Source organism: Momordica charantia (assembly GCF_013281855.1).
Source record: "Momordica charantia cultivar OHB3-1 chromosome 4 unlocalized genomic scaffold, Mcharantia_2.0 BLBB01000004.1, whole genome shotgun sequence".
Taxonomy (NCBI): domain Eukaryota; kingdom Viridiplantae; phylum Streptophyta; class Magnoliopsida; order Cucurbitales; family Cucurbitaceae; genus Momordica; species Momordica charantia.
In genome coordinates, this window is record NW_028275162.1 from 6266002 (window position 1) to 6332742 (window position 66741).

Here is a 66741-nt window from a genome sequence, read left to right on the forward strand (position 1 = left end):
ATTTTTGTAGCTCATTGAATTTTATGGTCGGGGTCGACCATAACTTGGCCGAGAATTATGGAATTAAGAAAAATATGCGGTGGCAGCGTCCAACACGAGGAAAAACTTTTGGTGGCTTAATTGTCCTGGGCACGTAGTCATCCGGTAAAATCCAATATTCTTCATCTCTGACGGGGGTACACGGGTTCGGCGTAACCAAGTATGAGAGTTTCGATTCGGTACCATTTTGTTCTGCATTACAAAGCACAATTGAAAGACAATTAGAGATGGAATATATATGTATATAATATACATCAACCTCGGGCGGGAAACATATTTTCTTGCTTGAGATGGAGTTCAATACGCAGCCAAGCCCGAGGTAAGTTTAACAAACATTCCGTTTTGAAAACCTCTGACCCCGGTCGAGAAAGTTTAGTACCTCGCCCGATGTTCATCAAAAACATGATTCTTGGTCGAGAATCATATCACCTCGCTCGAGAATGACCCGAAAATTAAAACGCATAGTGCAGGAGGAATGAACATATGGGTTTAAAACAAAATAACAAAAGTTATTGTTACTCCGACTGTAACAAAAATAAACCAAACGAGAATCAAATAAAAACACATATGTTCAAATGTAGACATCAAGCAAGATTAACGCGCAAAAGGAGAAAGCATAAAAAATAAAGAACTACTCCTCCCAAAATCTTGAAACTTTTAAAGAGAATATTCACAATACTTTTCAGATTTTTAGGATTGTGCAGAGAGAATATTCACGATAAGGACATATGTTCTCTGAGATTAGTAATGACATGTACTGATTACTAAGGTACAAGTTTGTGTGCATTAAATTGGTTTTGCCGTACATTGAAGCTACCTCGGGCGAGAATTTTTCTACCTTGGTCGGGAATTATTCGAGCGGTCATCTGATATATTTAATGACATTTTGGTCATTTCACCTACTTCTGACACATCATAGTTAAAAGTGGGTTATTTAAGCATAATTGGAGGGGTGAGTCATTTCAACCTTTCAAAAGTTGTTGAAGTTCATTTGAGCCGATTTCCCCGAGAATCCGTTCTGAAACTCCTCTCCGTTCTGTTTCTTAGAATTTCGCTTCCTCTCTTCGTTGCATCTGAATCTTTGATTCTTCCATAAAATTTCTAGGGCACGATTTCAGAAATGTTTCTTACAACTTTGGCTGCAGATGAATGTGATTTAGGGTTGCTGCGCCGGCGAGAAGAGGACATGTTGCTCTCCTGAGAGGGCGAGTAGAGCTGGACGGATAGATTTGGAATTTGGATTTAGAAGAACAAGGAATTCTGGGACAATCTCCTCGGTGAACCGGCGAGATTTTTCCTCCGATGTTCAATGTCCAACTCAACTTCATCACCATTTTCGAAGAGCCTCTGAGTCCTCTTCTTGATGATCTTTGACAACATTATTCATCTTATGTGATGGTAAGCTCTGAAGATCAATGCATTAGTCTCTGTTTTTCTTCATGTCATATCTCTCTTGTCATTGATTCTTAGTTCTTCTTTAGTCTCGTTTTTTATGGTACCCAAATTCACTGGCTTCGTGCACCACTTTCTTGCCTCCGATATGCGACCACAAGTTCACTCCATTCCCGTACAAGTTCTTTCCAATCGCATCTTCTCGCATTTCTTCACCATTTCTTCTATTCTAACCCATTCAACTCGATCAAATCTGAATAATTATCCACTCTGTGGCTGTCCTCATGAAGCAATCATCAGCGCTCATGTTCAATCTCAATTACCAGAACAATCCCTGAACCATTTCAAACTAATGGTCCTTAAAGGCCTTTGTCCGAGTTCAAACTCTTTCAATAATGTATTGGGTTTACTTACTAAGTCAGGGGATTTAAACAAAGCTTGGTGTTTTTTCAATGAATTTCTGGGGAGGACTCACTTTGATGTATATAGTTTTGGGATAATGATTAAAGCCTTTTGTGAAGGTGGCAATGTAAGTAAAGGTTTTGAGCTTTTGGCTCAAATGGAGAGGATGGGTTTGTCTCCCAATGTTGTTATATACACTATTTTGATTGATGCCTGCTGCAAAAATGGTGACATTGAGCAGGCTAAAGTATTGTTTTCGAAGATGGGTGACCTTGGTTTGGTTGCTAACCAATATACTTACACTGTGATGATCAATGGGTTGTTCAAGAAAGGATGTAAGAAGGATGGATTTGAGCTTTATGAGAAGATGAATCTTATTGGGGTGTTTCCTAGTGTATATACTTATAACAGTCTTATTAACGAGTATTGCAGGGATGGGACATTGTGTCTCGCATTTAAGTTGTTCGATGAAATGCGTACAAGAGGAGTATCGTGTAATGTAGTCACTTACAATATTCTGATTGGTGGATTATGTCGTAACAGACAAGTTCTGAAAGCAGAATGGTTGTTAGAGCAAATGAAACTAGCTCATATAAATCCATCTACTATAACATTTAACTTGTTGATGGATGGGTTCTGTAACGTTGGAAAGTTTGATAAGGCCTTAAGTTATTTTGATGAGTTGAAGTTGATTGGTCTGTCTCCAACTTCAGTGACCTACAACATTTTGATTGCAGGTTTCTCAAAAGCAGGAAATTCTGCTGTAGTTTGTGAGTTAGTGAGAGAGATGGAGGACAGAGGCATTTCTCCCTCCAAAGTAACATACACGATTCTGATGGACGCCTTTGTTCGATCAGACGATGTGGGGAAAGCCTCTCAGATGTTTCATCTCATGAAGAAAGTCGGTTCAGTCCCGGATCAGTATACATATGGTGTTCTAATGCATGGTTTGTGTATGAAAGGTAACATGGTAGAGGCATCAAAGCTGTATAAATCAATGATTGAGACGCATCTACAACCTAATGATGTTATCTATAATACAATGATAAATGGGTACTGCAAGGAGTGCAACTCTTACAAGGCCTTGAAGTTTCTTCAAGAAATGGTCAGGAAAGGAATGACTCCAAGTCAGGCTAGTTATAGTTCTACCATTGAAGTCCTCTGCAAGGACGGGAAGTCGACCGAGGCGAAGGAGTTACTTAAAGAGATGATCGAGAACGGTTTGGACCCATCGGAATCTCTCTGTCGTAGGGTTGGTTATGCCTAATCTTGTGCATAAAAATAAGGGAGCTTTCAGTGAGACAAGGGATATGGAAGGTTGCATTTCTGTTATAAGAAAACTGTGGCTGTCTTGAACTTGGAAGCTAAATTTTGCCAATTGCCGAGGGGAGGTATGAGGAGCTCATTTTCCTTCATTATATCCTGTGACTACAAAAATTGGTACATAGGCAATTAGTCAGTATTGAAAGTTAAAGTGTCATCATAAATTATAGGTTATATATAATATAATTTTTGGGTCAATTTTATTATTTGTCTTCCATCTTTTATAATGATTTTTAAGTTATTGTTGTTATAAAATATTGGAATTAATTGACAAAATTATGTGATGATAAAATATGTTTTTATTAATTGAGTTGAAAATCTTTGTGTTAATTTGTTAAAATAGACGTGTCAAACTTGCCCATTTTATATCATCTAACTCTATGGTTTTTCTTTTTTTTTTGTTCAATAATTGGGCGAGGAGTGATTAAACTATCGATCTTTGGAATGATAACGAGTGTTTTCTCTATTAAATTATGTTCGGATTGACAATTCTATGATAATTTACCCACTTGAATTATCTTGTTGATATATAAAATAAACCTATGAAAAATTCTAAACAACTAACAAAATAACAAATTCCTTAAAAAGGTTGTTCATTTTAATTTTACATATCATCTTAATAAGAATTTGATTGAAAATAGATTCTGTATGTTAAAGGATAACTTGAAATTTTAGGAACAAAAGTAAAGCACAAAACAAATATTATGGACTGATTTTAAACGTAGAAAAATCAGTTACATCAAGGAGAATGATAATTGAGGTGTGGTATGCAAAAGAGAGCATAGTTTAACGGTAATTGACATATATCTCCATCGTTCATCCTTCACATGTTGTCCTAAGAAAAATAAACAATTAGGATGTGGTACAAAGTTCTTATATTTTCATGAAATTGAGATTTTGATATTTTCATCGACCTCGACATTTAAAACCTTAGTAGAGAACATCTATATCGTCACTTTTCTATATTGTAGCTAAAATTAGCTTCTCCCGACACTTGAGAAAGTATCTACATAATATGACGTTTGTTGATGATAAGCAATGCGTAGAAGATGTAGATGCAAGCAATTTTTTTTTTTTAAAAAAAAGCATTGGGAAAGACTCTTTTCTTCAACCAACTTTCTCATAATATATTTTTTTAAATATTTAAAGACATGTTTGATAGACCATCATAATTTATTTCTTATTTTTCAAGTTTTGATTTAGTGAATAAGTGTTTCACATGTTTGTTTTTTAAAACTATTTTTACATTCTATAATTCGAATAGTGAAAATTCTAAAAAAGAACATATTTATTTTTTCATGAGTATAGAAGTTTGATCCTCTAACTTCGAAGAAATGAGTAAATGTCAATTAACACCTAAGTATGTCCATATTAGCTAACTAATATATATTTGAACATACTATAATTTATCGAATATCTGTCGACTTAAGAAATATGGTGTCATATGAGTTTATCATTAGTTAATCTCAAAATTTACCGAGAGAAAGAGTAAATTTGAAAAATGTTAAAATATAATAGACGAAATAAAAACATTTTTCTTTATAGTACAATGGTGATGCCTACCATATTGAGAAAATTTTGAGTCAATATTAAATCTAGGTTATTAAAATACAAGATGACCCCAATTAAATTAAAAGATTTGGCATTTAATATAAATATTCTATATGAATTAATAAATATAGAATTAATTATAAATCATGATGGGTAAGGAAAAAATTACAATTTGTATTAATAGATTTGCTTCAAAATTATTTATTTATTATTAGAGGGCAATTTGGAGACCAGGTATCATAATTCAAATCTCAAAATCTAAAATGGTAAAATTCGAAAAGAAAAAATGAACTTTGTAAAATATTTGACCATTTGAAATAATTTCCCTAAATAAAATGATACGTGCAATAATTGATAAAAGAATTATTATTATTATTATTATTATAGGCGCAGAATTGCTGTTGGCCAAATTTGCCAATACGAGAGGGTGGCCTGATTATGTCCACCGCCGCCGTCCTCCACCGCCGTTGATGTCCTCCGTCGGTCCCCCGCCGAATCTCACAATCTCACTTTCTCCTCTGAATTTTTCAACAAATTTGACTCTTTGAAAACCCCTCTCTCACCAATCAGCGATTCCAAAAAGCCCCAGAAGACATCATTTGCGATCCATCATCGCCATGGCGAATGAGCATGTGCCTCCTTCCCCTTCATCGTCAATGGCGAGTGAGAATATGCCTTCTTCCCCTTCATCATCTTCCTCCTCCGCCGCCACTCCTTTGGGCAACTCCGTTATCCCTATAGCGAACAAACTCCAGGACATTTTCGCTCAGTTGGGCAGCCAATCCACCTTTGAGCTCCCTCAGGTTGCTGTCGTCGGGAGTCAGAGCAGTGGCAAGTCGAGCGTACTGGAAGCTCTCGTCGGCCGCGACTTCCTGCCGAGGGGTTCTGAAATCTGCACGCGCCGGCCATTGGTGCTTCAGCTCTTGCAGACCAAGACTGGCGAGGAGTATGGGGAGTTCTTGCACCTACCTGGGAAGAAATTCTACGACTTCTCTGAAATTAGGAGGGAAATTCGTGTAAGGCTTGTGTTTCTGGCTCTTGTACTCATACATTATTTGAACTCTTTGCGCGTTAAAGCTGAAACATGGTGGCGTTGGGAATTATGGAATCTGAAATATCAGTTCTGTTTTCCATCGAGTATTATTAACTGGAAATGCGATAGCTTTTTTTATTGAAAACTGTACAAGTGCTCTCGAACTATTTGGTATATCAGGTGGATTGTTGCATTAGATTTGGGATTCGGGTACTTATGGGGTTGTGAAATGAAACATCTGAAAAGATTTTACCACTGGGGTCTGGGGGTCGGCATAGAGAATGGAATGAGGAACTTGGGAAGTACACTGTTGCTGCTAGAACAATGGAGGATTTGAACTTTACATGCTAGGATATAGGGTAAAGAGCTGTAGAGCATTTGAAGTTCCTATCTGACATTGAGAATTCGCCAGTCATGTTAAAGCAAAGCCTCTAACTACTTTTGCTTACCTGCTGAATAATTGATCAGAAAGTTGTGAAGAAATGTCTGGTGGGAGGAGGTCCGGGATGATGTAATATTACAATACTTCTCAAGTGGCTTCAATTTATTATTAGACCCTAAAGATATGGAAGCATAACGTTATAGTAATGTTACATGCTTACAATTTAGAATTGAATAGGTTGTTTTTGTGCCTTTGATTACTTTCAAAGTTTTAAAAAAATCTCCTTTTTATTTAGCAACCCGGTTGTCTTTTGCTTTCTTTGTGAATCTCAACTTATTGGTCAAGATGTGTAACTGCTACTCACACTCAGACTCCTTCAAGCTGGAATGGTGTTTGGTTTCATCTAATTTATGAACAAACTTATAAGGTTTTCACAAAATTGCTCACAACCTCGTAAGACTATTCACATCCTCTTGTTTCTCATAATCTAACCTAGCATTACTACTAGCTAACAAACACAAGATGACTATTTCTCAGCAAGCCTTTCAAAATCTCAAAACCTACAAGCACAAAGCATTCTTCTAAATCTAGAACATAAACTGACTAAGGAGCGGGTAACTTAATTTATTTATTATTATTATTATTACCTTTAATTTTGGGATAAGAAACCAAGCTTTCAGTGAGAAAAAATGAAAGAGAACACATACAAAAGGGGGAAAGCAGCCCAAAGCCAAGGGGTATACAAAAAGGCAGCGCACCAACAGAGTCCGAAGCTAACTATACAAGTAGGGTCTCCAATTCAAAGAAATAAGATGTAAAGGGGCAAACCCAACTCTTTTTTTTTTTTGATTGGAAATGAGATATGTATTAAAATCAAAGGAGGATGTACAAAAAACGTATCTCCAAAGAGCCAAGGGGATTACAAAAAGGATTCTCAATTGGCGTAAATTTGCGAGAAACGGTAATGACAAAACTCATTGTAGAGGGAACGCCAAGTAGACGAGTGAAATTAGGCTCTCCCACAAATTCTCGTAGGCGTGTCTTCCCCTTGAAAAATCCTCTTATTCCTTTCAGCCCGTATCCTCCAAAGAAGAGCTATCACCGTATTAGACTAGAGGATTCTGGCATGACTGCCAAAAAAAAAGTTTTGTATATAAGTTGAAGAAGACTATTAGAGTTGTTCCCAAACAAAATGAAAATTTAGAGTTAACCTAGATAAGAAGAACTATTGAATATTCTTCAAAATCTAGAAGCTAAGTTTCAGCTGTTAATAGACCTCAAGAGATGATAAAGAATTGAAGCTCTCTCTCCCTTAGAGAATAAGAACTCACAAGTAGAACAAATAAAGGAAAGAAAGTAATCTTTAAGAACTTGTTGTAGATTGGACTGAGAATTTCTATCTGCAGTCTTGAAGAAGAAACACTTTAGAAGATGGATTGTTCTTTGTTATTTTGGATTGAAGCCATTTTTTTTTTCTTTTTTGTATAGTTAGTTTAGGTTCTTGGTTTCTTTTGTAGGGTAGTTGTTTTTTTGGCCTTTTTGTATTTTTTCCTTGATGAAAGTTGGTTTTTGAATAAGAAAATGATATCTAATTCTCCATTGCCTCTGTGGCAAGCTGAGAGATAGGTGAAAGCTTATGGGAGACTAAATACCTTTGTCCGGGGAGCCTGAAAAGAAGCTAATTTCCTAGGCTAGAAAGAATTGCATTACAAAGACTCAAATGCCCTCCCCTAAAATGAGAGAAGTCCCCCATTTTCAAGAGATCTTGGTGGTCTTAGAGTTCTGTTTTCTTTTTTCTATTAATAAGAAACGAAGAAAGATACATTAAAAAATAAAGAGAGTGAAACAAACTAAAGGCCTGAGGGATGAGGGATCCCTAAGCCTAAATAGAAGGTATTAAATAAAAGGCTTCCCGCTAAAGAGATAAGAAGAGGAGATATTACAAAAGAAATTGTAAAAGATTTTATAGGGAAGGGGATTCTTTGATTATGCACTCCCGCCAACTGCAGTTGCTAGATGAAAAGGCAACAGATGCTAATACTCAATTTTTTTTTTCAATATTTTGAAGAAGTTGGCATTTTCCTTGTTCCAATCAATATGATTTGAATTAGAGTGGGTTAGGTGGATAAAAGCTTAAGAAGTAAGGTAAGTTGGTTTAGCGTGGAGTTTCTTCTTCAAGTTGGTTCGGTTGGGAATAGTTTGAAGAGTTTCTCGGAGCTCTTAAAGGCAGCCTAAAGGTTTAGATGTCGGGTTTTTGAGCAGGGGTCGTTTGGTTTTCCCATGTTGTCCAACAAATGGAGTTATCTTTTTTTTTTTTTTGAACAAGATACGGACTTTTCATTGAAATTATGAAAAGATACAAAGTAGTTCAAAGATACAAACCCCCAAGGGAGTGAGGGGAGAAAGAGAAGAATAATGTACAAATTATTGAGAAATGAGAGCATCCCAAGAAACAATTTCACCCCCTTCTAAAGATTATTTAACAAATGAAGTTATCTTTTGAAACTGTAAGGGTGTCTTCTGCAGCAAGTTTTTTGAAGAACTTTTGCTTTTCATTCTTGATGGTTTGTGTGGAGCCTTTCGGTTTTGCATCTTGATGAGCTGTTGTTAGAAGAGGATGCTCAATTCCTCTTATTGCTTGATCAGCTTTTCTTATCTTGGAGTTAGAATGATTTTGACAAAGTAAAGACCTTTTGCTTATAAGTTCTTTCTAGAAGGAAGTTTGGAGTTTGAAGCTGAACGAGTTTGAAGTTTCAGTGTTGCATAACCTTGTAACTTGAAGTTGTTTTTGAAGTGGTTACTAAGGTTAAAGTTCATTAAGTCTTCTGAAGACTGGTCCATGCAAGTGGGAGGTTTATCATGCTTGAAGATCCAGTTTTTCCTAAAGCCTTTATTCAATGTTCTTATTTGTCTTTTATCTTTCTGCTTCTGTAGGGTTGTGTTTCCCTCTTTGGGTTCTTGATTTCTCTTTTCTTCCCTCCCTTTCGGAGATTGTATCCTTTGAACAATTTTTGTTTCTTTTCATTAATCAATGAGAAGTTCGTATCTTGTTCCAAAAAAAAAAACAAAAGAAATTGTGTAAGACACTTCAATTTGAGGCCGTATATTGAATTCGATCACAAAAGTTGTCTAAATATAAATCTTATCTTAGAAACATCTAGAGTTTCTCTCTTTCCAAAGAAGCCACGAGAGAGCTAACAAGTGTTTGACCAAAGAACTTTGCCTTTTCCTTTAAACCATAGATTGGCTAGCACCACTATGAGCCCATCTTCTATGTTCTTTGAGGGCACCAAACAAAATAAAATCAATTGAAAATGAAATTACAGCCTTTTTTGGTTCATGATTTCTTTTATATTCTCTCATTCTTTCCTTTGGGTTTGAAAAAAAGAGACTATCATTAAATAATCAATATTGTGGACCTAATTTAGCAATTTCAATCCAATTTACTCATTCTAGCTTAGAAGCCTTCCGATGAATGTGGAAAAAAATTTGAACACATAAAAAGTAGGTGAAAGCTTGGAGGATTTGGTATGAGAGGAATCAAAGAATCTTCAAAGGGAAAGAAAACTCCATAGTCCATTCCTGGGAAGTTGTTCATACTTTTGTCTCTTCTTGGTGCCTCATTGATAAATTGTTTTGTAATTATAGTTTCATGAGTCTAAACGCCAATTGGAAACCTTTTTTGTAACTTTTGGCGTTGGGTCTGCTCTTCCCCACTCTTTTGTTCATCCTCTTTTTGATAATGAAATTCTCTGTTTCTTATAAAAAAATGGGCACTGAATAAGATTTTGGAAGGACTAGTGGATAGGTCCGTATGAGTTGGAGACAATGCTTCCTGATATTTACAATATTTCCATGAAGGAACACGCCACAATAGCTAATTGTTGGAATGAGAACCATCAAAGATTCAGATCTTGGCTTTAGAAGAGGTCTTTTTGATATGGAAACGAGTAGTTGGTTGGCCTAATTGATAGAATGGATGCCAAGGTGGTCCCTATCCTCAACATGGTGTTTTTTTGTGTAAATCAGCCTCCGAATCACAAGGGCACAACTTTATCAGCTGTACACTTTCAGCATCTGTATGGACCCATTTCCTTACAGCTTTTGGGTGGAGTCTGTGCCTCCCAAAAAGAATTCCAGATCGGTTTGAGACAATTTTTTTGATGCATCCTTTCAAGAAAGAAGGCTATTCTATGGATGAACATAAATAGGGTTTACATTTGGATTGTTTGGAAAGAAAGGAATTCTAGAATCTTCAAGGATATCAATCAATCGCTCCAATAGTTGATTGACTCCATTATCTTTTTGGCTTTATCTTGGTGCAGAAGTGTAAATCCTTTTGATAGATATAGTTTAAATTCCTTATATCCAGCTGGAGAAGCTTTTTGTACCTTCATTGGATAGGCATTTTTTGTATATTTCATGATATCAGTGAAATTTGTTTCCTATCAAAAAAAAAAAAAAGATAGAATAGATGCAACTTGGTTGGGAAGAGGTCTGGATAAAGTGGTTTGGTCTCTTGACCCTTCCGAAGCTTTTACTACTAAATCAACATTTATAAAGCTGATAGAGACTGGAGGCATATGTGTGGAAGTTTAACATCCCTAGGAAGGTGAAAGTCTTCCCGTGGAGCTTGCCTCATAGAAGCTTAAATACCTAAGAGAGATTACAAAAGAAATTTAGAAATTGGACTTTATACCTTTGGCGTGCAGCCTTTGCTTGAAAAATGGAGGGAGCTTGGATCACAAAGAACTACCTGTGCTCGGTGTTTTGCCTATCTTTTTTGCGCCCCTAGCTTGATTGATGATTGGATAATGGAGTTCTTAAATGGTTGGTAGCTTAGGGGAAGAGCGAAAGTTTTATGGCAATGTGCTTCTAGAGCTTTGGAATATATGGAGGAGAGAAGAAACCAAAGATTTTTTGAGAGCGCAGTAGGCTCGTTTGACTCTTTTAGAAATAGTGTGCAGCTTACTACATCCTTGTGGTGTTTAAACACAAGAAATTCTTTTTTATCCATGATTCTTTAAGATTGGAAAGTTTTGATCCACTAACTTTTTGTTGGGAGGGATGGAATCTCATGCCCATATTTTTTTCTTTTGGAGTTTACTGCAACAATATGGTCCTTGGTGTTCAAAGAGTTTGGGTTGAGTTGGTTCATTCCAAAGATCTGTAAAGAGGCTTTTTTTTTCAGCTGTTAATTGGTTCTTATTTTAAAAAAGAAGCGCTCGTTATTTGGCATAATGCAGTGATAGCCACTGTTTGGAGGATGCGGTTTGAAAGGAATCAAAGAATCTTCAAAAGGCAAACATAAACTCTATAGTTTGCTCTTGGGAAGTTGTTCATACTTTTGCTTTTTCTTGGTGCCTTATTGACAAGTTGTTTTGTAATTATAGCTTTATGAGTCTTAACGCCAATTGGAAGTCTTTTTTTGTAACAGTTGGCCTTGGGGATTGCTTTTCTCCTTTTGTATCTTCTCCTTTTGACAATGAAATTCTCTGTTTCTTATAAAAAAAAAAAGAAAAAATTTTTTGTTGGGTGGGGGCTTTGTCATCCCCTACCCTTTGGTTGTTATTTTGTTTCTTGTGTTTATAAATTTTGTTTCTTTTCTGAAAAAAAAAATTGTTAAAATCTGCAAACTTATCTTTGGACAACCTATTATTTCTTTCCATCCAAATAGATCAAAGAGTAGATCTAGTGATGCTCTTAAAAACTATTCTTGCATGTATGAATCACTTTAGAAAACAACTTGAAATTCAAAGAGAAAAGAGCCGGAGGGCTTACGTAAGTCTTTCCAACCAAACTGAGAGGGCTGGAACTTTCCCTGCACCTATCTTTCCCAAACTAAACAAAACATACCTTACCATACAAGGAACTCAAAGCATAAAAAGACCAACTAACTCGAGGAAGGTAAGCTTTCCTCTTTGCCCCTCCTAACATACTTATTAACAAATTTGGCCTCCCATTACCCTCGAGGTACATAGCACCTTGTCCTCAAGGTGGAAATCTGGAAATTGTTGCTGATAGAGGGTGCAAGATTCCCATGTAGCCTTGAGTTCGGGGAGCCCTTGCCAGCGCACTAGAATCTCAACATCGTTGTCAATGGGATTGCAGCAGGCAGCCATGACCTCTTTTAGGGGTGGTAATCCATTCAAATGAGTTCGAGAGTGTGGGAGGATGGTTCTGAATGACAGCTGCGAAAAAATCTATGGAGACACTCTCCCATGGTCTTTGTGGTACAGGCTACGATTCCAAGAGCCTCAGGACTTCGACATGGTACAAATATCTAAATTTTCTATTTTTAGATACTTTTTCAGACCTATTGCCGATACTAAGTAGCAGCCAAAAATTTGTATCCTTTTTTCATGATATTATGCATGGATCAGATATATCATGGCAACTTCTTCAGGAAAAAAAAGATTCCGAGTACGTCTGGTCAAAGTCTATCTTGTCTTTACCACGCCTTGGCTAACAATGAATTTGAGTTTTTCTCATATCCGCGGGTTCTTCAATTTGCTTTCTCCCTGACTTATTAAGGGAAAGACGAAGTAAGAGCATGCTATTGAAGACATTGCAACAGATGTTGGGAAGGCCTCCGTTGATTGTGTACAAACAAAATACGAGTCCAAAGGTAGGGTAAGAAAGGGTTTAGCTAATGGAGATCTCGCTGATTGACTCATAAAGTCTTGCATCTTCACATCAAGAGTTGAAAAGTTTCGGCCGAAACAAAAGAAAAAGGATGCACGGGAACTGTTGAGAGGTTCCATATTGCCGAGCCGAAGGGCAACACTTCTGGACGTGATCGTAGTATGTCATGTCATCTTGGCCCTGCAGCATTGAAGAGTCTCTATGTAGCAGAGAAAAGAGTCGAGTCGATCAGGCTCGACGACCGGAAAAAGCAAAACGAAAGACGGATTTGGCCAAAAAAGAAGCAACGCTATGGATGCCATGACCGGGCGGAAATGAATGTGCTATTTTCAAATTGATTGATAGGTAGCCTGTTCTAATAGATCGAAAGAGTCGAAATGTCTCGAAAGGGAATCCATCAATAATAACGAGAAATCTCCCTCTATTCGGCAAAGAATCACGAGCCTTGCAGAGCAAGGTTCTTTAGACTATTGTTCTCATCAAATATACCGAACTTAAGTGAAACAAGGATTGTGGCCACTCTATAGGGATGCTCATCCGACATGGCATGAATCACCGAACCTGCACTTAGAAATAGTAATGCTTTAATGTTTTTAAAAAAAGGCGGTGGCCCGGTTTGAAAATACCAACTAACACTTTCTTTAAAAAATGCTGCCATTCTATCGAGATTTCAAAAGCAGCAAACATTAAAGAAAGAGATCAAAATGCGTTTTTCCTACTCAATCTTTTTTATAGAAAGAGCATTCGGGAGCATAAGCAAGTTTAGTAGTTTCAACCTCTGTAATCGATCGATGGGAACCTCGAAGCGGTGTCAGATTCCACAACTTTCTTCAATTGCAAAATATGGAACACAGGGTGGATGCAGGCCTCCGACGGTAGCTCCAACTTGTAGGCCACAATGGCCATATGTTCCAGGATGCGGTAAGGGTGCCAAAGAACTTCAGAGACAACTTTTCATTCTGTTTATTGGCTAGTGAAGATTGGCGGTATGGGCGAATATCGACGATGAACTCAGCCTCGGTGCGACGGCGATTGGTGAACATTTTCATGCACGCTTAGGCTACAGCTAGGTGTCCTTTAAGGAGTGCTAAGGTTGGGTCTCGCTCGAGAGCTATTGATCAATAGTAGAGTTGGAGGTGCACAATTCACCATAAATAGTAACGAAGGTGGGGGTCAGCCATAAACATGGAAGGGTGTTGTGCCAATAGAAATATGGAATGTGGTGTTATACCAATATTCCACCCATGCGATCCATGCTCCCCATTTTTTGGGTGGTAGGCCGTACTCAGGTATAGCTGAGTGCCCTGGAGACGGAATAATCCAATCAAGAAATGGCTAATGAAAATTTTGTCACAATCAGAGATGATCGACTAGGGAAACCCGTGCAGCCTCATGATTTCTCTTACAAAAATAGCAGCCACAGTTTTGGTTGTGAAGGGATGGCGAAGGTTGATGAAGTGAGCATACTTGCTGAGACGATCAACCACCATGATCGTGTCATGCCCTTCAGATCGTGGTAAGCCCTCTACGAAATCTATGGTGATGTCTTCCCAAATCTGATCGGGTGGTGGGTAGAGGTTGGAGCAATCCGATGAGGGAGGTGGGGAGCTGTTTGTTTTTCTGACATACTGTGCAGCGTTCAACATAATCCTTGATGGCACTCTTCATTTCAGTCTAGTATAGTTCTCTGGTGTGGTGCGTATATGTTCAGAGGAACCCCGAACGATCGACCATAATCAAATCATGGTAGGTGTGCAGGATGGTGGGTATCAGAAAAGAAGATTTTGGGAGGACCAAGCAGTTTTTGTATAAGAGAGTACCTTGTTGGAGCCAATATCGTGGGACGCTGTCGGGGTCGGCGGTCAGCCGTTAGATAAGTTGGGATAGGTTGGGTTCTGAGAGACCTTTGTTTTTACTACCTCCACAGTGAGAACGACTTGAACAGTCAACGGCCAAGTCTACTATGGGCAACATCCTGGACAGGGTGTCAGCAACATTATTTTCAAGGCCTGAGTAGTAATGGATTTCGAAATCTTACCCTAACAACTTGGAAATCCATTTATGGTATTTCGGTTGAATAACGTGCTGCTCGAGGAGGTGCTTCAGGGCTTGATGATCGGTTCAAAATAAGAATTTTTGAACCAAAAGGTAGAGCCTCAACTGTTGCACTGCCAAAACGTTTGCCATCAACTCCCGTTCGTAAATGGACTTTGTATGGGTGCGGTTTGCACCCACCTTCTCTGGGTCAGCTTCACTGCCTGAGCGGATACCCAATGTCCTAGTTACTCGATCTTGTCCTTCGCAAACTGACATTTGGAGACGGTTGGCTTATAGTTGGTTGTCACAGAGCATATTGAAAGCCACGGCCAGATGGGTGATATGTGTGCTGAGATTCGGGCCGTACACAAGAATATCGTAAAAAAAAAAGAACAAGTATGAATTTACTCAAGAAAGGACGTAAGATGTTGTTTATCAATACTTGGAAAGTTGGGGGGGCATTTGTTAACCCAGACGACATGATCAGGAACTCATAGTGTCCTCATAAGTTCTGAAAGCTATCTTCGCTATATCCGCCATGTGAACTTGGATGTGATGGTACTCCAACTTTAGGTCGATCTTTGAACAAACCTGAGAACCATGTAACTCATCAGCAATTCCTCGATGGCAAGGATGGAGAACTTATACAGACCATGACGCTGTTGAGGGTGTGGTGATCCACGTTAAACCACCAAATCCTATCTTTTTTCTTTACAAGAAGTATCGGGATCGTATAGGGACTAATGCTTGTTCATATCACCCCTGCGGTCAGTATCACGTCGATCAAGTGCTCAATGTCGGCCTTTTGGATGTGAGGGTAACGGTATGGTCGAACATTGATGGGGCTTGGCCTTTCGGTTACTGGATCCAGTGGTCGACACTGCTCTGTGGGGGGAGGCCCTGGGAAGGGTGGAGAACATTGTTGTATTCATTCATTCTCAATGGCGTCGATATGTTGGTGTGCGGGTGTTGAACTTTCATCAGCGGTGACCCTTGTGTTGGCTGTCTGAGCTCGGAATTCCACCAGAAACCCTTAGTCTTGGGTGTCCCATGACTTCGTCATTGCCTTCAGTGATATCTTCGCCTTCGTCAAGGTTGGATTTCCAAGTAAGACCATCCACACATCCTTGTGTCTGAATGTCATGGTCAGAGCTTTCCAGTCCATTTCCAGGAGGTCCAGCGTTTGGAGCCACCGGATATCGAGGACCACGTCCGTACCTTTGACTCATGGGAAGAAAGTTCTCCACCATCACCAACTCAGTGAGATTCAAAACGACTATGGGGCAGATACCTCGTCTCGGAACGACAATTCTTGTGCACATGATGACACCACAGTTCATCGTCTGTGAGCAAGGGAGTTTCAGGCTGTCAACGACCGTCTATGCGATGAAGTTATGGGCACCCTGCAGTATATCAACACAATCACCTCCTCTTGTTCGATGTGGCCACGAACTTCCATAGTTTTCGGCATCGAAAACCCCACCACATATTAAGAGAGAGCTCAACGACTTCCCCTACCTCTACGGTCTGCATTACAAGGGTTTCTTCGATTTTCAGATATGATTCCACTCCACCTGATCTACCTAGTTGTGGACCAACAAAATGCTAAGTTCCTTGCTCTTGCACCAATGCCCCATTATGTACTTCTTCTCGTAGCGAAAGCACATGTCATTTTCATTTCGTGATTGAAGTTCTATATTGATAAGGCATTTAAAGTGATTCTCCCTCTTTGGTGAAGGGTTGTGGCTGGAAAACGTGACAGTACACATGGGGTAGGGTTTCAGCCAACATAGGGGCAGACCTATGCAGGGAACACATTGGGCTTGGGGTTAACTGGGCTGGTTTGTGCAGGTATGGAATGGGCTGGCCCGATCTTACAGGTTTTGGCTTGCTCCTAATTTTCGATGAGCTAGGTTGTCCGCATCACTTTCTCAAGCTCAACAGGCTCCCAACAGAGGACCTCTGCCCTAATGATGTCGTCCAATCCATTATGAACGTATTTTCAAGGATCTCCTTCGATAAGTGTGGCAGTGGCACGGGCAATGCCTGGAAGGTTTTCAAGTACTTGGCGACTGTCGCCTCCTATTTTACTGAGAGCAAACGAATGCAGAGGCTCTGGTCCTGGGCTATCCCAAGACCGGCGTGCAGTTGTTTCGTAGATCCTCCCAACCTTTGAATGGCAGGCGTCCCCCTTCGTTCCATCACTACCAAGCTAAGGTAGCTCTGTTGAAGCTAACCACGACCACCGTAGCTTTTTCCTTGTCTGTTAGCCTATTGAGTTCGAAATATTGTTCTACACAAAATATCCAAGCATCAAAGTCATCGTCGTCGAAGATGGGCATCTCGATCTTTCTGAACTTATTGTGGTCGTACATTGCCTCCTTTGTTCTTCCGGTGTGTGCTTCTCGTTTTGGCCTGGTGCTGCATAGTGGGGAGTCTCTTGTTTCATTTGGAGGCCTTCTCTTTGGTGTGGATCCATCCACAACACTCGAACTTGGGGATTTAAGCTTTCTCGCTACCAACTCAGTTGCTATGGCCTTCAATGTCTTCTGTGTTTCCTCATCTTTACGTTGTTGTTCTTGAGCTTTGGTTGTCAACTGGTTCGCGGTCTCACGAATTGAGTTATCGAGCTTTCCATCATTGGTAGATGACCTAGCTCATTCTTGATACACCCGATTTCCTTGTCTATGAGTTTCATACGTTCTTCCCATTTTTTTGAGCCATTTCTCTGATACCAATTTGTAAGGAATCATCTTAGAAAACAACTTGACATTCAAATAGAAAAGATCCCGTGGGCTTAAAAAAGTCTCTCTCGCCAAATTGAGAGGGTTGGAACTCTCCCTACACCAATCTTTCCCAAACTAAACAAAACATGTCCTGCCATACCAGGAACCCAAAGCATAAAAAGACCAACTAACTTGAGGAAGGTGAATTTCCCTCTTTGCCCCTCCTAAAATACTTATTAACAATTTGGGGCCTTACAAAATACTACAAATTTTGAACCAACTGACGAGGCCATGCTGCCTGTCAAAAAGGGTAATCTACTGATTCTTTGTTGTTGCCACTGCCTGTCAAAAAGGGTAATGTACTGATTCTTTGTTGTTGCCACAGTTATAGCAAACCTAAGGGCACAAAACCAAGTGGTAATTTTTCTTTTGGACTCTATTTTAAGTGTTCAAGTCTTGTAAGCAAGAGTCCAAAGGAAACATTTCACTTTCTTAGGCACCTTGACCTTCCAAATATAATCAAGAAATCATCTATCTTCTTACCTTTTGAGGTCATTAGAATGGTACTCTGGGAGCATATTTAGTACTAGTCTCTTCTTCTGTACATTTCATAGTAGATGTCAATACAATATTTATCTCTCTAGCTATCCGCCGAAGTGAGTGACATATTTTTGCATTTATAGTATGTTGAAACATATTAATGACCTTCAACTTGCAATGTGCCATTTTTTTATGGTGTAGGCTGAGACTGATCGGGAGGCCGGAGGAAATAAAGGTGTCTCAGACAAGCAAATTCGTCTGAAGATCTTTTCACCAAATGTTCTTGATATAACTTTGGTTGATCTTCCTGGTATAACTAAAGTTCCAGTTGGAGATCAACCTTCTGATATTGAAGCTCGCATTAGGACAATGATTTTGTCATACATTAAAGTTCCAAGCTGTTTGATTCTTGCTGTTTCACCAGCAAATTCAGATTTAGCTAACTCAGATGCTCTTCAGGTTGCCGGAAATGCTGATCCTGATGGTAAGTTATTTCACAGAATTTACTCCATGAACTAGCACTTTATTCCCATCTAACTCATGCATTTCATGTGTGTTCACAGGTCTTAGAACGATTGGGATAATCACAAAGGTGATCCATAATTTTACCAAGCATATTTTTATTTTGTAGATGAAATCAGTTTCTGATGGTTCTCTTCCCCATAATTGCAGCTAGACATAATGGATAGAGGCACTGATGCACGGAATCTTTTGTCTGGAAAAGTTATTCCCTTGCGACTTGGCTACTTTGGTGTTGTGAATCGAAGTCAGGAGGTAATTTCAAACCTATGGGGATGCTAACTTTTTGTAAATGATGTTTAATTCTTTTTTAACCTTTTTTTTTTCTTCTAGGTACACCTTAGTAGTCAGCTTTGGCTTGGAGTTTTTTCATTTTCTTGATTGTTTATCTTTATTTTAAGTCCTCCACAACAAAGAAGGAATAATGATGACCACTGATGCTATTTTGTCTTATGATCATTTTGATGTACATGTACCTTTTATTTATGGTGCTATGTTTCTGATTAGGTTTATTGATTTCATTTCCAAACTAGGATATTTCACACAACCGGAGTATTAAAGATGCACTTATAGCTGAGGAGAAATTTTTTCACAGCCATCCAGTATGATCATGCTATACCCTTGTTATGGAATGGAGAAGCCGTTTTGAACATATTTTATTTATGGTTTTAGCTGTTACTTAGGTATATGATGGTCTGGCTGATCGTTGCGGTGTTCCTCAATTGGCAAAGAAGTTGAACCAGGTATTAAATTTGGGCATTTAGATGTGGGTTTATATTTGCTTCTAGCTGATGAACTAGGAGAGCTACTGCCCTTTCTCTCTGGCTCTCTCTCTCTCCAACATTCTCCTTCAATTTGATTGATTTTTAAATTTATTCTATTTGATTGCCTTTTTTTAGCAGTCATTTAATTAAGCTCTTGAAGTTTGGATCAAATTCTATGAAATTGTTATTAATTTGACTTTATAATCACTTTTTGAAGATTTTGGTGCAACAAATCAAGGCAATTCTACCTGGGTTAAAGTCACGCATAAACTCTGCACTAGTTTCAGCTGCCAAGGAGCATGCCAGTTACGGAGAAATCATGGAGTCAAAGGTGTATATGATTGCCAAAGATTATTTTTATTGTTGAGATTTTTTACAGTCAAAAAGTATTTCGTCTTTCTTGAGGTTCTTTTATTATCATCCATAATGAATTACTGAAGGTCTAACATTGCATTTTGAGTCTTGTAAAGCCATGGTGTTGTTGATGTTAATGCATGCAATTCTAGAGCAAATGTACTCTCCGTCTGTTGCCTTTTTCCTTGACAACTTTCTCTATCTGTATCCAGAAAGCTAAAGTGTCTCCTTGCTTCTGTTCTATTTTTGCTACTGCAACCTTAGTTTAGTTAATAATTCACTCTGCTCGATGTTGGCTGATGGTTTCATAACTGTTAACTTTGTGCTACCATTAGGCTGGTCAAGGTGCTCTTCTTCTGAACATTTTATCAAAATATTGTGAAGGTAAGTGTGACTTCACCTGCTTCTCTTTTCTTTGCATGTGAAACCCACAAGCAGAGCTATGTCATATACGGTGCTAGCTATTATCTGCTTTATTAGAATTGAACCATATAACTGTTGCTGCAAACAGCATTTTCATCTATGGTTGACGGGAAGAATGAAGAAATGTCAACATCTGAGCTCTCGGGTGGAGCTCGTATTCACTATATCTTTCAATCAATCTTTGTGAAGAGTTTAGAGGTACATGTGGCTTCATTTTGTAATTGTAAATTTTCATGATTCAAGTCCCTGTTACTGACTTTTCATGGAATAATTAACTTTCGGGGTGTGGCAAGGGAATTGCACGTGCTAACCTAAATTCTAAACCTGTTAGTTGCATAGGGAGTTTGGCCATCGTTTCCCCCGTGTGGACTTTTCATGGAATAATTAAAACAAAACCATCAGACTCGCACTTAATCATAGTGTACCATCCCATTTTTAGTTCATTTGATTGGATGAGCTGCTTGCTTATGCTATCACTAACACTTTCATTAGGCAACGCTAATAATGATTTTTACTCGTTGAGTAAATTGAAGAATAATGATTGATAAATATTTCAACTCAATATAGTTGCAAGTTTTGAAATTAGCTTCCTTCTATGATGATAAATCTTTTGAAGGATTCACAGTTGGTAGGGATTGGCTTTCGGGATTAAAAGTGGATTGGGATAAATCTTTCTTGAGCGGGGACAAGGTCAATATTGATTCCCAAAATGTTGCAACAATGGCCATGAAGTTAAATTGCAAAATTGAATTCCTGCCCATTTTATATCTTGGGCTGCCTTTGGGAGGAAATCTGGAATCTGCAGATTTTTGAAACCCTATAAAATAAAAATTATGAAAAAGCTTGCAAGATGGAAGAAGTATCAACTTTCAAGAGGGCAGTAGATTAACTCTTTTCAAATCGGTCCTTGGAAGCATCCCTTTGTATTACTTTTCGATATTCCAAATGCTGAAACTAAGAAAGCAAGTGAAGAAGTGCCTAAGAAACTTTTCTGGGGTGACAATCCGAAAGGTTCCGTGAATCATCTTGTTAAATGGAATATTGCATCTCTATGCCAAGAATATGGCGAATTGGGTATTGGCAATCTTACTTCAAGGAATCATTGTTGACTAGATGGGGCTGGCAGTTCAATGTGGAACCTTCTGCCTTATGGAGACAAGTAGTGGCAAGCATCTAGATTTGATTGGATCGTTTATGGAATGAAACATTTTCGCATAGACGACGTAAAACATATATTAGACAATCTCGAAATGGAAAAGAATTTTTCATAAATTTTAAATCCATTGGATTTTTTTTTTTTGTAGAAAAACTTTAGAAAAAAAAGAGGAAAATTAAGTTTGAATCTTTAACGGAATCCGTATACTCAAAATAAATAAAAATATTAGTTAAATATGTGTGTATCTAGGGGGTATTCCTTTAGCATTTCGTCCAAGAGAAAGAGTTCCTCTAATTCTATAACTTTTTTTATAATACTCTTTTCTTGAATATCATTAAAAAAATTTCAGATTGCCCAGTATTCCACCAATTAGTAACCCAAGATTCTAGGCTTTTATTAAATGAAAGAGTGATCCACCAAATACTATAGATGCAAGATATAGAAGGGGAATGAACTCTTTCTTTTTTGCCATTTTTTCGTCTTTTATTTTTGGGAGCAGTTGCTGTCATTGGTTTAACAATAAAAAAAAGTGGCAGCTAGTAGCAAAACATTCTCTTCAAGGTTAGGAATAGTAAACACATCCTATTTTGGCACCATCTATGGTTGGGGGACTCTATTCTAAGGGACCAATTTCCTTCCCCGTTTCGGGTTTCTTCTTTCCCTTTCACTTCAGTCTAGGAGGCTTGGGATCCATCCTCTTCTTCTTGGAGAACTGAAACAAGACAATATCTGAAAGATGAAGAATTTGATGAATATTTAGTACTCTTATCATGTTTAAATTCAGTTGTCCTGCTCGAGGATGATGATCAGTTGATATGGAGTTTGGATTCTTCAAGGTCATTTTCGGTTAGCTCATTATGCAGGCCTAGGAAGTCTTATTTCTTGCTATCAAATGATCAATGCTTTAAGTTGTGGAAGTTGGGCGGCCCTAAAAGGGTTAACATCTCTTGGATTCCCATTAATGGAAAGGTCAACATGGTAGAAGTTCTTCAAAAGAAAATTCCAAATATGCATATGCAGCCACCATTTGTGTGCTGTGCATGACAGATTGCGAATTCCAGGTGCATACCTTCTTTTCTTGTCCATATGCAGTAGCTTTCTCTTGGGTGCTGGATGTGGATGTCTCGAAGATAGTTACTCAGCTGCTGTTCGGTCCATTTTTGTCTCCTAAAGTGAGGCTTCTTTGGGTGCATGGGGTCAAAGCTCAAATAATTTTCGAGGAAAAAAGAAGACCTTCGATGGAGTGTTTCAGTTTGGCCAAATTTGGAGCATTTCAATGGTGAGCTGTATCCAATGATAATTTTAATTGGGGGGCTTTCCTTTTCCCTCTTTAGATATGTATAGGATGTCACTCTATATATTTTTTTCTTTTTGGTATTTTAGCTGGTATCTTTTTGACTTTTTTGCTATTTACTTTTATTCACTCTCTTGGGAGTTTGTATCTTTGAACATTTTCTATTCCTTTTCATTTTTCAATGAAAACTTCATTTCTTGTTTTAAAAAAAAAAGTGCTTTACGGAGAAGAGTAATTGTCAGGTGGATGACCCGCCCCCCCAAGAGGGAAAGCTCTAGGCAGGCCTTGGTTCGACATTACAAAATTGAGTGAGACTTTCCTTAGTTTTGTGAGTTTCAAGGTAGGGAACGGGCTTAGAATTCGCTTTTGGCAGGATGTTTGGCTCAAAGATTATGCTTTACAACACCTTTTTTCAGATCTGTACAATTTGACTTTAAAGAAGGATGCAACAGTGGCTGATTGTTGGAACGAAGCTCAATCAGATTGGAACTTGAAGTTTAGAAGGGGTTTTCGAGACAATGAAGTGGACAGTCTGCTATATCTGATGGAACTGTTATATGCCTTTCGTTTTGGTAGGGAGGAAGACAAGATGCTTTGGACTCTCGATACAAATCTGTCCTGTCCTCTACCAAGTCCATGTTCCAAAAGCTTACTGAGTGTTCTCCAAGAATCAAGGTCCCTTTGATAAAGTAGATTGGAAGCTCAGCTCCCCAAAGAAGGTCAAAGTGTTTTTATGGAGTTTAGCTCACAGAAGCTTTGGATTCTCGATACAAATCTGTCCTTCTCTACCAAGTCCATGTTCCAAAAGCTTACCGAGTGTTGTCCAAGAATCGAAGCCCCTTTGATAAAGCAGATATGGAAGTTCACCTCCCCAAAGAAGGTCAAAGTGTTTTTATGGAGTTTAGCACATAGAAGCACCAACACACATGACACCTTGCAGAAGAAGCTTCCATTCTGTTCACTTTCTCCTTTGGTGTCTTGTTTTTGTTACAAGAATTCTGAACAATTGGATCACCTCTTCTTACACCGTCCCTCTGCCTCAGAATGGTGGTCATTTTTTTTCACAGTTTTCGGCTTTGTGGGCTGCAGGCCTAGGGCAACAGAAGACTGGCTTCTGGAGATTCTTCGGGGCTACCCCTACAAAGGGAAAGCTAAGATCCTATGGGGCTGTGCGATAAGGGCTTTTTTGTAGAACTTATGGGAAGAGAGAAACAACCGGGTCTTTAACAACATGTCTCGCTCTTTTGATTCTTTTTGTGAACGTGTACAAATTAATGCTTCCTCTTGGTGCTTAAACCACAATGTTTTTTTTCTTTTTGAACAAGATACGAACTTTTCATTGATAAATGAAAAGGAACAAAATTGTTCAATGATACAAACTACCTTAGGAGTGAAAAAAAAAGAAATAAAAAGCCACCAACATAAGAAACCTCAATAAAGGGGAGTTATAAATGTCTCCCAATTCATACAAAGCATACTAGGAGAATAAGAAGAAAAGAGATTGGAATGAACACACCATTGTGAAGCTTCGTATTTGGCTATTGAGAAGCACTCCAATGGAGAACAATTCTTGCCTTCAAAGGACCCTTTGATTTCTTTCAAACCACAGTTCAGAGAGAAGGGCTTTAAGCCCGAAAGCCCAAAGTAGATTGGCTTTTGAGTTTACTCGCAAACCAATAAGAAGCTGCAATATTATGTTAGAAACCTCCAAAATCCCATTCCCATGAGACTTCAAACAATGTTAAAAAAAATTCTTCCAGCAAACCTCCGCAGAAGCCGAATTTCCAGATTTGCACAACAAATGAATAGATAATAAGTCTGAGGCCTCCAAGCTCTATACTCGAGAATCATCTGAATCATTGAGGGATATAGGAGAGAGTAAGGATAATAGATCGGCCAATTCAATGACTACCTCATCCTTCAAAGAACGCCTAGTAGGTAGCCTCCAAGAAGAACCAATGCTATCCCAAGCATCCGCAACCGCAATGAAAGGATCAGAAGAGATCCTAAAGACGGCTGGAAACCTATCCTTCAGCCAAACAGTTCCCATCCATGGATGATGCCAAAACTGATTCCTTTTACCATTCCAATTTGTAAATGGGAAAACGACTCCACTTGCTTCCATGCTTTGGATATATTACTCCAAGGACTTGTACCCGAACCTGCCGACTTAGGTAAAGTACACCAGCCACCAAAATCAGATCCATAAATACTAGCCACCACCAACCACCGTCGTCTTCGCCGGCCCCGTCTCCGACCACCACCGTCGCCGTCTGCCCCGTCTCCGACCACCACCGTCACCGTCTGCCCCCACCGCCGCCGCCGCTCACTCCGATAGGCGATAGTTCGTAGGGTTTTTTTTTTTTTTTTTAAATTTCTTATATCTCATTTTCTCCTTTTCGTTTCCTCTCTTTTATTTCACACAAAATTTTTCTAAATCTTTGGCTTTCTTCACACTTCACAGTGGCTCTTTAGTCTTTCCTTTACATTTTTTTTTTTATCTTCCAAATTTGAATTATATTAGGATGGAAGAAGGTGGAAACAAATGCAAGCATCCCGGTTGGCAATACATCATATTGGATGATCCAAAAGATACAAACACGTGCAAATGCGTGTTTTGTGGAAAAATTACCAAAGGTGGAGTTTGCCGAGCAACAAACCATTTGGTTGGGGGAAATAGAAATGTAAAGGCATGTTTGAAATGCCCAACTAATGTGAGAGAAGAATTGAAAGAGTATCAAACAAGAACAAAAGCAAGAAGGGAAGAGAGTAATGCCCTCCCAACGTATGAAGATTTAACTTTGATTGAAGAAGATGATGAAGATGAAATGGAAGTAGTTGGTGGTAGTGGTAGTGGATCTGGATCAACATCAACCCCAATGAACAAGCGAACAAGAATAAACACAGGTGATAATGTGAATGGGTGGGAGAGGGAGAGGAAGTGGAAGTGGAAGTGGAAGTAGTAACTCTTGTAGTCCATCAGTGTTAAAACCACCGCGACCAAAGGGGCCAATAGATAAATTTGTTTATCAACATCCTGGAAAAGTTGATGATAGAAATCGATTGAAGAGGTTGAAGCAATCAACTATTACTGAAAAATATGATAAAGAGGGGAGAGATGCTACAGTGAAATTCATCATGCGTTGGATATATCAAGCAGGTATTCCTCTAAATACTATTCGCTTGAGAAGTTTTGAAGTGATGCTAGAAGCTGTGGGGCAATTTGGCCCTGGTTTGATACCTCCTTCTTATCATGAAGCTCGAGTAACGTACTTGAAAAAAGAAGTACAGTACACAAAAAATCTTATGGGCGATCATCAGGTAGAATGGAAGAGAAATGGTTGTTCGCTGATGTCAGATGGGTGAACTGATAGGAGGGATAGGACACTGATCAACTTTTTAGTTCATTCATCTGTTGGAACGTTGTTTATGGAATCCATCGATGCATCTTCATGCATCAAAACTGGAGAAAAGATTTTTCAACTCTTAGATGGAATGGTGGAGAAGATTGGAAAAGAAAACGTTGTCCAAGTTGTGACGGATAATGCCTCAAACCATGTCCTAGCTGGAAAACTTTTAGAAGCCAAGCAACCTCATCTATATACGACACCATGCGCTGCTCATTGTCTAGATTTAATTTTGGAGGATATTGGAAAGATTGAGCAGGTGAAAAGGTGTCTTCGGAAGGCTGTGGCACTTAGTGGTTTTATTTACAACCACTTGTACGTGCTAAACATGATGAGAGAATTTACTAACCAACATGAATTGGTAAGACCAGCAGTGACTCGCTTCGCAACTTCATTTTTAACCCTAGCCAGCATTCACAGAAATAAAGCCAATTTGAGGAAGATGTTTATTTCTGAGAAATGGACCACCTCTAAATGGGCGAAGGACCCAAAGGGGAAGAGAGCAGCTGAAACCGTTATGATGCCATCTTTTTGGAATTCAGTTGTGTATACTTTGAAGCATCGGGCCCCTTTAGTTCGTGTGTTGAGGCTAGTAGATGGTGATAAACCGGCTATGGGTTATATTTACGAAGCTATGGATAGGGCAAAGGAGGCTATTAAGAGTGGTTTTAATGGAAATGAGGCGAAGTATAGACCGATTTGGGAGATTGTTGATAAAAGGTGGGATTGTCAACTTCATCGGCCTTTACATGCAGCCGGATATTATTTGAATCCATCTCTTTTTTATGACAACAAAGAGAGAATAATGCAAGATCCTGAGGTCATGGATGGTCTGATCAAAGTTATAGAACGATTAATACCATCTATCGATGATCAAGTTCAATGTTCAATCGAATTAGAATTGTACAATGAAGCAAAAGGCATGTTTTCGAGTAATGTAGCAATAAGGACGAGGGGTGTTAAAACACCAGGTAATGACATTATTTATTACTTTTAGTTTTAAATTTTTAATAGACATATTTAAGTTTGAACTACTAAAATTCTAAATCATTTGTTTAATATGTGCACAGCTGCATGGTGGTCTCTTTATGGTGTTAATGCTCCGATTTTACGAAAGTTAGCCATGAGAGTCCTTAGTCTAACGTGCAGCGCTTCTGGCTGTGAGCGCAATTGGAGTGTTTTTGAACACGTAAGTGAGAATAATTTGGTTTTTCCCTTGTTAGTTGAAGATTGAAAAATCCACTTTTGACTCTACATCGTTAATAATTCTGTAGATTCATTCCAAGAAGAGGAACAGGTTAGAGCAAAAGCGTCTTAATGACTTGGTTTATATAAAATATAACCAAGCACTTAAAAGAGCGCTACACTCTACAAGACCAACTTGATCCAATTACTTTGGATCATATTGATGAAAGTAATGAATGGTTGATTGGAACACTCGAAGAAGAAGATGGTCAAGAAGAAAATGAGTTGGTCTTTGATGATGACGACCTCACATGGGGAGATGCAGTCGAGGCTAGTGGTGTTAGAGAACCCATAAGGCAAACTAGAACATATGCAAGATCTAAAGGAAAGTCACCTGCTACTCCCGCTCCTACAACTTCAAGAGTTCGAAAATCAGTGCAAGTTGTGGTTAGTGATGATGATGATGACACCGAAGAAGAAGAAGAATTGGAAAAGGAAGATTGTGAGGACGTCCAAGATGAAGAGAATTTAGATTTAGATGAGGATGATGAGCTTTGATTACTTATATTTACTGTTTATTCTATTTCAGACTCTACAATTTCTTAATGTTACTTGTCTTTATTTGGAACTAAACTTATAGAATTTGGTTGTTTTATGCATCTTGTTGACATTTACTATTTTGGTATTGATTTTTTTAAGGTAATTTATGCACTATATATATAATTTTTACTTATTTATCAAGGTGCGCCTCGCTTCAATCGGGCGTCGCCTTTGTATCGCCTCTCGCCTCAAGGCGATCAAAGGACTCGTCGCCTTGCGGTGCGCCTTGCGCCTCGAAAACACTGAATTTTAGTAATAATTCTGTTTTCTTGCAATATTCTTTTATACACAAATTCTCTCTTTTTTTCTTTGAATATCTTATATCTCTACTTTTTCTTTATTATTTAAGTCAATTTTTATTTAAATATCAAATAGTTTTTTAATATTTAATATAAAAAATTAATATATTCCCAACGTTTTGTGTCCTACTATTTTGAAAATTGACGTGTCGCTGTGTCTGCGTGTCTGTGCTTCTTAGCAAGAAACTATTTCCTTTTGCAATCTTACCAATTCTAGATTTAGCGGCTCAATCCATCTTTCTAAGACAATATAAGAATCGGAAGGATCTCCAATAGATGAGCATGAGGAAGGGGGATGAGAGGTCATCACAATTGACAAGAACTCTAAAGAAAAAGCTCCCCAGAAAAAGTTCCCAGTTTACAAAAAGGATATTCAATTGAAATTAGTTACAAATTGGGTCTAGCTTTCTTCGCCATCTCCATCCAATCTCTCTGGTCTTTCTTTAAATATCCTGTGATATCTTTCCAACTCACAAGACCGCCTTTGTTTGGTTAATCCATACTATCGTTGTTTTTCAATTGAAGCGATTCCAACAAAACAGTCGCTATGTATAACTGAGGCATGACATACCTGTTCGGGAATACTGTCAAAGTGGGAGAGTAGTAGGTTGGAAAGATTACTCAAGAAACATGTTTTATGGCCATCTCCTAAATGCAATAATTAAAATAACCGTGTCAACAAAAGAAGAATAACTTATTCATTTGGCCGAGGGTCTTGTCAAGTTCTATCTGGTTTTGCAGGGGATGGATCACTGAACTGGGCAGGCTTTTAAATGCTTACACTGTTACTATCTCAGCAACTTACATTTTGGTTTAGTTGTACTTCTTTGCTATTTATTCCTGCAATTAATGCTGTCAGAGTAGTGGGGGAGTGTTAATGAAATGTTATGGGCAGGAAGTGGATCCATGTGAGGACTTGACTGATGATGACATCCGAACTGCCATCCAGAACGCAACTGGTCCTAAATCTGCTTTATTTGTTCCTGAAGTAGGTTATGTTATATTCTTTTTCCATTTTTATATTGCCCATAATTATTGTTTAACTGTCTATTCTTTTAAATCTAGATTAAGAACTCATCATTTTATACATATTTTCAAGCTCTTCCTACTTTAGGTGCAAGTTCCTTATTTTTCCCTCAATAAGGTGTGGTTCCTTTTCATTGAAAATATGACTACAAAAGAGGGGACACCAACGCCCTTTTAATCAAATCAACTAGCTAAAAGGAGTGCTAATTCAACTTTAATGCAATAAATTACAATTACAAAAGAATTTTGAGATAGTACACCTTGAGGCTGCAAATCTCATTATGTCTCAGACTTCTCTTCATTCTCTGGAGACATTGTGAAATTTCAATGGTCAATAGAACTTAGCCATAACATATTATGGGGAAGGGTCATCCTATTTTGACGTCGATCTGATAATTCAATGTGTAGGTTCCTTTTGAAGTTCTTATTCGCAAGCAAATATTTCGCTTATTAGATCCAAGCCTTCAGTGTGCAAGGTTCATATATGATGAACTAGTAAAGGTAGGATTTATTATTTTATTATTCCTTTTGCTGTGTTTTGTGCATACTTATCCTACTGCTTCCTTATAGTTTCCTAATATTGGTTGTTTACTATTCAGATTAGCCATCATTGTGTGGTAAATGAGCTACAGAGGTTTCCTGTTTTAAGAAAGCGCATGGATGAAGTTATGAGCAATTTTTTGCGAGAGGGTCTCGAACCCTCAGAGACTATGATTGGGCATATTATTTATATGGAGGTATGTCATCTATGTTTGATTTTGTGGTGATACATTCACTAGCACGAAATCATATTGATGTTATTTTGGTTAACCACACAGGACAATGGTTAAATTGAACATTTTTGTTATTTGGAAAGTAAGGACTGGTATAATTATTGGTCCACTTTAACTATGGATTTTGTGTTCAAGTAACTTATTAGATAAAACTTTACCAACCACTATAGTTACACGGAATTATATACTAGAGGTAATTTCCGTATGTGAGGTAGTCACTCAAGTAGTTTCATGGATTCTTGGGCCACTTCAGGATTTTGTTTACTGCTTAAGAGTAAACTCCTACTCGGCTCTCTACCCACAAATTATTATCCATGAAAGTACAGTGAAATGTTCTCAAATCATTCTGTATTGATAATGAGAAATATGGTGGAGCTTATCCTCTTATTTTATTTTCCTATTTTTACATGATAGTGGAGATGACTTAAGCATCAAAGTTCTTATGTCCCTGAGGTGGATGCCATTTTCCTCAATGGACATGATTAAGATTTCTTGAACTGATCTTTTTATGTGAAAATGAATTTTGTTTTCTTTGGCCTTTCTGCATGAATATATAAGAATCTGTGTTAATTTTTATTTACCGGCTTGGCTCTTTATTCTTACAAAATGTTAGACCCGGAACATCTTATTGTACATGTATTGCAGATGGACTACATAAACACTTCACACCCTAATTTTCTTGGTGGGAGCAAGGCTGTTGAGATTGCATTGCAACAAGTCAAATCCTCTAGGGTTTCCCTGCCTATCTCCAGACAGAAGGTAAACGTGACAACCAGTTATCATTTTTTTCTTGATAAAGAAATGATATCTTTCAGAAGAACTTTACTTTAAAGGAATCTTTCTTTCTAATACATCTGGACAAGATTATTCTTATGTGCTTTCCGTCATAAATTGGAGAACTTATCGTTCATCAATAAAACGGAAAATGTTCAAGATATAAACTCCGTAAGAAACCAGATATGGAGGTGATTGATTCTTTGATAAGAGCTTTCCTGCTGGAGGTCTGAGCTTAATGAAGTTTTTTGTTTCTCAATGACATGTTCCAGATTGGTCACCTTTAGACTCTTTAATAGCTGGTGGATATCGTTGAGAAAGGAAAAACATAATTTCCTTCTTGATAGATGATGAAGGGATAGTGCAAAATGCCAGGCATAAGATGGTGGATTATATGTTATATTATTTCAACAAGCTTTACATCCAAACCACATATTCGTTACCCTAAAGTCCAGTGGAGCCCATTTATTCCACTTGGTGGATTATATTATATGAACCTGTCAAGGGTCTTGGAAAACTTAAAATCGCATGATCCAAATGCGATGATTGTTAAAGTTATGGGAAATGGTGGAACATTTTTTTTTTTTTTTTTGTTGAAAAAGTAGTCAACAAATGCACTATTGAGAGTTACCATTGCCTTATCTTGAAGAAATTCACTACTACCAAAGTTAATGAATTTAGACTTATAAGCTAAGAAGCACGGACACGGATACGGGACACGGACACAGACACGATAGGACACGGCGATACGTCAATTCCTAAAAAATTAGGACACGGACACGTTGGGGATACGTTTATTTTTTTTAATATTTTTTAGGATATATGTAAATTTAACACAAAAAATGCTAAATACAATGAAATGCATAAATATGAAGTCAATTACATCCTTCAACAAAAGTTAAAAAACAAAGTTCCAAAAGACCAATATAGTGACAAAACAAAGAAGGGATGTAAAAGAGGATTGTTTTTATTAGAGTTTACCTAAGAAAAATGAAAAACAGAGGCAGGAAACAGAGACGGAGGAGTTTACCTAAGGAAAAAAAAAAATAAAAACAGAGGCAGGGGCGTCAGTGGCGGCAATAAGGGCGGGCGGGGGCGGTGTCGGCGTCAGCGGCAAAGAACGCGTGCAGCGGCGTCGGCTTCGTGGGGGAGGGGTGGTGGTGGGTGGGTATTAGGTTTTTATCATTTATTTGTTTTTTTTTTTAAATTACTCATGGGCATTGGGCCTTTTTATTTGGGCCCAGAAAACCTCCCAGGCCGTGCCCAGGCCGTGTCCCAGCCGTGTCTGATTTAAAAAAAAAAAAAAATCAGACACGCGTTTTGGCGTGTCTGACACGTGTCCGGGCGTATCCGTGTCGGACACGTGTCCGACACAGATACTTCGCCCAAAAATAAGTGTCCGTGTTTCCTAGCTTATAAGTCTCACCACCTCAACAGCTCTTTAAAGGAAAATTTTCTAATCTCCCAGGCAGAGGGATCCCTCTCCCCCATGGCTTTTCAGGCTGTATCCCTGTTTCTTTGGCAGCACATCTTGTCACGTATTGGGGAAAAAAAAGGAAACGACATCCCTTGGCAAAGGAAAATAACATGGGGAGGAATTTTAAAAGGCCTCCCCAGCTGGAAAATGAGTCACCATTGAGGTTGCATATTATTTTTCCAACTAATTTGTGATTGTTGTTTAATACTAAATTTTATGTTGATTAGGATGGTCTAGAGCTTGACAAGGCAATGGCATCAGAGAGAAGTTTGAAAAGTCGTGGAATTCTGGCGAGGCAACTAAATGGGATAGTAGCTGATCAGGTTGGGAATATTGTAGCTTAGTTATCGAGAACATGCAAATGGGATAGTCACATTACCCAGTGTTCTTACATTCTTATACTATTTTTTCTCTTATTAACAGGCTGTTCGTCCATTGGCAGAAGGTGAAAAAGTTACCGTGTCTGGTAATATTACTATTCTTCTATGAACCAAATATGTAATAAGTAATAAGACTTGACTTGACCATCTTTTTCTGGATAGGAAACAGAGAATTATGTTAAAAAAATAGCTCATAATTACCAAAACTATTAGAAAGGAGACACCAAGAAGAAGACAACAGTTCTATAACTATAAGGTCCCAAAAGTTCTTTATACATGATTCGATCCTTCTGAAATTCTTTGATTTTTCTTGAACCACAATCTCCAAAAGAGTAGCATACACTGCATTAGACCATAGTTTTAGGTTGCCTCCTATGCAAAGGCTCTAGTAACAACTAACACTTGGAGTATTGCATTAAGATTAAGAAAGATAAGTAGATGGGCGGGAAATACAATCTAATTAAACAATAAATATGGAAAAGAAGCTTTAGATAAATCTATCATTGATGCAATCCGAAACGCCACTTTTGAATGAATTGAATAATGTCAAGACTAACACAAACAAACCAACCAAAGCAAATTAAAAAATCTTTGAACCTAGAATCTCCTCAGATGATTTTAAACCAGCCCTTGAGGATTTTATAAACCCAAGCACACTGTCTTCAAAGAGATCATATCATTTAGCTACGAAGAGAGGGATTTATAGAAGATCTAAGTCAATGATTTTACCGTTGAACTTTCTCTTTTCTCTAGTTACACTTCTTCCTGATGAACATTCTGATGACCACTTTGTCATTTTGAAATCTCCTCCTTGTTGCTTGGACTAGAGCAATGTAATCAAGTTCTGCCCAGCCAATATCTTTAGAACTCTACATGATTTGATGAACTTAGTATTGAATTGTTTCAGCTTGGTTTCTTGAAAGAAAATTATATCAGGACAATGAGTTTTGATGGATTTCTTGATAGCCAACCACTACTTGTAAACTCCAAGGCCTTGGATATTTCATGATAAAATCTTCCTAAAGTACTCTGTTAGACCCCCAATTATCAATAATTACCATAGGAAGGGAAAGGGGAAGGATAAGGGTAAGGAGGTAATTAGATACTGAACCGTTGTAGGCCATAACGGCCAAGAGAGAGAAAGGTGGGCTAGGAGTAGTGTAGGACGTGTACCTGTAGTCCTTTTAAGTGGGAGGAGAATGTTGGGGAGGGGACATCTGAACATTTTGGTATTTTGGTGCTACTGAGTAGCCTAGGGAGAGAATACCCACCCTCTCGAATTGGTGGGTTGTTTGTGTGCTTTGTGTCTTTGGTATTTTGTTCTTGCTCTGTATCGCCTTAAGGCTCTTATTTTGTTTTTCAATCAAAGTAGTGTGAGGGGATACCTCACAGCTTGGTATCAGAGAGGCATGAGACTGGGAACTGCGAGCGACGATGACGGTGAAGGAACTGGAAACACGCTGTGAGGCGGTGGAGAAAGAGATTTCCGATGTGAAGAAGGAGGTCGCCGAGGTACACAAGAAACTCGACGAGCATCATAAGAAACAGAGAAAATCCATGTTACGTTGCAAACGTTCATGACCCAGATCATCGGGGGATCATCATCTCCCCCAACAACGGCCATCACGGGGGACGAATCCGTTCGGAAAGGGAAGGCTATAGCCGGGGAGACCCCAGAGACAGGCCACGAAAATCAGGGAAACGAACGCAACCGCTTCAAGAAGGTGGAAATGCCTATATTCGGGGGAGAAGAGCTTGAGGCTTGGATTTTCAGGGCCGAGCGATACTTTGAGATACAGAAATTAACTGAAGATGAGAAGATGATAGTTGCCGTTATCAGCTTCGACGGCATCGCCTTAGCTTGGTATCCGTACACGAATAACCATGAGAAGTACAGGGATTGGAACGACCTCAAGGGACGTTTGAGAGATAGGTTTCACCCGGCAAAAGAGGGGAAGCAATGCGCAAAACTTTTGTCGCTGAAACAAGAAGGTACGTTCGCGGAGTTCCGGCAACAATTTGAAACTCTAGCGGCGGCGCTTCCACAACTCTCCGATGAAGTTCTTAAGAGTGCCTTTCTCAATGGGCTTGACCCAATCATCCAAGCTGAAGTTAGGGCTACGGAACCTAAGGGATTGGACTAGATCGTTCGTAAAGCCCAATTGATCGAAGACATAAACCAGGCAGTCAGAGAGGCCGAAGACCAAAACCCAAACGCTAAATCAAAACTGGGCCCAGTCTCAAATAAGTTGTCCACTAAGGCCCAAGACACGATACCCACGCGCACAGTGACTCTAGCAGGCAGAAATCCCAACCCTAATCAAACAGTGGGAAACGTTCAAGGGATGAAGAAGGATATACCCTACAAACGATTGACGGAAGCGGAATATCAGAAACGAAAGGAACGAGGGTTGTGTTTCTGTTGTGAAGAAAAGTACACCGTTGGCCACAAGTGTCGTAATCGAGAACTTAGGGTGTTTGTGGTCCACGACGACGAGCTGGTTGAGTCAATGAAGGAAGATATGCAGGAACCCATGTCTGAACTCACCTCAGAAACGGACGGGAAGTTGGTAGAGTGCCTGTTGAACACCATAGTAGGCATTTCGACGTCGGGAACGATCAAGATCAAGGGGACAGTTGAAGGTAAAGAAGTTATCGTACTGATAGACTGTGGAGCTACCCACAATTTCATTTCCCTCTCTCTCGCCGACGAGCTAAAACTACCAAAGATAGACACCGTGAGCTATGGAGTGATTATGGGTTCAGGGGCCGTAGTGAAAGGGAATGGAATTTGTCGAGGAGTGGTGCTATCCCTACCGGAACTGACTATAAAGGAAGATTTCCTTCCTTCGGAACTAGGGTCACTCGATGTAGTTCTGGGAATGCAGTTGTTGCAGACCATGGGAAAAATGGAAGCCGACTGGCCCGCACTCACCCTGAAATTCGATCGAGGAGGAAAACAAATAGTGATAAAAGAAGATCCCACGTTAGCACTACTGGAGGTTTCCGTGAAGCGTTTAGCAAAGCACTGTAAGGAGCACGCTAAAGGGTACTTAGTAGAGCTGCGGGTTTTCACAACCCACCCCGACGAGGATGAGGAAACAATCGAGAAGATATCCCCGCTAGTGGAGGAATTGGTTCATGCATACCTCGATGTCTTCTAGAAACCCGAAGGGCTACCGCCAAGTCAGGAAGTCGATCACCGAATACCGATACAGGAGGGCCAACCCCCAGTGAATGTTCGCCCATATAGGTACACTCATGCCCAGAAAGGGGAGATTGAGAGCTTGATTAGCGAAATATTGGACGTCGGGATTATCAAACCAGTGTCAGTCCCTTTTCGAGCCCGGTTCTGTTAGTCAAGAAGAAGGACGACAATTAGCGTTTCTGTGTTGATTACAGAGCCCTAAACAACGTCACCATACCGGATAAGTTTCCCATTCCAGTGGTAGAGGAGTTGCTCGATGAACTTCATGGGTCGAGGATATATTCGAAGATTGATCTGAGGTCGGGGTACCATCAGATACAAATGGCCGAAGAAGATACTCACAAAACGACATTCAGGACGCACGATGGCCATTACGAATTCCTAGTGATGCCGTTCGGATTGTCCAACGCTCCTTCGACCTTCCAATCCCTGATGAACAATGTCTTCAGACCCTTCCTCAGGAGGTGCGTATTGGTTTTCTTTGATGATATACTTGTTTATAGCACTTATTTGCAGACTCACTTGACACACCTAGCCATGGTACTCAATGTACTGAGGGAGAACTCTCTGTTTGTAAACCTCAAGAAGTGTCAGTTCACGGTGGACTGGATTGAGTACTTAGGCTATTGGGTCTCAGCGAAGGGAGTGGAGGCGGACCCAGCAAAGGTCGAAGCCATGCTGCGTTGGCCAGTGCCAACTAATGTCAAAGAACTACCTGGGTTCCTAGGATTGACGGGGTACTATCGTAAGTTCGTTGCCGACTATGGGACAATCGCTAGCCCCCTCACTCAACTGCTCAAGAAGGATGGGTTTCAGTGGTCCAAACAAGCAACGATCGCCTTTGAGAATCTCAAACGGGCCATGGTAACTATACCTGTTCTTGCTCTTCCGGATTTCAGCATACCGTTTGTTATTGAGACTGATGCATCAGGAACGGGGTTGGGGGCAGTGTTAGCTCAAAATGGCCGCCCCATGGCCTACTACAGCCACACTCTATCTCTGCAGAACCAAGAAAAGTCCGTGTACGAAAGGGAATTGATGGCTGTCGTGTTAGCCATTCAGCGATGGAGACCATATCTTCTGGGTCACAAGTTTATTGTCCGCACAGATCAGCAAGCACTGAAGCACCTACTTGATCAACGAATTGTCCAACCAGAATACCAAAAGTGGGTCTTTAAACTGCTGGGATATGATTTCGAGATACAATACAAGCCGGGGCTGGAGAATAAGGCACCGGACGCTCTCTCTCGTATGCCAGAGACACCCCAATTGGCCCTGTTGTCAGCCTCGTCAGTAATCGACATTGATACCATCCGACAAGAAGTGAATGCAGACCCCCAGTTTATTAAGGAAATGGCTCGGCTGACTGAAGAACCCGAGGAACCGTCGAAGTTCCAGCTACGACAGGGGACCTTGTACTACAAAAACAGGTTGGTAGTATCAAAATCCTCGGTGTTAGTTCCCGCCATCCTACAGATGTATCACAACTCCGTGTTAGGAGGGCACTCCGATTTTCTGAGAACATACAAGAGGCTAACGGTTGAACTCTACTGGCCGGAAATGAAAGAAGATGTCAAGAAACATGTAGCGGAGTGCGAGGTTTGTCAGAGAAACAAAACGGAGGCATTGGCCCCAGCAGGATTGCTACAACCTCTACCCGTGCCAGACAGAATATGGGAGGATGTAACGATGGACTTTGTCGAAGGACTACCTAAAGCAAAGGGGGAGGACACAATCATGGTGGTGGTTGATCGCCTGAGTAAGTATGCGCACTTTATACCTTTGAGTCATCCTTTCACTACCAAGGCAGTAGCTGCTGTGTTTATTCGTAACTGCTATGTTTATTCGTGAGGTTGTTAGACTACATGGATTCCCCAGATTCATTTTCTCAGTTCGAGACAAAGTCTTCATCAGCCACTTCTGGACTGAGATGTTCCGATTACAGGGGACAGTGTTGAAGCAAAGCACGACCTACCATCCTTAGACGGACGGACAGACAAAGATAGTTAACCGTTGCCTCGAAACCTACCTTCGGTGCTTCAGCAGTGAACACCCCAAGCGTTGGAATCAGTGGCTGACATGGGCTGAATATTGGTATAATACGACGTACCACGGATCCTTGGGACGCACCCCATTCCAGGCGGTGTACGGACGTCCACCACCACCCTTGGTCCTCCATGGAGACCAACGGACTACTAAAGCGACACTCGATCAGCAACTGGCAAAAAGAGATGAGACCCTCGAACAGCTCAAGCTACACTTAAATCAAGCCCAAGATCGGATGAAGAAACAAGCAGATTAGCACCGCAGAGAGGTGGAATTCGAAGAAGGGGATATGGTCTTCTTGAAACTACGACCGTATAGGCAATGCACTCTAGCTAAGAAGAGGAATGAGAAATTGAGCCCGAAGTACTTTGGGCCATATATGATCATATAAAGGATCGGAAAGGTGGCCTACAGGCTCAACCTACCGGAAGACACAAGTATTCATCCTGTTTTCCATATCTCGCAACAAAAGAAACATGTTGGCAGTACCTCTACTTCGACTCAAATACCTCCCCAACTTTCGGAGACACCCAAGTGGATCGTGGAACCCGAATCCGTCGTCGCAATCAGCTCAACCCCACTACTGGGGAACAGGAGGCCTTGTTCAGCTGGAAGGGGCTCTCAGAGGAAGAGGCAACGTGGGAATCAGTTCGAGAAGTTTGTAGGCAATTTCCTAATTTCCACCTTGAGGACAAGGTGTGGGTGGGGGAAGGGAAAGGGGAAGGATAAGGGTAAGGAGGTAATTAGATACTGAACCGTCGTAGGCCATAACGGCCAAGAGAGAGAAAGGTGGGCTAGGAGTAGTGTAGGACGTGTACCTGTAGTCCTTTTAAGTGGGAGGAGAATGTTGGGGAGGGGACATCTGAACTTTTTGGTATTTTGGTGCTACTGAGTAGCCTAGGGAGAGAATACCCACCCTCTCGTATTTTGTTATTGCTCCGTATCGCCTTAGGGCTCTTATTTTGTTTTTCAATCAAAGTAGTGTGAGGGGATACCTCACATACTCTTGATTGGAACCAGTGAGATCCCTGAAGCTTCAAAATATTGTCTCAAAGTGAGATTCCTGAAACTTCAAAAGGGATTTCTAAAATATCGTGCTATCGAAGTAGATTCCTTGGTCTTACTTTGTAATAATCCCTTTTTGCCATTCGATAAAAGAGACTCACTATTTCATTAAAGATATTAGGAATTTCGTCATTGAAAGCATACTTTGAAAAATCCTCTTTAAAGACGTTTGAAGAATCCAAATCACCAGGGGAATCTAAGTTACTTATACTAACATTCATGTCTTCATCATCTTCAGAAAATAAAAACTAAGGATAGAGACACCAGAGAGATATACACGAGAAAAAAAGAAGAAATAAATTCTTTATTTCTCAAATTGATTGATTAAAGATGAGGAATAAAGGCACTATATATAGGTTACAAGAGGAAACAAAATCTAGGAATAACCTCCTAACTTCCCTAACAAAAAAGGAGATTTATTTGCTAAATTTAAACACAAAATCTAAACAACTTCTAACTAAGTCCACGTAATCTAAACTCCTAACTAATTCAACACTCCCCCTCAAGCTGGACTATACAGATTGAACAGTTTCAGCTTTACCAACAATCTTTCAAATACGGGCCTCAAGAGTCCTTTTCTTAGGATATCTGCAGCTTGATCTGATGATGGAACATACATCAGATTTATAATTTTCTCATAAATCTTCTCCTTGATAAAATGTCTGTGAACCTTAACATGCTTAGTACGATCATGATGCACTGGATTGTGTGCAATAGCAATTTCAGCCTTGTTGTCACAATAGACTTCCATTGAACTATCAAACCTGATCTTGAGTTTTTGGAGAAGAAGTTTCATTCACATTATCTCACAAATACCATGAGATAATATCCTGAATTCAGCCTCAGCACTACTTCTTGCAACAACTGATTGTTTCTTTCTCCTCCATGTAACAAGATTATCCCATACGAAGGTACAATATCCTGTCGTAGATCTCATATCCTGAACAGAACATGCTCAATCAGCATCTGTAAACACCTTAATCTTTCTGTCATCATCATTTCCCAAAAATAATCCAAGTCCTGGAGTTCCTTTAAGATATCTAAGAATATGATACTTGGCTTCCATGTGTTTTTCAGTAGGAGCATGCATGTATTGACTTACAATACTCACTGGAAATGCAATATCTGGCCTAGTGTGGGATAAATAGATTAATCTTGCAACAAGGCGTTGATATCTCCCTTTATCAACCGGTACCCCGTCTAGACTCTCTCCCAACTTATGATTAAGACTTATTGGAGTATCAGATGGTTTACATCCAAGCATTCCGGTTTCCTTCGAGAGGTCTAGTACATATTTTCTTTGACATACAGATATACCAGTTCTGCTCCTTGCGACTTCCATCCCTAGAAAATACTGAAGTGCTCCCACATCCTTTATTTTGAATTCCTTTCCAAGTGCTTGTTTTAGTCTCTCTATTTCTTCATGATGGTCGCCTGTGATGATAATATCATCGACATAAACAATGAGGATGGTGATCTTACCTTGAGAGTGTCTATAGAACATTATACGGTCAGTTTGAGCTTGAGTATACCCTTGTTTACAAATAGCCTTTGGAAAACGCCTAAACAATGCACATGGGGATTGTTTTAAACTACAGAGGGATTTCTTCAACTTACACACCTTCCCATCATACTTATCAATGTCAAATCCAAGAGGAAGGTCCATGTCACCTCTTCTTCCAAATCTCTATTGAGGAATGCATTCTTGACATCCAGTTGTTGTAGTTTCCAATCCAAATTTGCAGCAAGAGTCAAGAGGACACGAATTGTGTTTAATTTTGCAACAGGTGCAAATGTCTCCTATTAGTCTACCCCAAAAGTCTGAGAGTATCCTTTGGCCACCAATCTTGCTTTATACCTTTCAATTGACCCATCAGCCTTATATTTGACAATAAAGATCGATCGGCATCCTACCTTTGGTTTATCTTGTGGACGATCAACTATTGTCCACGTATCATTAAGTTTCAAAGCCTTCATTTCATCATCTACTACATTTTTCCACTGTGAATTGCTCATAGCCTTTTGAATGGATTTTGGTACCTCATTTGCTTCCAGATTGAGAGCTAAGGTCTGAACTGCTGAAGATAAATTACTATAACTAACACATCGAGCAATTGGATGTTGAGTACACGATCTCACACCCTTCCTAAGTGCAATAGGGAGATCAAGATCATTAGTATTGTCTTGAGGCACAAAGGTAGATTGTTCAGTACCTAAGGACAAGATGGATTCATGACTTTGCTGTTGAGGCTGTGGTGGCTCCACTCCTCTTTGAACCGTTTGTCGTCGAGAATAAACAAGAGTCTCAGGTTGCTTGTCATTTCGATTTGGGTTGGCTTGATCATCTTCATTATACAGGAAATAATAGGAACCGACTCTTCTATCTAAGTAATTGGGACGATCGGGATAGGTATTTTTGGCTGAGGTGACTTGGTATTTAGACCATCAATCTCATGTATTTTAGACTGAGGGGACTCGATCCTGGTATTTAGATCGTCAATCTCTCAAAAACTTCCATCAAGATTACTTGCAATATGCTCAGTCTCCCCTAAGGGTAAGTTAAGGAGAAGAAAGACTGAGACTCAAAAAATGTGACATCCATGGTAGTGTAAAATTTATTGGTGATTGAATAGTAGCATTTATAGCCTTTCTGAGTAGAAGAGTAACCAAAGAAGACACACTTTCTGGCTTTTGGCTCCAATTTATGACGTTCATGATCATAAACATGAGTGAATGCAGTACATCCAAATGTTTTAAGGGGGATTGTGAGGACATATCGGATTTGAGGATAGATAGTGAGTAAGATTTCTAGTGGAGTGTTAAATTTCAAAATACGAGAAGACATCCGATTAATGAGATAACAAGCAGTAAGGACAGCATCACCCTAAAAACGGTTAGGAACGGTGAACATGAGAGCACGGACAGTTTCTAAAAGATGTCTATTTTTCCTTTCAGCTATATCTTTTTGTTGGGGGGTAATGACACATGAACTTTGGTGAATGATTCCATTTTGAGACAGGAAAGTACCCAATGTTTGATTAAAATATTTTGTCCCCTTATCTGTGCGAAGAATTTTGATTCTCGTATTAAATTGAATAAATGAGATAATGAAGCTGTTGAAAGATTGATGCAGTTTATGATTTTTCTTTAAGTAAATAGACCCAACAAACCCTAGTGTGGTCATCGGTGAAGGTAAGGAACCAACGTTTACTGGACATAGTTTTGATGCGAGACGGTCGCCATAAATCACTATGAATCATTGTGAATGGACTGGGTGATATATACTCAACAGAAGAATAAGATGTACGTGAGTGTTTTGCAAGTTGACACACTTCGCAAGTAAAAAGGTCATCTTTATGTAAAAGTGAAGGATACAAACGTTTAAGATACTGAAAGCTCGGGTGTACTAAACGTCAATGTAAAAGTAGAATTTGTTGTTCTCTAGAATTTGACTCACCACCAACCTGGAGAACTTGTTTATTTCTTAGACTTGGTTCTCTGAAGTAGTAGAGCCCTTCAAAGCCATTAGCACTGCCAATTGTCGTTCCCGTTATCAAGTCCTAAAACAAACACTTAGAGTCAGTGAACAGGGCCTGACATTTTAAATCATGAGTCAACTTCTGAACAGAAATTAGATTGCAACATAATTTAGGCACATGGAGCACTGAGTGCAATGTAATATTCGGGCTAAGAATAACAAAACCAAAGCCCTTAATAATGGCCGATGACCCATCTACAAGCTTGACATGTGTCTGAATCGAGTTGGGTGAATACATGGTAAACATATCATGAGAAACGGTATATGATCGGTGGCACCCGAATCTAAGATCTACTGATCAGAATTCTGCTGACTTGTTAAAGCTGCACTAAAAATACCTCGTTGTGCCACAAAACTTGACAAAGGAGTAGACTCAACTGGCACTGTTAAGAGGCGATAGAGCTGTTCAAGTTGTGCCTTCGAAAATGGAGGGAAAGAGGTGGTCAAATCTTGGGAGTTTGACACCTAGGGCCCACTTGACAGCCAGAGGAGCTGGTTTGAGAATGTGGAGGATTTGTAGTTGGAGGTGTCGTGGATGTGCTTGGAGGGAGAGAAATTGAGGTCGTATTCGATTCTTCAGAACTCTCATCCTTGCGCACATCAGTCATCATGGCTGTTTTAACCATTCTGGTGTCAATCTAAACTTAGCTCTAATACCATAAAAACTAAGGATAGAGACACCAGAGAAACATACACGAGAAAAGAGAGAAGAAATAAATTCTTTATTTCTCAAATTGATTGATTAAAGATGGGGAATAGAGACACTATATATAGGTTACAAGAAGAAACAAAATCTAGGAATAACCTCCTAACTTCCCTAACAAAAAATGAGATTTATTTACTAAATTTAAACACAAAATCTAAACAACTTCTAACTAAGTCCACATAATCTAAACTCCTAACTAATTCAATGGAACCCTATCCGCAAAACATTGATTGAATACCTCATTCGTTTATTTAATTTCTCCCCTGCAAAGAGAATATAAAAGTCTATTTTCTTCTATAACTTTGTTATGCCTCTTCTTTGGCAAGCTTTTCTTATTTGAAGGAGTTTCCTATCTTTTTTCATTGAAGGCGTTAATTAAGTTCGAGCTCATTTTTACACCTGAATCTGAAAGGAAGACCCTTGGTTGCCACCGATTTAAATTTTCGCCTGGAATAGGAAAATGGAAAGGGCATAATAAATTTTTCTTGGAGGCAGACCATTTAGGAAGAATTTTGGAGGAGATCCTCGTGAAAAATGACCAAAAGAGTCTTTTGGAATTTCATCTAGAGGATCCACATGACCTACAACTGGAATATCATTATTATTGCTGCTGGAGGAGACAAAAATCGAGGACACAACTGGAATATCTCTTGAATGGCTTTTTCTTGGTTCACGATCTGTACCCTCCTTATTATTGCTATCCACCTGTAATTCTTCCATTTCCTTCTCTATAACTTATTGGATTCCAGAAGCATCAACCTTGTTCATTAATGTTTTACTCTCTACCAGATGTACCTCGTGGAAGCCAAACTCATGCAAAGGCTCATTATTTAATTCACCTGCTTCTACCCTCACACATTTGGAGTTCCTTCATCTTCCTTCCTAATGTCAGCATCCACAACTACTTCATTAATCATACCATCCCTTGTTTTTAGCCTTTGCCATAGGAGAATGAATGACCTTTCATCTTCTAAAACTTGCTGGAATCTCTTAACGTCAATCTTATTTGCACAAGAACTTATGTCCAGATTCAAAGATATTTTTTGAGGAATCAAACCGAGGACCTGCCCACCATCAATTGGAATAAATGAAGTCCCCAACTTAGGATATTGAATTTCAACAGTGGCTGGAAGAAACACACAAAAATAGCTGGTTCTATTTTTGGTAACAATAGTTCCCATATCGATGTGCATTTAGTTGCATAAGGATGAAAATAGATTATTCTATTAACTACTTTCTTCATTTTTCTCATTAACGTGAATGAGTTTTTCTCATTAATATGAATGATTGTATTCTTCTGTAACTTAACAGGAGGCACAGGGAGTTCAAGTTGGGGGATTTCATCTATTTTTGGTAGCAGTAGCAGTGATAACCGTGCTTCTGCTAAAGAAATTTCACCTAAAAAATCATTTGATGAGCCTACCCATAGTATGGAGCAATCAGTGATCCAGTTAAGAGAGGTTAGTATATTTTCATGGATTTTCATCTGGCCACCCTGCATAAGTTAACCTTGCTAACATGTTTCATATTATTTTAGCCACCAACTGTCTTGAGGCCCTCAGAAAGTCATACGGAGCAGGAGGCTAATGAAATTGCTATAACTAAACTACTATTAAGATCATACTATGACATTGTTAGGAATAAAATAGAGGACTCTGTACCTAAAGCCATCATGCACTTTCTGGTAAGTTTAAATCTTTATTAATACTGCCAGTTCCTATCATATTTTCTCTTCAATTAAATACTGGAAGCCATGAGATTCTCAAAAACCAAAGTGCTTGCTTTCTTGGTATGAATTCATTAAGGCCCCATTTATTTATTAGGAATCGTAATGGGAATGAATCGTAATGAAAATCAGTCAGAATGGGAATGTTATTTTGTTGATGATATTTACCAGAAATTTTTTGGAATTAGAATCAGAATTCCTTTGATGTTATTTATTAAAATTGTCTAGAATTGGAATTCGGAACTAGATATATAACAATTACTAATATATCTTTTTATTCTTTCTAAATTCTAATTAATTACAAATACATTATTGTGCTAATCGTTAATCTGAGTTACTCCGATCATCTCCCTTGTTTGCTTGTTCTTCTGCATCGAAGATTTGCCCAGTTGCAATATTGACGAGGTCTGGTCACCGATGATCTCACCCATGAATCCTTCCAACATCATTTGGATTCTAGCGCTCATCTTCTGCTGCTCGTCTACCTTCTCGGACAAGGTCGCTATGATTTCCTTCTTCGTTACTTTGCACCTCGTTTCCAGCTCCTGCACCATCATCTTTTCACAGTATTCCCAGCGCCGAACTTGCTCTGATACCAATTTGTGAGGTATCTACTCACAATTCTATTTGATAATCAAGCAAAAGAGCCCGTAGGCTATATAGAAAACACCCCACCTATTCGAGAGGGTGGGTAAACTCTCTTTCTACCTTCCTTACAACACTCGAATCAAATCTTCCTTACAACACTCAAAGCAAAAGCATGAAAATATTCCATCCCCCCCCCCCCCGGCTATAACTCCCACGTTTGATCCCTGGGCCTCACTCTCTGAAACGATTACTCATTGCCTCCCAGTACAATTCCTTTCTTTCCCCTCCTCGCATAAGTGTTAACTATTGGGGGCCTAACAACATGCTTCGAAGGATCTTGACCGTATCCTTTGGAGGTGTGAGCTTACTCAGACTATTTGGAATCAACTATTTGTGACTGTTGGGATCTGCTAGGTGCGTAATAGGGATTCTTGTTTTACGGTGGAGGAAGTTTTTTTGAATCCTCCCTCCCAAGAGAAGGGCAGAGTACTCTGGCAGCATTTTTTTGTCGTCGTGTGTGGCATTGGGCTTGAGGGGGTTGGTAGAATTTTTAGAGGGATAGAAAGGTCTTGGAAGAAAGAGGTTTGGGAAGTTATTAGGTTTAATATTCATGTTGTGGGCATCTTTTCTCTCCCTTTTTTGAATATTATTAGTTAGGACATATTCTTTTGGATTGGGATCCGTTTCTGCCTAGTTAGGGTTGAGGCTCCTTTTGTGACGCTCGTTTTTATTGCATGTATATATGCTTTTATGTTTTTCAGTAAAGCTTGGTTTTTCAACAAATAAATAATAAAATTTTGTGACAACAGGTCCATCGACTTTTGACAGTTATACTCACCATTTTGAACTACAATCTGATGCACGCTAACAATAGAGTTTCTTGAAGATCAAATGAATCATACTTTTATTAAAGAGGAGGGACCTATTTATAGGGGCAACCCTTAAAAGACAAAACAGTAACTACAAGTTACTGCACAGTAACTGTATATTTAAAATACAGAAGCTTATTCCCTAACTAAATAACAAAAAACTAAAGAATAACTTCTTATGTTCTACATCAATTTCCCCTACCCTAAAACAAAACTCGTCCTCGAGTTAGGATGCAAGGGAAAAATCATCCGGAGGATGGTAGCTATACAAATCAGCAACATTAAAAACAGAGCTAATGTTGTAAGTTGGGGGCAGTTGAAGTTTGTAGGCGTTTGTTCCGTATCGTTCAATGACTGGGAAGGGGCCTAACTTCTTTTCTTTTAACTTTGAATACGTCCCCATAGGAAATCAGCTTTTCCTTAGGTGAATCATAACAAGTTCTCCGACTTGAAATTCCTTGAAGCGTCTCTTTTTATCAGCTGCAGCTTTATACTTGTCATTGGCTTGAGCGATGTGACGTTGGACCTCCTGATGTAACTCCGAAATTCTGCTGGTCATTTCTTCTGCCTCCAAACTAAGATCAACAAAGGAAGGGAGATTAGTGAGATCTATAGTTAACCTAGGAAACTTAGTATAAACTACCTCAAATGGGGACTTCCCCGTAGTTCAATTCTTCATACGGTTATAGGCGAATTTTGCTTGAGCCAGAGCTAAATCCCATTGTTTGGGTCGATCACCACTAAGACATTGGATAAGATTTCTCAAAGATCGGTTTGTCACCTCTGTTTGGCCATCTGTCTGTGGATGACTAGTAGCGTTGAACTTTAAAGAGGTATCAATTTTTTTCCACAAAGTATGCCAAAAATGGCTCGAGAATTTTACATCTCTATCATAAACAATAGATTTAGGGATGCCGTGAAGGTGAACAATCTCTCTAAAAAATAATGTCGCGATAGAGACGGCATCTGATGTCTTTTTGCAAGCCAGAAAATGAGTCATCTTGCTAAAACGATCAACAACTACCATAACCGAGTCAAACCCACGTTGTGTTCGTGGGAGCCCAAGGACAAAGTCCATTGAAAGATCTTCCCAAATATTTTAGGGAATAGGTAAAGGTGTATATAGGCCTGTGTTTTGTGTGGTGCCTTTATATGTTTGGCGCACAAAACACTTATTAATGTAATTGGAGACATCCTTGCGGACTTGCAGCCAAAAGAACCTTGTTGTAATAATATCGAGTGTCTTGTCTCGAACCAGGTGTCCCCCTAGGCCGCCCATATGTACATCATGTAAGATAGCGTCTCGAAGGGATGTGTGCGGTACACACAATGTGTTCCCTTTAAAAAGATATCCTTCAACTATGTGATAGTCATCGACTGCCATATGATTGTTACATTTGTACCAAATATCCTGAAAATCTTGGTCACCTTCGTACATATCAGGGAGGTGATCAAAAGCCACAATTTCTCCTTTAAGAATAGTCAATAAGCTCCCTTTTTTGCTTAAGGCGTCTGCTGCTTTATTGGTGGTCCCTACTCTGTGTTTGATTACAAAATCGAATCTTTGCAAGAATGATAACCAACAGGCATGCATGCGACTTATTGCTTTTTGGGTGTGTAGGAATTTTAAGGAGAAGTGGTCAGTATATAAGATAAATTATTTACTTAAAAGGTAGTGTTCCCATTGTTTTAACGCCTGAACTAATGAATAGAGTTCTTGCTCATAGGTGCTCCATTTTTGTCTAGATGGGCTAAGCTTCTCACTAAAATATTCTATGGGATGATTATTTTGGGATAATACAGCTCCAATTCCTATACCGGAAGCATCCACAACCACTTCGAAGGGTAAGTCAAAATTAGGGAGGGTTAAGATTGGGCTTTGACTAAGTTTAGTTTTAATAAGGTGAAAACTATCACCCTGTGGTTGTCCCCACAGGGTGAACAGTTAGTTAATGGAGATATTATGGAACTAAAGTCTCTAATCAACTTTCTGTAAAAAGACGCAATCCCTAGGAAGCATTGAACATCTTTTACTGTTTTTGGTTCTGTCCATTCAGTAATAGCCTTAATTTTTTTTGGGTCCATGTGGACTTTGTTATAGCCAATAATGCATCTTGGGAATGAGATTTCATTAGCCAGAAAGAGACATTTCTTAAGATTAATTACTAACTTGTTAGAAGCTAAAGTGGAGAACAATATTCGAAGATGCTTAATATGGTCAGTAATGTTTTGGCTATAAATGAGAATATGATCGAAATAAAACACAATAAATTTATTGAGAAAAGGGAGTAATACCTGGTGCGTAAGTCGCATGAACGTACTAGGGGCATTTGATAGTTCAAATAGCATGACTAGCCATTCAAACAAGCCTTCATTTGTTTTAAAAGCCGTTTTCCATTCGTCACCCGGACGAATGCGAATCTGGTGATAACCACTCTTTAGGTCCACCTGAGAAGATAGTGGCCTGCCCAAGTTGATCCAATAGATCACTGATTCTAGGAATAAGAAACCGGTATTTAATAGTAATTTTGTTTATTGCCCGACTATCGACACACATACGCCATGTGCCATCTTTATTTGGTGTAAGTAAAGCCGGAACAGCACAAGGGCTAAGGCTAGGTTGTATATAGCCTTTTTTCAACAAATCTTCAATCTGCTCATGTAAGATTTTATATTCAGAGGGGCTCATTTTATAATGGGCTAGGTGAGGAAGTATGGCTCCGGAGATAAGATCATATGATGTTGTATATTTCGTAGAGGAGGTAGACCTGTTGGCTCATCCACTATAGTATGAAATTCATTTAATAGGTGCTGTATTTCAGGATGGACAGTGGGTGAGCATGTAACCGAACTAAACTCCTTAATAACCAATCCAAGGATAGGTGCATTGCTAACGATAGGAAATTGTTTTGCCGAAGAGATTGTGAATAAAGGACCTTTCCCTTTATCATTTTCCTTTTGAGTGAGAGCTTTAGATGGGTTTAATGGGAGTAATACCACTTTTTTACCCATCCACCAGAATTCATATGTATTATCCCGCCATTTATGTAGTCCTTGAGTATCGTATTGCCACGAACGTCCCAACAACACATGGCATACATCCATGTCTAACACACCGCACATAATTTGATCTCTATATGTTGCTCCAATGGACAAAGCAACGGTACACATATGGGAGACTTGTGTTTCCCACCTTTTTTAATCCATGAGACTTTATACGGGGCAGGATGAGGGGATAAAGGGAGGTGTAAAGCAGTAACTAACTTACTTGTAATAATGTTCTCGGTGCTCCCACTATCTATTATTATGTTGCAAATTTTGCCATTTATCGTGCACTTTGTTCTGAAAAGTGCATGCCGTTGAGATGCTACCTCAGTTTTAGGAGTCAGGAGAACTCATTGAAGGACACAAGAGACCGGATCCCTCTCATTTGGCTCATATAGTCAACATCCTCCTCCAAATCTTCACCACTTTCTTCTTGGGCAGCATCCTCATCTACTAAGTTTAGCACCTTCCTTTGTGGACATTCATTAGACAGATGACCGGTTTGGCCGCACCGAAAGCATTTCCCTAACATTGGTCGGCTATATGTGTTGCCTGTCTTTTTCCTTGCCATAGGAGCAGACAATTTTTCGTTACTAATATCCAAGTCAGATTGTTTACCTTTGGCTGCTGCAGTGGTGCGACTTGGGGAAGAAAAAGAATCGTTTGAAGCAGCGGTCTTCTTGGATGTACCCCCTTGTTCCCAAGTTGGTCTTCTTGAATATTGCTTCTTGAATCGATTACTAACTTGTTCTTCTATAGTAATCGTCGTAGAAATAGCCTCATTTAAATACCCAATTGGTTTGAGAGCGATTTGTTCTTTAATATCAGCCCGCAAACCACCAATGAATCTAGCCACAAGGTGTTGCTGACTTTCCAACAAATTGGTTCGTGCTCCCAACCGATGAAATTCTTCGGAGTAATCGGCTATAGATCTTGACCCTTGTTTACAATTTTGATATTTATTGTACAAGACTTGCTCAAAATTGATTGGAAGAAAACGTTCCCTCATGAGTTTCTTCATTCGCTTCCAATTTCGAATGGGTTGTTTCCCATATCGGTGCCTATTGATTTCTAATTGATCCCACCAAGCCGAAGCTCCACCCTTTAATTTTAAAGCTACTAGCCTCACCTTTTGTGTCCAGGGGTTCCCATATAGCTAAAAAAGTTTTCTACATTCTTTATCCAATCCAAAAAACCTTCCATATCCATCTTACCATTAAAACTAGGAAGGTCAATTTTCATCTTGTATTCATTATTTTCCTACTGCCTATTAGGATTAGGATACCTACCGAACCTCTCACCTTCAAAGGCTACTAGTTCGTCTTCTTCGTCGCTTGAGGAATCGAAAATCAGCTCATTTCGCCGCTGAAATAATGGGTTTCTGTTGACTTCTTGGCGCAAATGTTGTGGTTCTTGGAAGTTTCTTGGTCCTAACTGGATTGCTTGAGGTCTTCTTGGTGGGGCTGTCTACCTTTCTTGCAGATAGGTGTTTCTTTGGCCTTCTATTCCCACTTCTTGATCCATTCTTGCTCGGTGTTGAGGAGGAGTTCGAACCGGGGATTGCTGCACACTTAAAGATTCAAGTTTCTCATGGATAATTTCCAGAATTTGCTTAATCTCACCCACGTCCTTCTGGATAGCTTTCACGTCTCCTTCAACCGACAGCAAGCGTACAGTTGATGATCGTGGTGAGAGGACAGCTGTTGATTCCGTCTCTTTTCCGGTGAGGGAAGAGTCTCCAATAGTGCTCTTCTTGCTCGCCATTTCTTGCACCCAAGATTGAAAGTGCTCTGATACCAATTTTGTTAAATTATAGTTTATTTTATTTTAAAGGTTTCCTATTTTATTTAGGTTAGGGTTTTATTGTTCTAATAGGTAAGTATTTCCTTATCTTAATAGGCAAGAATTTCTTTTTAGTTTCTTCTTTGTAACTGCTATTTATATAGCCTTGTATCAATCATTTAGAATAATCAAGGAAGAATTATTTTCTTTTCTTATTATTAACATGGTATCAGAGCTCTAGGTTTCTTCAAAAAAAAAATTTTTAACTTAGTTTTTTGTGCCCATTAGGGTTTTGTGCCCATTAGGGTTTTGTTCCTTGGGGTTTTTTTTCATTGCTATCCAACACTCACCTGGATATGGAATGCTTTTCTACATGGTGATCTTGAAGAAGAAATTTATATGGAGATTCCACCTGGATATCAGCAAGTAGGAAATAAAGTTTGTAAATTAAAAAAGGCATTGTATGGATTAAAGCGAGGAAATTTATATGCTTTTCTCCTAGGGCATGGTTTGGTAGATTTTCTCAAGTCATGAGGAAGATGGACTATAAACAAAGTCAAGGAGATCATACATTGTTTATAAAACATTCTGCTACAGGGGGAGTAACAGCATTGATTGTTTATGTGGACGATATTATCGTCATTGGCAATGATAATAATCAGCAAGAGAAACTGAGAAATTGTTTAATCCAAGAGTTTGAAGTTAAAGAATTGGGAAGACTGAAATATTTTCTTCGGATAGAAGTAGCCTATTCTAAACAAGACATATTCTTATCACAACAGAAATATGTGATTGACCTACTTTCTGAAACAGGAAAGCTTGGCAGCAGACCAATAGGAACGTCGATTGATCAAAACCATAGATTATGTGCATCTGAAGAGAGTCCTCCAGTAAATAAGGAAACTTACCAGAGGTTAGTTGGAAAATTAATATATCTTTCTCATACGAGACCAGATATTGCGTATGCTGTAGGAGTGGTAAGCCAATTTATGCATAGTCCAAAAGAAATTCATCTTCAAGTTGTGTACCGAATACTCCACTATTTAAAGAACTCCATTGGGAGAGGATTGTTGTTTAAGAAAGGCGAGAAACTCAATCTAGAAGTTTATACAGATGCAGATTATGCAGGATCGATAGACGATAGAAAATCCACTTCTGGCTATTGTACTTTCTTTGGTGGGAACTTAGTGACATGGAGAAGTAAAAAACAAAATGTAGTTGCAAGATCAAGTTCAGAAGCAGAATTTAGAGCAATGACATTGGGCATCTGCGAATTACTGTGGATAAAAATTATTTTAGAAGATTTGAAGATTCCATGGGAAGGGCCAATGAAACTTTATTGTGATAACAAGTCTGTCATCAGTATTGCACATAATCCAGTTCAACATGACAGAACCAAGCATGTTGAAGTTGATAGACACTTCATAAAAGAGAAGTTAGATAGCGGCCTCATGTGTACTCCATTTGTACCACCAAACAATCAAATAGCATATATTCTTACAAAAGGATTGAACAACAACAACTTTGAGCATTTGGTTAACAAGCTGGGAATGGAAAATATTCATTCACGAGCTTGAGGGGGAGTGTTAAATTATAGTTTATTTTATTTTAAAGGTTTCCTATTTTATTTAGGTTAGGGTTTTATTGTTCTAATAGGTAAGTATTTCCTTATCTTAATAGGCAAGAATTTCTTTTTAGTTTCTTCTTTGTAACTGCTATTTATATAGCCTTGTATCAATCATTTGGAGTAATCAAGGAAGAATTATTTTCTTTTCTTATTATTAACAAATTTGATGCACACTAACAATAGAGTTTCTTGAAGATCAAATGAATCATACTTTTATTAAAGAGGAGGGGCCTATTTATAGGGGGCACCCTAATAAGACAAAACAGTAACTAAGTTACTGTCAGTAACTGTATATTTAAAATACAGAAGCTTATTCCCTAACTAAAATAACAGATAACTAAAGAATAACTTCTTATGTACTACATCACTTTTGATCTAGGAAGACTTGATAAACTTATGAGGAGAATAGTGATTAAACGAGTCAGTAACGTTAAAATTTGGACCCATGTACAGATTAGTAGGCAGTTCACATACCCAAGGAATCTGTGATACCTGACCTCACCATTTATTCTTGTTATTTTGTTCGAGAGTCTGAGAAGAAAATGCTGTTTTGAGAAAGTAACTAAATAGGATCTTAATTATTGCTTATGCTATGGTTGGTTCGATTCAGGTCAAACATACCAAACGAGAACTGCACAATGTGTTCATTAGAAAACTTTACAGGTATGCACGATTCTAATGTCATGGGATTCTGCTTTTGGGCTCCTGAACTTGTATCTCTATAACTTCATGACATTCTTCTATAAAAAAAATAAAAAATAAAAACTTAATGACATTCTAGATTTCATCCTTTTGTTAAGTGTTCTATGTTTTGATGTAATGTCTTAAAACAGAGAGAACCTATTTGAAGAGATGTTGCAGGAGCCTGATGATGTGGCAACGAAGAGAGGGCGTACAAGGGAAACTCTCCGTGTACTTCAGGAGGCTTTTCGGGTATGGTTTTCCTGGTCACATGACAATTGGCGATGCTTCCATCTTGATGTCCTTCATTGGTTGTTTATAATGGTTTTATCTTTTTGATGATGTTTCATAACATGTTATATAGCTCATTTCATTGTAGCTACTGAAATCTATTATGCATTAAAAAGATGGTAATAATAACCAATCTGATGGTGAGTTATGAAGCAATAATAGTATGCAGATAAAGTGGAAGGGTGAAAGAAACAGAGAGAGAATATGAATGAATAATATATGATGTCGTAAGTGATGCTGTAATGAAACATCCAGATGGATTCATTATTAGATGTGTTCATCGAACAAAAAGACTGAGAATATCAACTCAAAGAACAATGAAGAGCTCTGATCCTGTAGAAATAAGTTGTGGTTCAGTTTGCTGTCTGATATTGACATTAGTATGAATGTATTTCTATGAAATCATCTTTTCCATGTTTGTAGACATTGGATGAATTACCTTTGGAGGCTGAAACAGTTGAAAAGGGATATAATGTGGGTTCCGACCCCATGGGATTACCGAAGATCTGTGGACTGCCACCATTATCCATGTATTCTACATCCAGTTCCGGTGATCCATTTTCTGCTTCTCCAAGGCATCTGAAATCCCGCAAGTCATCTCCATCAGGGGAGCTTTTAACTTCATTCCATCCTAGTGCTGGTTCTAATGGAGGTGGATTCCCCTACATGCCGGGCCATTATTCATCTGCCGATCCGTATGACTTCTGAATGTTCATAAGAGTCCAGTCATACCTAATGAAGCCAATATATTCGATTTACTGCTCGACAAGCGCGGTTTTGGAGTTTTACCAACCAGAACTGGATTGATGGGGAGCTAGCTCCTTCTACTAACTAAGATTACATCAAAGATCAAAATAATTTTTTCCTCTGCACATCCTTCTGTGTTCCTTGATATATTTTAGTGTTAGATTGCATTATTTCTAAAGCTGCCATTAGAATAAATAGGGAGCAGATGGAAAACTAGTCACTCCATTTTTGGAAGCCAGCCAGCTGGTTGTAAAAATATTTTGCAGTGAAAGTGTCCAGAGAAATAATTAGTCACTCAAATGGCTAATTTTGCAGCTGCTGTAGTTCATCAATTGTAATTTTATTTATTTATTTTTATGATTCTTGTAACTATGCTGCTCCACATCATATCATATTGAGGGGTTTTGTATTTTTGTTATTGCGATTTTGAGGTCTTCTTATGTGTAACCGAATAATGAGCTATTTTCAAAATAATTTGTTCCAATCTTGCAGATGAACAAAAGTGGGTGAGCTCTCTCTCATGAAACTCTATATCTCTCTAAATTAATTATACTTTGTGGAAAATGATTTTTTTCCCTTAAAAAACAGAACATTGCAAAAAAAATGAGGGATGATTGTAACTCGAAATCCATAAGATGTGGTATAAGCGTCTAGCAACTTGAATTAGATTCAGGCTGACTTTGAAAAAGGTGCATCTATACCATCTAGAACAAGGTCTTTTTTCTTTTTCCAAGTGAAAGGGTAGAATAGAACAACATGCCAAGTATCCAAAATTGCAGTACTACATAAGTTTATCAGCCCAAGATTCTTTCAATGCTTTGCAAAATCTTTCAATGCTTTGAAACAGTTGAAAAGGTATGAAAGGTCTTTTTTCTTTTTCCAAGTGAAATGGTAGAATATAACAACATGCCAAGTATCCAAAATTGCAGTACTACATAAGTTTGAAAGATTTGAATTTTAAATCTGGAATTGTCAGCCCAAGATTCTTTCAATGCTTTGCAAAATCATGTTATGCTTATAATCCAACAACCAATGAGGTTTTTTTTTTTTTACTTAAGAATTGATGGGTAAAATAATAGCCATCATAAAGTAATAACTGTTACTTAAAAGTTTTTACATTTAATTTATGGGTGTAAAAGCAAAAAACTGGTAATAAACAACTATTGAGAGAAACAGGGCAAGACGCTATGAAAGATAATTTCATTATTTCTAAGCTTTGGTTGTCCACTGAAACCACTATTTTTTATTCATGACATTCTGCAATATGGTGACGTAGACCGTGGTTCGAAATATCTATCGACACGTCGATATTTTCATCGACATATCCATATTTTCATAGGTTCAACATCGACATGAGGGATAAATAAATCGACATTTCCATCATAATACAAAAAAATCGACAAAATATGAAAAATATTAACAAAATGTCACTAATGTATACATAATATCAATATTAATTATTTTCTAAATTATTTAGAAACATGAAAATGTTTATTTGTTAATTTAAATATTTTTTACGATTTTTTAATTTCTATAAACTTTACAAAAATATCCATCGACATCGACATTTTATCGATATTTCCATCGATATTTCTATGAAATTGAGACAAGGCAAATAGAGCTTTTGCACATTTTCGTTGATCCATGAACAGGATCTATATAGACACATAGGCCCATGGATCCATACATCTCGATCGGAAAAGAATCAATAGAAAAAGAAAGAATCGGAATTGATCGATATATTTCTCGAAACAAACGAAAAGGAAACGAAAGACGAAACATAAATCATGGATCAACTAAGCCAAGCCCTCTCGGGGACTTGCTTAAGAATAAGAAAGAGGAATCTCATGTAAATACCATGGAATAAGGTTTGATCCTATTCATGGGAATTCCGTAAATATTCCATTCCAAAAAGAGAAAGTTCGAAACAATTGGGATTTTTTTGGAGATTGGATCCTCGACATTTCCATACATTTAAAACCTTGATGTAGACACAGTTGATACATGATCGTATAAAATTTATCAACTTTGAATGTACATATATTCCACATAGAACTCTTCCGAACCTGAAAGGAAATTCAAGGTAAAAAAGAGAAGAATGAAACTAAGAGAAAAATATGGAAAGGAAAAACGTGAATCAGCTTCATCAGGATTATCAGTCAAGAACCTATCGTCTTTAAATTTTGTGTAATGGAGAATGTAAAGAGTTTGGTTTGATAGTGACCTAACGAGTTAATCAATATTTCATTATATTGCAAAAGCATCGACAAAATATATAAATTTTTAAACAAAATATTATTAAAGCGAACGTAATGTTCACACGTGGCTTTGATTGATAAGCTCAAAATTTTGTTACCTCGGTCTCATCTTTTATGACTGAGCCGGCACCTTGCACTGCCGAGCCGACCAAGCTTCCTTGGAGTCTCGTTCTCATTTACTCGCTGAACCGACTCGCTTCACTTCAGCTCAGCCCCAATCTCCGACAGACTCTACGACAGCATGCCGCGATTCACGACCACCTTAAAGAGCCGTTGAGGCCATGTCGAGAATATTGTCGGAGAAGTTACCTATAAATATAACGTTCACCCCATTTTCAAGAGCGCGAATACTAAATTCTCTCTCGAGTTTAGTTCGGTCGGCTACTAACTTTAGCATCCAAGTGTGTTCCGTTTTTCAGGTTCCCCTACTCAACCCATCTCCAGTTCATCCATCGAGTCATTTTAAGTCCGAACCAAGTGATTTTCTAAAATATCTATCTTAAAATCAAAATTTTAATTTGTCAAACACATCAATGAAAATGCTTAGGCTTTCCAAAATTACAATAGTGCGTCCATTCAAATTAATCCCTGCATAGCAATGGGTTTGTCACATATAAATGGTTTTATTTAGATTTATTTAATCATTCATATCTTCTCCCCCAACAAACATTTGACTTTTAACATCTAAAATTGTCAACCCTGCAGTATACAGCCAGATTCTTTCCATGAAAAGATAATTGAATTATTTTTCTGTGAGTTGAAAATTATATTAAGAGCTTGATATATAATTACCAACATTGGACTATATCTTTACGTGCCACTATGAACTTGATTTATTGAGCATTGAAAATACTCCATTTATGGCAAAGAATGCAGCACAAGTAATACACTACGAAGGATTATATGCTACACAAGAATATCTTGCTACCCGAAGTACCACCGCAACTCGATTGTTCGCTTCACGAGCATGAATTGGGTGAAGGCAATTGGATTATAAACATACAATTAATGAACAAGATTATATTTCTAAAAACATCAACATGACTTTGCAAGGCATCACGAGTATTTTACTATATATGATTTGAAAGGAATGTAAGAATAAATCACTAAATCTAAATGAACAAGCCTATTTGAATGAGAAACAAAAATGGTTCAAGCAAAACCTCTCTCTTCTAACAGAGAGAGCATAACAAACTTAACAATGCTTATGTCATGAAAGGGCATGATAACAAATCTTCAGTGCTGCTACAATTCTTACCAATTTTTGCAATCAGAAACAGGGTACCAACTTCTCAAGCAAAAGCCAACATCATGATCATAAACTCCAAAAAAGTTGTGCAATTTTTTGTAGTTCTCTTATTGTATACAACATATCTTAGAGGTGTTCAAACAGTGTTACATTTAGTATAACTAACTAGTATCTAATTTATCCATAATACGAAAGGAAAAAAAAAAAAAAAACCATTCAACCTCATTTTGTAATCAGATCTATTTTCTTATGATAACCATTTTGAATCAATCCTCTTTCAAGAATAGCAACTGTTTTCTTTTCTTTACCAAATAAAGATGGTTTCTTTGAAAGTTCAAGATTGCCCACAGCAAATGCCAAAGGTTAATTTCTGGCCAAAGCACAGAAGGAGAGTACAAATAACTTGAAGAAGTCTGCCACAAAAGAAAATTGCTCAGGCGGGCCTCTCCAGATGTGCGAATTAACATATCGGGGTTGGAAGTAACCACAGTATGCAGATTCTTCTCAACATCAGTTGATTTTATGAGGTTCTCACCATTTTCAGCCACTAGTAATTTGCCTAAATCACATCCTGCTGCATTTGAACTTTTTGAACTCATCTCATCCCATTTTTCTTCACAAGACTTTTCAACAGCATGAACAATCTCATCAGTGGAACTGTAAGCAACACAAATTGAAAGGACTGCTTTGTTATTGTTCCTGGTGGCCACCATAGCCCTTTCAATTGCATCCCTCACAGGTTGGTTCAACAATTTTAAGTTTCCTAAAAAGTAAAGTCTGACTCCATATCGTTTCACAATGCTTTCTTCTCTAATCAACAATTCAACTTTTTCCAGGATCAGATCCATCACACTTTGAACTTCTTCTGGACTTCTATTAAAATTATCAATGCTGAAAGCATAAATTGTGACATACCTCACACCCAATTCATAGCAGTACTTGAGCATGGAAGTTAAAGCCATATACCCGATCCTATGGCCAGCCCCTTTCCCCAACTTCTTTTTCTTTGCATATCTCCTATTCCCATCCATGATGAAAGCAATATGATTAGGAATCGAACCAATCGATATAACGGTAAAAATACATCTCCTAAGGAAAATAGCAACACGTTCAAGAATCTGATTCAATATAACCCAAAAGGTGGTCCAAACATTCCCAAATCCCATCCTGTTTGATCACTGGATGTGTGCACCAAGAAACCTATCAATGAAGCTAAGATTAATCAAGAACGGAATTTTCATAGGAAAAAAAAAAGAACCAATCGAAATTACAGAAACAAAAGATTGCACCAGGATGGCATTTTCCGTCTAAACTCTAAACTAACAAGTTTATTAACATCGAGAGTCCATAGACAAAAATAAAGCATTCAAGTATCCAAAAGATCAAAAGTAGTAGGGGCCAATGCATTTAACTCAACACAAAGCATACAATACATAATCAAACATACTCCAGAATCATCTCATCTTCATCAAGAACCTTATCGAACCGAAAATCCATGACCAAGAATCATGTTTCATTCTGGGGGAAATTTTCCATGATCGATCAAGAATGTAAAAGAAATGAATGCTACCAATTCAAATTAGCAAAAGAATGGAGTCGAAGGCGAAAGAAAGATGAAAACTTACAGAGGAATTTCTGCCGCTACGGAGTGGAAAAGAGAGCAGAGCAGCCTGAGGGGGCGTGATGGAGACTGAGCTCTGTCATCAGATATATATGTTTGAGAGTGAAGGAGAAGGAAAGCACAGAGAAAGAGGGAAGAACAAAGAGCGTGTGCCCTAATTCCTAAATTCATATTGGGGGCATGAGCTTCGTGTGACGGCTATAATTTGATTCGGGTCGGTTCGGTTTGTGTCCGACTATTCAAACCGAATCAATCAACAAGTGGAGATAGGAAGATTCGAACTCATAACCTTTTATCAAATACAGACTAGTTATTGTTTGGTTAAGTTCATGTTAGACTTAATTTTGAATTTGATAACATCGTAATTTAATTACGTGGGTTCCACCGCAAATTTCAAATCTAAATTTCGAAATTTTTTTTTTAATACAGCAAACACGTAGGTAGAACTGATAAAAAAATTTAATATATTTTTAGAAAATAATATTATAGTGAATAAAAAAATCACACTAATACTAAGTAAAATGGAGAAGTTAAATACGTAGGGATGTTCATTTTCTCCAAAGACGTATCCCACCATAAATGGGATGTGAAATCTTGAGGCAGATGGGAAAGATTTTTACCTTTAGATATCATTTTCATCATGGTTTTAAAGAATTGCATACATATATAAACTAAAACTAGTTTGACATATTTCATAACATTTTCGTTTTTAACATATTTTATTAATAATTATTTTTTTTTTCATCTTAGATTTTTACAATTACAATAAGTATAAATAATATGACATAAATTTATCAATTAAATAACTCATGAATTTTTTTTATAAATTTAAAGTACATACTAATTTTATTATTATAATATAAAAAATATAACGTGCATGCAGATGCTAATACTTTTAATGTGAAGTTTAACGTAGTTTCATCCCCACCCATCAAAACTTATATTTAATGTAACTTTGCTCTAGGGTATTATTAGTATAGACCTTCCAAGAAAAAAGTAACTCAAGATGAATTATTGAAATTTTATAGAAAATAAAGTCAACTTTTGCATTAAAGATTTTATTCAATATTGATACTGAAAAAAAATAAAAGAAAATTGAGTTCATTAGCTTGAGCATATATTAGATCCCCGTAGTGATCTATGGACAGAAGAGCGTACCAAACTTGAATGATATTTAAAACATGACCAATTTTAATTTTTAATTAATTGGGAGCATGAGTCAATTTTTTATTTTATTTACTAGTAGATGTCAAATAAAATATCGTTGATTTATGCTTATATTTTTTTTAAGTGAATTTTAGATTAGGATGTTTTTTTATTTATTATTATTGCCTTCTATTAAACTTTCTGTTTGCAGAAAAACAAAACAAATATAAGAAAAAAAAATTATTTTCCATGAAAATCAAGCTCTCATAAATCAAGCCCTAACTAATCCTCTGACCAACCATTTACTAAATCGGTAGAAAAGAGGGGAGAGAGAAAAAAAAATTACAAATTTTTGGTGAAGCTTCGTGTTCAATAGATCTCAGACATTTACAAAGTTTATAATCAATTGGACACAAAATTGAAAATTCAACGACCTATATTAGATATTTTTTAGAGTTTAAAACTATATTATATATTTTTTATAGTTTAGGGGTCTATTAATTAAACACAACCTTCAAAATTTAGGACCAAACTTGTAATTTAAATTTTAATCTCAAATTTAAATCTCGTATGAAACCATGTCTGCACTAAATTATGAAACTATTATATTTTTGAAATTATATATATATATATATATATATATATATATATATATATATATTTCTTGTATATTCTAATTATCAAATGAGTTTTATTATTTCTTGTATAGTTCTAATTATCAAATGAGTTTGAAAAAATTAGTAGTTCTTTTTTTAATAACTAATGTCGGGAGCAGTTCGAAGGACCGCACCATGTCTCAAGTGCGACCATATTGGCCATGCCCCCTTCAAAGGGTCGTGCAACCGTCCCTCAGGCCTAGCCATATTGGCCACGCCCCCTCCTTTGCAAATGGTCGCACGGCCACGATGGTCGCACCCCTTGGCAGCCAACATCTAGGCCGCGCCCTCTCCACAGCCAGCATACTAGAAGCGTAAGCCCTAGCTTTGTACCGCCGCCTTGGCAGCACCACCCCGCACCAGTTCAGCCCCTTGTTAGCTTATGAGTGACGGTGCATGCAAACTTGCCTTCCAAATTTACTTGTAGAGGTGACCAAAGTACTCCTATAAATACAAGGGTCTCCGAGCAATAAGGGTACGAATTTCCCTTCTCTCACTAAATACATCTTTATTGTATCTCTTCCTTTCCCTTGATCGGTCTTTATATTGACTTAAGCATCGGAGCGTGTTATGCCAGCACCACGTCGGTATTAGCACACTCTTCCTTTGTGCAGGTCACATTCAGTTCACAACTCAATGGGTCTAATTCGCAGACCACCTAATTCGATTGACCTCCTCAAATCACGTTTTAATAGTTGACATCATTTGTGGGGAACAACGATTCAAACTTGACTCTATCCTAGCTATAACCTTTCCAGTCATGGATCCACATAGTACTCATACCATTCAGGAGGGATGCTCAAATCTAAAACAGAGTTAACGTCCTAGCCCTTCCCGAAGACAAGAGAGGAGTTGATCCAACTTTCCTCATGAAACTCGCGATACTAGATGAGGAATAATCTCACTGTAACCACAAATCGTATGGGTAATCCACTATACCTCAAAGAAGGTGATGTCATTATGTCCGAATTAACTGGACGATGTTCAAAGGTAAAATAAGATAAGGCCAGGTTCTCATTATATTTACACAAAGAAACCACCAAGGAACTTGCACGAGTATCTGTTCTCCTGACAATTCCTTGAGTGATCCTACAAAAGGAAAGATGTCTTTGGCATTGGAAAACGAGTCATGAACAAACCTAACCATGCCTCTATTGGAACAAACAATTCATTTTGCAACGAAATTATGATTTTCTAAACAATTTGGAAATATTGGATCGACATTAAATTTCTATTTAAAACTAAATTATGAATAGGATTAGAAAAATAACTTTGTAGAATCTAAATTTGATGCTCCGTAAAATGTTCCTTGCTATGACTCGAACAACGAACCACAGTTGGTGGGAACCTTCCTAAAAAACGATAGAGGAACTAGGAAAATTATGGAAATAATTTTCTCATAAAATATATATATATATATATTTGACTTGGTCCCGTTGATAGAAGCTAAAGGTGAATTTTTTGTATCATATATTAAAATTTTAATGTTATTTTATTCTCATTTAAATAAATAATAATATCTTATTAGTATACCTCATATATTTAATAAAATATTTATTTTCCTCAAATATATTAATTGGGATAGAATCTTTAAATAACATAATATATTTTAATATTCTCATGTATTAAAATTTTATATTATTACTATATCAATAAAATATTTATTTCTTCATATGTATAAAATACATTAATTCGGTCTAAGCTTAGATTTAATGTATGTTTGTTGTATGGCATTATTAGTACAGGAAGAAAACAGTCTTATTATTTATTAATAAATTTTTGCAAAGGAAAAGGTCTTACTATCACCTTCCCAACCAAAAAATGTTTTTATTACGAACATTATCAAAAATAGATGTCCAATCTTAGATGTCAAAAATATAGATATATAAATAAATCTAATCCATGTGTCAACGTATTCATTTGCCTAACGTCTTCAAAGTGTCAAATTGAAGAATGTCCAAGTGCTAAATTCTCAATATCCCATGTGTCTATTTTCTACCTATGATTAATGTCCAAATGTAACACGTCATAGTTGTACAAATTGCCTATAGATAGTGACAATTCATGGTTAATTTGTGAGTGAAAAAATTGGAGTGGATTTTGGTGGAAAATTCATAGCAATTATGTTTTATTTTCTAAATTTATGTTTTCTATTTTCAATTTCAATTTCCATTTCGAATTTTATATTTTGTCAAATCTCGTATTTTCTCGTTGTTCGTGACTTGTGGTGCCTCATTTTGCTCCATAATTTTACAAGAGTCTTATTATATAACTCGAAATGAATTATTGTAACTTTATTGAACCTTTTGCATTAAAGATTTTATTTAATATTAATAGGGGAAAGAAGTTAAAGTTCATTAGTTTTGGCCTACTTTTAAAAAGTGAGAATTTCTCGGAGCGTGAGTCAATTTTTACTCTAAATTTTTTTTATTTCATCTATAAGTAGATGTTAATTATCCTTTTTTTTTTGTACAACATCGTGGGGGTGGGGATTCGAACTCATAACCTTCTGGTCAGAGATAGATGTCTTAACGAATTATGCTCGATTTGGCAGTTAAACTATGTTCAAATTGGAATAGATTTATGTATAGTCCGGGGCTCCCCTGATCGGGTTCGAATTCCTTCCCATTTCAAACTTTCTATTTATTTTGTGTGTTTAAGACCAACCAAGTTCGAATCCTTTCCAAGCTCGATTTTCTATTTATTTTGCCAATTTTTTAAACACTACCTCCTCTCTGCCTATTTTGTTTAATATATTTTGTCAATTTCTTAAACATACCGACGGAAGAAGTGAGGTGAAACTTGCCAAATTTATCAATTTTTTAAAAGGAAAAAGTTTATAAAATTCGTGTTTCTTTTATTTCTTATAAAAAAAATTGAAATTTTTCTTTATATAAACGTGTCAATTTTTTATAATGAAAATTCTAGTTTTCTAAAAATAACTTTTATCTTAAACACAAAACACTTTTAAATGGTGTTGCTTCCACTCCAACGTTTTTCAACTTAAAAGACTTTGTTTTTTCAATTTATACACATACATTTGTGTTGTCTCTTTAGTATAATTGTGTTTGGTAATTTTATAGCTTATTTTTATTTTCAATTTATATTTTCCCGTCACATATAAGTAATATTTTTACTATGGTCAAATCAGAATCGACACGTGTAAGCACCTACTCAGTTCCCCTCCATATTCGCCGACTAGATTCAGGTCGAGTTGAGATGAACAATCCATATTAAACAAACGACCTGAGGAATTCGACCTCAGACCCAACAGCTGTAACCGTCGGTCGGAACGACTCCAACGGCTTTGTCTCACCCACCTGCCGATAAAAGGGACATTCCACCCCTCGATTCAGGTACGCAATTTCTCCGAGAACGACTTGATACATCTTGAGCTCACTCTAACATGGGCGTCGAAATGTTTGTTCTCAGTGCAAGTTTCATTGAGATCACACCTCGGAGTTCGTCCTTGTTAGCTCGTGACCCGATCTGTGAGCTCAACAGAAAACAATATCAACACTATAAATTATTGTACCCATATCTTTTTTTATGTCTATAGATCAATTTTCGAGATTCGATTGTTCTTAATTTATATCATTTTTAATTTGAATTTTGTATTGGACATCCCATGGTTTTATTGGTTCACTATTGTCTCATCTTAAAAAAAATTAATTAATTAATTAATTTTGCAATCGAAGTGACAATTTGAATATTAATTATCTCCAATAGCTAATATATAATATTATAATTTCCCATTTGATTTTCTGCTATTCTGTTCAATTATATCTTTTTTTGAGATGATCTTAGCCTCTTTCTTTTCTCTTCCCCTCTCCCGATATGTTAAATAATTAATATATTTATGCTTAACAATTCAAATGGGTTTTAAAGAAGAAAAACATAAATAAATAATAATCATATTTAAAAAATAAAAACAATAAAAAAAACCTAAAAAGAATGGTTGTTGTATGGGACTTTTAATTTCCAATTAAAAAAGAAAGCAATAACCAAACAAATTTGTTAGTGCTTGCATAATTAAAAGCATTTAACTAAAAAAATATTTTAAAAAATGATTAAATTAAAAGACATGTCAAATTCACTTTAAATAAGATAAACAAACCAATAATATTCATCAACTTAATAAGTCAAGCTCTCAATCAATATACCAAATAAATTTAAAAAATAATGTTTATTACATGTTTGAATATTATTTTGGTTCCTTTACTTTCAACTTTGATTCATTTTGATCCATCCATGGATTTTTAACTTTTAGTTCATTTTTTAGCTCCTGTATTTTTTAAATATTTGTTTTTGTCCCTATACTTTTAAAAAGTCATCGTCCCTTAATTTTATTTTTAATATCATTTTTTTCTATTACAATTTCAATATCAATCTATTTCTTAAAATGTAACCATGATTTTGTATTAAAGAATTTCCGATATGTGTAGAATTTATATTGAATTTTGAAAATAGAGATTAAAATGACCATTTTTAAAGTTGGAGAACAAAAATGAATATTTTAAAAATATTTGAACTAAAATTAATTAAAATTGATAGTACATAGATCAAGACGAACGCTACATAGATCAAAATGAATCGAATCTAAATTTGACCATTAAAATACTATTTTCATTGAGATGTATCATTATAAAACGATCCATTATGAAAGTTAAATCTATGGACTTGGAGATGACAAGTAAAAAATAATTTAAATACCGTCTAAATTGCCACCATGAATTTTTTTTATTTTTTTTATTATTATTATTATTTTTTTTCTTTTGCCTGATTTTCAAAAGTTGTGGCGCTTACTAGAGCTTGGTTAACATTGGAGATTGGTGGGAAAAAAAAAATCTTTTGTAATTTGAAAATTTTCAAAACTTTTATAGTTAGCTATAGGCATTATTTAAGTCATTTTAGAACCTGCTATTTATAAATAATTTAATTGAGGGAAAAAAACAAACATGGATTCATTTTGATCATTTACTTTCAAAATATCAATTAGAGTCAAACTTTTCTTCATTTTAACTATATACTTTTAAAACATCCCGTTTACTGTCGGTGTTTTAAAAACGTGACTATTTTAAAAAAACGTGACTATTTTAATCAATTCATTTTTATTTTTCCCTCATTTATCTCTATCTTATGATATTTCTCTCATTAAATTGGAATGCACTAATAAATTTATATTAAAACTTTTTTATTATGTATAATTTTTGAATTTTTTCTCATTTATGATATTTTCCTCGTTAAATTGAAATGTACTAATAATTTATATTAAAAACTTTTTATTATGTATAATTTTTCAAAAATTGGATGGAAATTCTACCTTCTAACTTTTTAAATATATAAATTTTCCATTCTGAAAATTTAAAAGAACAAATTATAGAGAGTTAA

General features: G+C 37.6%; 3 protein-coding genes and 1 pseudogene across 6 annotated transcripts; 3 read left to right on the forward strand and 1 right to left on the reverse strand.

The window, feature by feature from the left end:
- Window positions 1-1000: 1000 nt before the first annotated feature.
- Window positions 1001-3362, forward strand: LOC111008514 (Pentatricopeptide repeat (PPR-like) superfamily protein). The gene has a single exon (XM_022281251.2). It carries the CDS (start codon window positions 1532-1534, stop codon window positions 3098-3100), a length of 1569 nt encoding a protein of 522 aa, XP_022136943.1. The 5' UTR covers window positions 1001-1531; the 3' UTR covers window positions 3101-3362.
- Window positions 3363-5085: 1723 nt separating this feature from the next.
- LOC111008327 (dynamin-related protein 3B) lies at window positions 5086-54844 on the forward strand. The gene is made up of 20 exons (XM_022280983.2): window positions 5086-5723; window positions 18272-18554; window positions 18634-18662; window positions 18743-18844; window positions 19123-19191; window positions 19273-19332; window positions 19571-19684; window positions 20043-20091; window positions 20219-20328; window positions 28967-29059; window positions 29506-29598; window positions 29697-29834; window positions 30516-30629; window positions 32349-32444; window positions 32545-32587; window positions 44376-44524; window positions 44602-44748; window positions 53312-53364; window positions 53535-53634; window positions 54097-54844. The coding sequence occupies exons 1-20, from the start codon at window positions 5325-5327 to the stop codon at window positions 54379-54381; spliced, it is 2526 nt and encodes an 841-aa protein (XP_022136675.2). The 5' UTR covers window positions 5086-5324; the 3' UTR covers window positions 54382-54844.
- LOC148211693 (uncharacterized) lies at window positions 20336-28932 on the forward strand (annotated as a pseudogene). The gene is made up of 3 exons (XR_015790508.1): window positions 20336-26958; window positions 27058-27176; window positions 27262-28932. The product of XR_015790508.1 is annotated as an uncharacterized LOC148211693 (transcript).
- A 3152-nt stretch (window positions 54845-57996) lies between the features above and the next one.
- CPT1 (Undecaprenyl pyrophosphate synthetase family protein) lies at window positions 57997-59734 on the reverse strand. 3 transcript variants are annotated; one of them, XM_088122362.1, is made up of 3 exons: window positions 59553-59734; window positions 58843-58944; window positions 57997-58584 (listed from the first exon to the last, which is right to left on the reverse strand). In XM_088122362.1, the coding sequence occupies exons 1-3, from the start codon at window positions 59717-59719 to the stop codon at window positions 58194-58196; spliced, it is 660 nt and encodes a 219-aa protein (XP_087978488.1). In that variant the 5' UTR covers window positions 59720-59734; the 3' UTR covers window positions 57997-58193. The 3 variants fall into 3 exon arrangements, with proteins under 3 accessions (XP_087978488.1, XP_087978487.1, XP_022136358.1); XM_088122361.1 differs by having other exon boundaries at window positions 57997-58944; XM_022280666.2 differs by having other exon boundaries at window positions 57997-59127; window positions 59553-59692.
- Between the last annotated feature and the right edge of the window lie 7007 nt (window positions 59735-66741).

Coding starts and splice junctions, on each gene's coding strand:
- LOC111008514 (XM_022281251.2), top strand. CDS start 1,532: ATGGTACCCAAATTCACTGGCTTCGTGCACCACTTTCTTGCCTCCGAT.
- LOC111008327 (XM_022280983.2), top strand. CDS start 5,325: ATGGCGAATGAGCATGTGCCTCCTTCCCCTTCATCGTCAATGGCGAGT. Junction 5,724..18,271: donor AAATTAGGAGGGAAATTCGT/GTAAGGCTTGTG, acceptor TTTATGGTGTAG/GCTGAGACTGATCGGGAGGC. Junction 30,630..32,348: donor TGCCTATCTCCAGACAGAAG/GTAAACGTGACA, acceptor TATGTTGATTAG/GATGGTCTAGAGCTTGACAA.
- CPT1 (XM_088122361.1), bottom strand. CDS start 59,719: ATGAATTTAGGAATTAGGGCACACGCTCTTTGTTCTTCCCTCTTTCTC. Junction 58,945..59,552: donor GTAGCGGCAGAAATTCCTCT/GTAAGTTTTCAT, acceptor GGATGGGAATAG/GAGATATGCAAAGAAAAAGA.